Genomic DNA, 72,089 nt, shown 5'->3' on the forward strand with positions numbered 1-72,089 from the left:
GCTGTTACCAGGTTACATCCCACCAGAAGCTAGCAGCTACGCAGTTCTCTAAAATTCCTTCAGCATTTATTCTTTGTCCAGTTTTTTGGTGATGATCATTCTGACGGCTGTGAGGTGAACCTTTTTGTAGACTGGGTTTTCATGGTTTATTAATTCCTGATGTTGAGCCTTTTTCCATGCCCTTTTTTTTAAACAAAAAAGAAACCAACAAAAAGAAAGCGAAGCCAAAATGTGCGTAAAATATGCCTCTTGAAATTGTCGTTTTGAAATATGCACGACTTTTGAGGTTTTTGCTTGATTTACGACGCAAGGATTTGTTTTGAGGGCACGTGTCATTTACAGGCCTGCAATTATTTTGAATATCAAGTAACCACTAGCCCTGGGTTTAGAGCTGCTGTGGTGTGAAACGGCCACAAGGCGGCAGCAGTTCTCCTTTACAGAATCTGGTTACTAGGGTAACAGAGTCTCAATGGAAGTCGTGTTCTAGGTTGTAAATTAGAATGGAATGAGCCAGGAAAGAGCCCCTTAAGTTTATCTCACTACTTCTTATTCGTTTTTTTAATTTAATGTTTATTTTTTATCACAGCAAGTTTGATTACAATGTTTTGCTTGTTCTAGGTGTGCAAGATGTCGTTCTTTTACACATATACATATATGTATTCTTCTTCGGATCCTTTTCCCATGTAGGTTATGACAGAATGTTGAGTAGTCTTCTCTTGGTATTCTGTAGGTCTTTGGTGATTATATACTTCACCTGTGTTTGTATATCTCTGTTAACCCCAGTAACCAAATGTATCCAATCCTCACCCCTTTCCATTGGTGAAACATAAGTTTGTTTAATGAATCTGTGATTGCCTTTGTCTGTGGAAATATCTTCACTGGTATCAATTTTTAGGTAACGCCTGTAAGCGATATCATAGGATATGTGTCTTTCGCTTTCTGACTTACTACAAGTTGAGTGATCACCTCTAGACTCATCTGCGGTGCTCCAAATGGCATTGTGTCATCTTATTCCTTGGCTAATATTCCATCTGTACCTGTACCAGTTCTTGTTTGTCCACTCATCTGTTGATGGACTTTTTGGTTGCTTCCATGTCTTGGCTCTTGTAATACGGCTGCAATGCAGATTTGCCTGCCTGTGTCTTTCCAATTCTGTCTTCTTAGGTTATAGGCCCAGGAGTGGGCCTGCTGGATCATATGGTAGCAGAATGTTTACCATGCAAAGGCACCTCCATTCTGCTCTCATTAGTGGCTCTTACCAGGTCACGTCCCACTGGAAGTTGAGGCTATGCACTTCTCCACAAACCCTTCAGCATTTATTGCTTGTAGTTTTTTGCTGAAGTTTATTCTGACTGGTGTGAACTGGTACCTGTTTGTGGTTGGATTTGCATGCGTCTCATAATCCCTTGAAATTGAGCTTTCAGGCATGTCCTTTTGTTTCTTAAAACCGTGAATACAGCTTAGCTCTTCAAATTGTTTTCTTGAAGTATGTGCCACATTTTGAAATATCTTGGCCATTACTTCCCCGAAGACATTTTGAGGGCAGGTTTCATTTACAGCCCAACAGTACTTGTGCATATTAAGTGACCCTTAGCACAGGTTTTAAAGCTGCTGTTGTAGGTAACGGGCAGAGGGCGGCAGCATTTCTGCTTTTCCCACTGTGGTAACTAGGGAAACAGACCTTCCTGCCAGTGGTTTTCCTCAGTTTTAAATTAGAGAGGAATGTGCCCGGATAAACCCCCAAAGGCTGATGGCTCCTTACTTATGTTTGTTTTTTAAATTGAATTTGTATTTTTTATTGGAGTCATATTCCATTGTGTACATGGACCACTTCTTCTTTGTGCATGTTCCTCTGTTGATGGACATTTTCGTTGCTTCCAGGTGTTGTCTATGGTAAATATTGCCAGAGTGCAGGATTGCCAGCCTGTGTCTTTTTGATTCTCATCCTCTCAGGCGATAGGCCCGGCAGTGGGTATGCTTGATTGAATGGTAGCTCGATATTTACCTTTTCAAGGAATATCGTTTGTGTTTTCATTACTGGCTCCTACCATGTCCCACTTTGAACCGAGGGTACGCATTTCTGCACAACCCCTTCAGCATTTATTGTTTGCAGACTTTTTGCTGACGGCCATTCTGACTGGTGTGAGCTGATAGGTTTTTGTAATTTGGATTTGCATGTCTTTAATAATTCCGAATGTTCAGCATTTCGCCACACCTTTTTTAATTTCTCTTAAAGAGAAAACAAAAAAAAACAGTGAGTACAATAAACCTCTTGAAATTATCTTCTTGGAAGGTTGCACTCTGTTGAATTTTTTGGTTGTTTTCCGACCCCAGGATGTTTTTTGAGTGCCGGTATCATTTACACGCCTGCAATGAGTGTGAATATTTAGTGACCATTATCACTGGGTTTAAAGCTGCTGTTTGGGAAATGGCCACAAGACGGCAGCATTTCTCCATTCCCAAATCTGATTACTAGGGCAGAAGAGGCTTTTTGGAAGTCCCGTTCCCAGGTTGTAAATTAGAATGGAATGTGCCAGGTAAAAAACCCCATAAGTATATGTCACATTATTTCTTGTTCTTTGTTTTCGTTTTTTTTAATCGGTGTAATGATGAGAATATTGGTTGTCCTGGGTATACACAATTTGAGGAATTTTTACATATATATATAGATATATACATAGATAGATAGATATAGATATAGATAGATATAGATATAAATGTACAGATCCTCTTCCCATGTAAATTATTGTAGACTGTTCCGTAGACTTCCCTTGCTATATGGTCAGTCTTTTTAATATATGTATTTAATAGGTATTTGGACACGAATGTCAACCCAAATCTTAATTTATGCATTCCACTCACCTTTCCTTTTAGATAAGCAGAGTATGTTTTCTAAGTCTGTGAGTGTCTTTCTCTGTGGAAGTATGTTCATTTGTGTCAGTTGTTAGATAACCGCTGTAAGTGATATCATAGTATATGTCTTTTGGTTTCCGAGTTACCTCATGTTCTGTGATTACCTCTAGGCTCACCTATGGTGCCTGAAAGAGCAGTGTTTCACTGTTTTCCATGGCTAATGTTCCATTGTGTACATGGACCACTTCTTCTTTATCCATTCATCTGTTGATGGACATTTTGCTTGCTTCCGTGTCTTGGCTACTGGGAAACGTCCTGCAGTTCAGCTGTTGCAGCCTGTGCCTCCTTGACTCTGGTCTTCTGAGGTGAGAGGCTCAGCGGTGGGTCTGCTGGATGGAATGGTGGCTCAATTTTTACTTTAAAACGCAGCAACTTTCTGTTCTCATTATTGGCTGTTACCACTTTACATCTCACCAGCAGGTAGAGGGTGCACAGTTCTCTAAAACCCCTTCAGCATTTATTGTTTGTAGACCTTTTGCTGATGGGAGTTGACTAGCGTGAGTTGAAACCTTTGTGTAGGTTCGATTTGCACGAGTCTCATAATTCCTGATGTTGAGCTTTTATCCATTTTCCTTGTTTTGCAAAAGGGTGAGTAAAACTTACCTCTTCATACTATCTCCTTGGAAATTTTGGCAGGTTTGAATTTTTTTGTCCATTCCCTACCTCAGCACAATTTTTGAGGGCAGGTGTCCTTTACAGCCCTGTGTCCTTGTGAATGTTAAGTGACCGTTAGCTGTGTGTTTAAGGCCGCTCTTGCGGAAAACGTCCACAAGGCGGCAGCACTTCTACATTTCCACCTCGAGGTTTTGGGGCAACAGAGCCTTCCTGGAAATCCTGTTAGTAGGCTGCAAGTTAGAGTGGAATGTGCCAGGGCAAACCCCCAAGAGCTTATATCTCCTTCTTGTTTGTTATTTCAATTTAATTTTTATCAATTATCAGAGCAAATTTGATAAAAATGTTGTTTCTAGTAGGTGTATAAAATTTGATTCATTATATCTGTGTATCTAACTATTGATCTTGGGATCCTTTCCCGTGTAGATTAGAGAGTGTTGAGTACACCTCTCTTGGTATTCCATAGTTACTTCGTGACATAGATCTCATATGTGTTAGTACATGTCTGTTAACCCCCATATCCTAATTCATCCATTCCTTACACTTTTCCATTTGGTTAAACATAATTTTGTTTTCTGAATCCATGTGTGTCCTCCTCTTGGAAATAATTTCATGGGTATCAATTTTTAGGTAACACCTATAATTGATACCATAGATTATCTGTTTTTCTGTTTCTTCCTTACTTCAAGGTGGGTGATTTATCTGTAGGTCCTTATATGGTGGCGCGACCAGCACTGTTTCATTGTTTTCCATGCCTACTATTGCATTGTGTACATGGACACTTCTTCTTTGTGCATTTTTCTGTTGCTGGACATTTTGGTTTCTTCCACGTCTTGGTTATGTTAAATGGTGCTGCAGTGCAGGATTGCCAGCCTGTGTCTTTTTGATTCTGGTCTACTCAGGTGACAGGTGTATGAAAGGGCCTACCAGATAACATGGTAGCTCAGCTTTTACCTTAACCGCACCTCCATTCTCTTCTCACTACTCGCTGTTACCAGGTTACATCCCACCAGAAGCTAGCAGCTACGCAGTTCTCTAAAATTCCTTCAGCATTTATTCTTTGTCCAGTTTTTTGGTGATGATCATTCTGACGGCTGTGAGGTGAACCTTTTTGTAGACTGGGTTTTCATGGTTTATTAATTCCTGATGTTGAGCCTTTTTCCATGCCCTTTTTTTTAAACAAAAAAGAAACCAACAAAAAGAAAGCGAAGCCAAAATGTGCGTAAAATATGCCTCTTGAAATTGTCGTTTTGAAATATGCACGACTTTTGAGGTTTTTGCTTGATTTACGACGCAAGGATTTGTTTTGAGGGCACGTGTCATTTACAGGCCTGCAATTATTTTGAATATCAAGTAACCACTAGCCCTGGGTTTAGAGCTGCTGTGGTGTGAAACGGCCACAAGGCGGCAGCAGTTCTCCTTTACAGAATCTGGTTACTAGGGTAACAGAGTCTCAATGGAAGTCGTGTTCTAGGTTGTAAATTAGAATGGAATGAGCCAGGAAAGAGCCCCTTAAGTTTATCTCACTACTTCTTATTCGTTTTTTTAATTTAATGTTTATTTTTTATCACAGCAAGTTTGATTACAATGTTTTGCTTGTTCTAGGTGTGCAAGATGTCGTTCTTTTACACATATACATATATGTATTCTTCTTCGGATCCTTTTCCCATGTAGGTTATGACAGAATGTTGAGTAGTCTTCTCTTGGTATTCTGTAGGTCTTTGGTGATTATATACTTCACCTGTGTTTGTATATCTCTGTTAACCCCAGTAACCAAATGTATCCAATCCTCACCCCTTTCCATTGGTGAAACATAAGTTTGTTTAATGAATCTGTGATTGCCTTTGTCTGTGGAAATATCTTCACTGGTATCAATTTTTAGGTAACGCCTGTAAGCGATATCATAGGATATGTGTCTTTCGCTTTCTGACTTACTACAAGTTGAGTGATCACCTCTAGACTCATCTGCGGTGCTCCAAATGGCATTGTGTCATCTTATTCCTTGGCTAATATTCCATCTGTACCTGTACCAGTTCTTGTTTGTCCACTCATCTGTTGATGGACTTTTTGGTTGCTTCCATGTCTTGGCTCTTGTAATACGGCTGCAATGCAGATTTGCCTGCCTGTGTCTTTCCAATTCTGTCTTCTTAGGTTGTAGGCCCAGGAGTGGGCCTGCTGGATCATATGGTAGCAGAATGTTTACCATGCAAAGGCACCTCCATTCTGCTCTCATTAGTGGCTCTTACCAGGTCACGTCCCACTGGAAGTTGAGGCTATGCACTTCTCCACAAACCCTTCAGCATTTATTGCTTGTAGATTTTTGCTGAAGTTTATTCTGACTGGTGTGAACTGGTACCTGTTTGTGGTTGGATTTGCATGCGTCTCATAATCCCTTGAAATTGAGCTTTCAGGCATGTCCTTTTGTTTCTTAAAACCGTGAATACAGCTTAGCTCTTCAAATTGTTTTCTTGAAGTATGTGCCACATTTTGAAATATCTTGGCCATTACTTCCCCGAAGACATTTTGAGGGCAGGTTTCATTTACAGCCCAACAGTACTTGTGCATATTAAGTGACCCTTAGCACAGGTTTTAAAGCTGCTGTTGTAGGTAACGGGCAGAGGGCGGCAGCATTTCTGCTTTTCCCACTGTGGTAACTAGGGAAACAGACCTTCCTGCCAGTGGTTTTCCTCAGTTTTAAATTAGAGAGGAATGTGCCCGGATAAACCCCCAAAGGCTGATGGCTCCTTACTTATGTTTGTTTTTTAAATTGAATTTGTATTTTTCATTGGAGTCATATTCCATTGTGTACATGGACCACTTCTTCTTTGTGCATGTTCCTCTGTTGATGGACATTTTCGTTGCTTCCAGGTGTTGTCTATGGTAAATATTGCCAGAGTGCAGGATTGCCAGCCTGTGTCTTTTTGATTCTCATCCTCTCAGGCGATAGGCCCGGCAGTGGGTATGCTTGATTGAATGGTAGCTCGATATTTACCTTTTCAAGGAATATCGTTTGTGTTTTCATTACTGGCTCCTACCATGTCCCACTTTGAACCGAGGGTACGCATTTCTGCACAACCCCTTCAGCATTTATTGTTTGCAGACTTTTTGCTGACGGCCATTCTGACTGGTGTGAGCTGATAGGTTTTTGTAATTTGGATTTGCATGTCTTTAATAATTCCGAATGTTCAGCATTTCGCCACACCTTTTTTAATTTCTCTTAAAGAGAAAACAAAAAAAAACAGTGAGTACAATAAACCTCTTGAAATTATCTTCTTGGAAGGTTGCACTCTGTTGAATTTTTTGGTTGTTTTCCGACCCCAGGATGTTTTTTGAGTGCCGGTATCATTTACACGCCTGCAATGAGTGTGAATATTTAGTGACCATTATCACTGGGTTTAAAGCTGCTGTTTGGGAAATGGCCACAAGACGGCAGCATTTCTCCATTCCCAAATCTGATTACTAGGGCAGAAGAGGCTTTTTGGAAGTCCTGTTCCCAGGTTGTAAATTAGAATGGAATGTGCCAGGTAAAAAACCCCATAAGTATATGTCACATTATTTCTTGTTCTTTGTTTTCGTTTTTTTAATCGGTGTAATGATGAGAATATTGGTTGTCCTGGGTATACACAATTTGAGGAATTTTTACATATATATATAGATAGATATAGATATAGATATATATAGATATAAATGTACAGATCCTCTTCCCATGTAAATTATTGTAGACTGTTCCGTAGACTTCCCTTGCTATATGGTCAGTCTTTTTAATATATGTATTTAATAGGTATTTGGACACGAATGTCAACCCAAATCTTAATTTATGCATTCCACTCACCTTTCCTTTTAGATAAGCAGAGTATGTTTTCTAAGTCTGTGAGTGTCTTTCTCTGTGGAAGTATGTTCATTTGTGTCAGTTGTTAGATAACCGCTGTAAGTGATATCATAGTATATGTCTTTTGGTTTCCGAGTTACCTCATGTTCTGTGATTACCTCTAGGCTCACCTATGGTGCCTGAAAGAGCAGTGTTTCACTGTTTTCCATGGCTAATGTTCCATTGTGTACATGGACCACTTCTTCTTTATCCATTCATCTGTTGATGGACATTTTGCTTGCTTCCGTGTCTTGGCTACTGGGAAACGTCCTGCAGTTCAGCTGTTGCAGCCTGTGCCTCCTTGACTCTGGTCTTCTGAGGTGAGAAGCTCAGCGGTGGGTCTGCTGGATGGAATGGTGGCTCAATTTTTACTTTAAAACGCAGCAACTTTCTGTTCTCATTATTGGCTGTTACCACTTTACATCTCACCAGCAGGTAGAGGGTACACAGTTCTCTAAAACCCCTTCAGCATTTATTGTTTGTAGACCTTTTGCTGATGGGAGTTGACTAGCGTGAGTTGAAACCTTTGTGTAGGTTCGATTTGCACGAGTCTCATAATTCCTGATGTTGAGCTTTTATCCATTTTCCTTGTTTTGCAAAAGGGTGAGTAAAACTTACCTCTTCATACTATCTCCTTGGAAATTTTGGCAGGTTTGAATTTTTTTGTCCATTCCCTACCTCAGCACAATTTTTGAGGGCAGGTGTCCTTTACAGCCCTGTGTCCTTGTGAATGTTAAGTGACCGTTAGCTGTGTGTTTAAGGCCGCTCTTGCGGAAAACGTCCACAAGGCGGCAGCACTTCTACATTTCCACCTCGAGGTTTTGGGGCAACAGAGCCTTCCTGGAAATCCTGTTAGTAGGCTGCAAGTTAGAGTGGAATGTGCCAGGGCAAACCCCCAAGAGCTTATATCTCCTTCTTGTTTGTTATTTCAATTTAATTTTTATCAATTATCAGAGCAAATTTGATAAAAATGTTGTTTCTAGTAGGTGTATAAAATTTGATTCATTATATCTGTGTATCTAACTATTGATCTTGGGATCCTTTCCCGTGTAGATTAGAGAGTGTTGAGTACACCTCTCTTGGTATTCCATAGTTACTTCGTGACATAGATCTCATATGTGTTAGTACATGTCTGTTAACCCCCATATCCTAATTCATCCATTCCTTACACTTTTCCATTTGGTTAAACATAATTTTGTTTTCTGAATCCATGTGTGTCCTCCTCTTGGAAATAATTTCATGGGTATCAATTTTTAGGTAACACCTATAATTGATACCATAGATTATCTGTTTTTCTGTTTCTTCCTTACTTCAAGGTGGGTGATTTATCTGTAGGTCCTTATATGGTGGCGCGACCAGCACTGTTTCATTGTTTTCCATGCCTACTATTGCATTGTGTACATGGACACTTCTTCTTTGTGCATTTTTCTGTTGCTGGACATTTTGGTTTCTTCCACGTCTTGGTTATGTTAAATGGTGCTGCAGTGCAGGATTGCCAGCCTGTGTCTTTTTGATTCTGGTCTACTCAGGTGACAGGTGTATGAAAGGGCCTACCAGATAACATGGTAGCTCAGCTTTTACCTTAACCGCACCTCCATTCTCTTCTCACTACTCGCTGTTACCAGGTTACATCCCACCAGAAGCTAGCAGCTACGCAGTTCTCTAAAATTCCTTCAGCATTTATTCTTTGTCCAGTTTTTTGGTGATGATCATTCTGACGGCTGTGAGGTGAACCTTTTTGTAGACTGGGTTTTCATGGTTTATTAATTCCTGATGTTGAGCCTTTTTCCATGCCCTTTTTTTTAAACAAAAAAGAAACCAACAAAAAGAAAGCGAAGCCAAAATGTGCGTAAAATATGCCTCTTGAAATTGTCGTTTTGAAATATGCACGACTTTTGAGGTTTTTGCTTGATTTACGACGCAAGGATTTGTTTTGAGGGCACGTGTCATTTACAGGCCTGCAATTATTTTGAATATCAAGTAACCACTAGCCCTGGGTTTAGAGCTGCTGTGGTGTGAAACGGCCACAAGGCGGCAGCAGTTCTCCTTTACAGAATCTGGTTACTAGGGTAACAGAGTCTCAATGGAAGTCGTGTTCTAGGTTGTAAATTAGAATGGAATGAGCCAGGAAAGAGCCCCTTAAGTTTATCTCACTACTTCTTATTCGTTTTTTTAATTTAATGTTTATTTTTTATCACAGCAAGTTTGATTACAATGTTTTGCTTGTTCTAGGTGTGCAAGATGTCGTTCTTTTACACATATACATATATGTATTCTTCTTCGGATCCTTTTCCCATGTAGGTTATGACAGAATGTTGAGTAGTCTTCTCTTGGTATTCTGTAGGTCTTTGGTGATTATATACTTCACCTGTGTTTGTATATCTCTGTTAACCCCAGTAACCAAATGTATCCAATCCTCACCCCTTTCCATTGGTGAAACATAAGTTTGTTTAATGAATCTGTGATTGCCTTTGTCTGTGGAAATATCTTCACTGGTATCAATTTTTAGGTAACGCCTGTAAGCGATATCATAGGATATGTGTCTTTCGCTTTCTGACTTACTACAAGTTGAGTGATCACCTCTAGACTCATCTGCGGTGCTCCAAATGGCATTGTGTCATCTTATTCCTTGGCTAATATTCCATCTGTACCTGTACCAGTTCTTGTTTGTCCACTCATCTGTTGATGGACTTTTTGGTTGCTTCCATGTCTTGGCTCTTGTAATACGGCTGCAATGCAGATTTGCCTGCCTGTGTCTTTCCAATTCTGTCTTCTTAGGTTGTAGGCCCAGGAGTGGGCCTGCTGGATCATATGGTAGCAGAATGTTTACCATGCAAAGGCACCTCCATTCTGCTCTCATTAGTGGCTCTTACCAGGTCACGTCCCACTGGAAGTTGAGGCTATGCACTTCTCCACAAACCCTTCAGCATTTATTGCTTGTAGTTTTTTGCTGAAGTTTATTCTGACTGGTGTGAACTGGTACCTGTTTGTGGTTGGATTTGCATGCGTCTCATAATCCCTTGAAATTGAGCTTTCAGGCATGTCCTTTTGTTTCTTAAAACCGTGAATACAGCTTAGCTCTTCAAATTGTTTTCTTGAAGTATGTGCCACATTTTGAAATATCTTGGCCATTACTTCCCCGAAGACATTTTGAGGGCAGGTTTCATTTACAGCCCAACAGTACTTGTGCATATTAAGTGACCCTTAGCACAGGTTTTAAAGCTGCTGTTGTAGGTAACGGGCAGAGGGCGGCAGCATTTCTGCTTTTCCCACTGTGGTAACTAGGGAAACAGACCTTCCTGCCAGTGGTTTTCCTCAGTTTTAAATTAGAGAGGAATGTGCCCGGATAAACCCCCAAAGGCTGATGGCTCCTTACTTATGTTTGTTTTTTAAATTGAATTTGTATTTTTCATTGGAGTCATATTCCATTGTGTACATGGACCACTTCTTCTTTGTGCATGTTCCTCTGTTGATGGACATTTTCGTTGCTTCCAGGTGTTGTCTATGGTAAATATTGCCAGAGTGCAGGATTGCCAGCCTGTGTCTTTTTGATTCTCATCCTCTCGGGCGATAGGCCCGGCAGTGGGTATGCTTGATTGAATGGTAGCTCGATATTTACCTTTTCAAGGAATATCGTTTGTGTTTTCATTACTGGCTCCTACCATGTCCCACTTTGAACCGAGGGTACGCATTTCTGCACAACCCCTTCAGCATTTATTGTTTGCAGACTTTTTGCTGACGGCCATTCTGACTGGTGTGAGCTGATAGGTTTTTGTAATTTGGATTTGCATGTCTTTAATAATACCGAATGTTCAGCATTTCGCCACACCTTTTTAAATTTCTCTTAAAGAGAAAACAAAATAAAAAACAGTGAGTACAATAAACCTCTTGAAATTATCTTCTTGGAAGGTTGCACTCTGTTGAATTTTTTGGTTGTTTTCCGACCCCAGGATGTTTTTTGAGTGCCGGTATCATTTACACGCCTGCAATGAGTGTGAATATTTAGTGACCATTATCACTGGGTTTAAAGCTGCTGTTTGGGAAATGGCCACAAGACGGCAGCATTTCTCCATTCCCAAATCTGATTACTAGGGCAGAAGAGGCTTTTTGGAAGTCCCGTTCCCAGGTTGTAAATTAGAATGGAATGTGCCAGGTAAAAAAACCCATAAGTGTATGTCACATTATTTCTTGTTCTTTGTTTTCGTTTTTTTTAATCGGTGTAATTATGAGAATATTGGTTGTCCTGGGTATACACAATTTGAGGAATTTTTACATATATATATAGATATATACATAGATAGATAGATATAGATATAGATATATATATATAGATATATATAGATATAAATGTACAGATCCTCTTCCCATGTAAATTATTGTAGACTGTTCCGTAGACTTCCCTTGCTATATGGTCAGTCTTTTTAATATATGTATTTAATAGGTATTTGGACACGAATGTCAACCCAAATCTTAATTTATGCATTCCACTCACCTTTCCTTTTAGATAAGCAGAGTATGTTTTCTAAGTCTGTGAGTGTCTTTCTCTGTGGAAGTATGTTCATTTGTGTCAGTTGTTAGATAACCGCTGTAAGTGATATCATAGTATATGTCTTTTGGTTTCCGAGTTACCTCATGTTCTGTGATTACCTCTAGGCTCACCTATGGTGCCTGAAAGAGCAGTGTTTCACTGTTTTCCATGGCTAATGTTCCATTGTGTACATGGACCACTTCTTCTTTATCCATTCATCTGTTGATGGACATTTTGCTTGCTTCCGTGTCTTGGCTACTGGGAAACGTCCTGCAGTTCAGCTGTTGCAGCCTGTGCCTCCTTGACTCTGGTCTTCTGAGGTGAGAGGCTCAGCGGTGGGTCTGCTGGATGGAATGGTGGCTCAATTTTTACTTTAAAACGCAGCAACTTTCTGTTCTCATTATTGGCTGTTACCACTTTACATCTCACCAGCAGGTAGAGGGTACACAGTTCTCTAAAACCCCTTCAGCATTTATTGTTTGTAGACCTTTTGCTGATGGGAGTTGACTAGCGTGAGTTGAAACCTTTGTGTAGGTTCGATTTGCACGAGTCTCATAATTCCTGATGTTGAGCTTTTATCCATTTTCCTTGTTTTGCAAAAGGGTGAGTAAAACTTACCTCTTCATACTATCTCCTTGGAAATTTTGGCAGGTTTGAATTTTTTTGTCCATTCCCTACCTCAGCACAATTTTTGAGGGCAGGTGTCCTTTACAGCCCTGTGTCCTTGTGAATGTTAAGTGACCGTTAGCTGTGTGTTTAAGGCCGCTCTTGCGGAAAACGTCCACAAGGCGGCAGCACTTCTACATTTCCACCTCGAGGTTTTGGGGCAACAGAGCCTTCCTGGAAATCCTGTTAGTAGGCTGCAAGTTAGAGTGGAATGTGCCAGGGCAAACCCCCAAGAGCTTATATCTCCTTCTTGTTTGTTATTTCAATTTAATTTTTATCAATTATCAGAGCAAATTTGATAAAAATGTTGTTTCTAGTAGGTGTATAAAATTTGATTCATTATATCTGTGTATCTAACTATTGATCTTGGGATCCTTTCCCGTGTAGATTAGAGAGTGTTGAGTACACCTCTCTTGGTATTCCATAGTTACTTCGTGACATAGATCTCATATGTGTTAGTACATGTCTGTTAACCCCCATATCCTAATTCATCCATTCCTTACACTTTTCCATTTGGTTAAACATAATTTTGTTTTCTGAATCCATGTGTGTCCTCCTCTTGGAAATAATTTCATGGGTATCAATTTTTAGGTAACACCTATAATTGATACCATAGATTATCTGTTTTTCTGTTTCTTCCTTACTTCAAGGTGGGTGATTTATCTGTAGGTCCTTATATGGTGGCGCGACCAGCACTGTTTCATTGTTTTCCATGCCTACTATTGCATTGTGTACATGGACACTTCTTCTTTGTGCATTTTTCTGTTGCTGGACATTTTGGTTTCTTCCACGTCTTGGTTATGTTAAATGGTGCTGCAGTGCAGGATTGCCAGCCTGTGTCTTTTTGATTCTGGTCTACTCAGGTGACAGGTGTATGAAAGGGCCTACCAGATAACATGGTAGCTCAGCTTTTACCTTAACCGCACCTCCATTCTCTTCTCACTACTCGCTGTTACCAGGTTACATCCCACCAGAAGCTAGCAGCTACGCAGTTCTCTAAAATTCCTTCAGCATTTATTCTTTGTCCAGTTTTTTGGTGATGATCATTCTGACGGCTGTGAGGTGAACCTTTTTGTAGACTGGGTTTTCATGGTTTATTAATTCCTGATGTTGAGCCTTTTTCCATGCCCTTTTTTTTAAACAAAAAAGAAACCAACAAAAAGAAAGCGAAGCCAAAATGTGCGTAAAATATGCCTCTTGAAATTGTCGTTTTGAAATATGCACGACTTTTGAGGTTTTTGCTTGATTTACGACGCAAGGATTTGTTTTGAGGGCACGTGTCATTTACAGGCCTGCAATTATTTTGAATATCAAGTAACCACTAGCCCTGGGTTTAGAGCTGCTGTGGTGTGAAACGGCCACAAGGCGGCAGCAGTTCTCCTTTACAGAATCTGGTTACTAGGGTAACAGAGTCTCAATGGAAGTCGTGTTCTAGGTTGTAAATTAGAATGGAATGAGCCAGGAAAGAGCCCCTTAAGTTTATCTCACTACTTCTTATTCGTTTTTTTAATTTAATGTTTATTTTTTATCACAGCAAGTTTGATTACAATGTTTTGCTTGTTCTAGGTGTGCAAGATGTCGTTCTTTTACACATATACATATATGTATTCTTCTTCGGATCCTTTTCCCATGTAGGTTATGACAGAATGTTGAGTAGTCTTCTCTTGGTATTCTGTAGGTCTTTGGTGATTATATACTTCACCTGTGTTTGTATATCTCTGTTAACCCCAGTAACCAAATGTATCCAATCCTCACCCCTTTCCATTGGTGAAACATAAGTTTGTTTAATGAATCTGTGATTGCCTTTGTCTGTGGAAATATCTTCACTGGTATCAATTTTTAGGTAACGCCTGTAAGCGATATCATAGGATATGTGTCTTTCGCTTTCTGACTTACTACAAGTTGAGTGATCACCTCTAGACTCATCTGCGGTGCTCCAAATGGCATTGTGTCATCTTATTCCTTGGCTAATATTCCATCTGTACCTGTACCAGTTCTTGTTTGTCCACTCATCTGTTGATGGACTTTTTGGTTGCTTCCATTTCTTGGCTCTTGTAATACGGCTGCAATGCAGATTTGCCTGCCTGTGTCTTTCCAATCCTGTCTTCTTAGGTTATAGGCCCAGGAGTGGGCCTGCTGGATCATATGGTAGCAGAATGTTTACCATGCAAAGGCACCTCCATTCTGCTCTCATTAGTGGCTCTTACCAGGTCACGTCCCACTGGAAGTTGAGGCTATGCACTTCTCCACAAACCCTTCAGCATTTATTGCTTGTAGTTTTTTGCTGAAGTTTATTCTGACTGGTGTGAACTGGTACCTGTTTGTGGTTGGATTTGCATGCGTCTCATAATCCCTTGAAATTGAGCTTTCAGGCATGTCCTTTTGTTTCTTAAAACCGTGAATACAGCTTAGCTCTTCAAATTGTTTTCTTGAAGTATGTGCCACATTTTGAAATATCTTGGCCATTACTTCCCCGAAGACATTTTGAGGGCAGGTTTCATTTACAGCCCAACAGTACTTGTGCATATTAAGTGACCCTTAGCACAGGTTTTAAAGCTGCTGTTGTAGGTAACGGGCAGAGGGCGGCAGCATTTCTGCTTTTCCCACTGTGGTAACTAGGGAAACAGACCTTCCTGCCAGTGGTTTTCCTCAGTTTTAAATTAGAGAGGAATGTGCCCGGATAAACCCCCAAAGGCTGATGGCTCCTTACTTATGTTTGTTTTTTAAATTGAATTTGTATTTTTTATTGGAGTCATATTCCATTGTGTACATGGACCACTTCTTCTTTGTGCATGTTCCTCTGTTGATGGACATTTTCGTTGCTTCCAGGTGTTGTCTATGGTAAATATTGCCAGAGTGCAGGATTGCCAGCCTGTGTCTTTTTGATTCTCATCCTCTCGGGCGATAGGCCCGGCAGTGGGTATGCTTGATTGAATGGTAGCTCGATATTTACCTTTTCAAGGAATATCGTTTGTGTTTTCATTACTGGCTCCTACCATGTCCCACTTTGAACCGAGGGTACGCATTTCTGCACAGCCCCTTCAGCATTTATTGTTTGCAGACTTTTTGCTGACGGCCATTCTGACTGGTGTGAGCTGATAGGTTTTTGTAATTTGGATTTGCATGTCTTTAATAATTCCGAATGTTCAGCATTTCGCCACACCTTTTTAAATTTCTCTTAAAGAGAAAACAAAAAAAAAACAGTGAGTACAATAAACCTCTTGAAATTATCTTCTTGGAAGGTTGCACTCTGTTGAATTTTTTGGTTGTTTTCCGACCCCAGGATGTTTTTTGAGTGCCGGTATCATTTACACGCCTGCAATGAGTGTGAATATTTAGTGACCATTATCACTGGGTTTAAAGCTGCTGTTTGGGAAATGGCCACAAGACGGCAGCATTTCTCCATTCCCAAATCTGATTACTAGGGCAGAAGAGGCTTTTTGGAAGTCCCGTTCCCAGGTTGTAAATTAGAATGGAATGTGCCAGGTAAAAAACCCCATAAGTATATGTCACATTATTTCTTGTTCTTTGTTTTCGTTTTTTTTAATCGGTGTAATGATGAGAATATTGGTTGTCCTGGGTATACACAATTTGAGGAATTTTTACATATATATATAGATATATACATAGATAGATAGATATAGATATAGATATATATAGATATAAATGTACAGATCCTCTTCCCATGTAAATTATTGTAGACTGTTCCGTAGACTTCCCTTGCTATATGGTCAGTCTTTTTAATATATGTATTTAATAGGTATTTGGACACGAATGTCAACCCAAATCTTAATTTATGCATTCCACTCACCTTTCCTTTTAGATAAGCAGAGTATGTTTTCTAAGTCTGTGAGTGTCTTTCTCTGTGGAAGTATGTTCATTTGTGTCAGTTGTTAGATAACCGCTGTAAGTGATATCATAGTATATGTCTTTTGGTTTCCGAGTTACCTCATGTTCTGTGATTACCTCTAGGCTCACCTATGGTGCCTGAAAGAGCAGTGTTTCACTGTTTTCCATGGCTAATGTTCCATTGTGTACATGGACCACTTCTTCTTTATCCATTCATCTGTTGATGGACATTTTGCTTGCTTCCGTGTCTTGGCTACTGGGAAACGTCCTGCAGTTCAGCTGTTGCAGCCTGTGCCTCCTTGACTCTGGTCTTCTGAGGTGAGAGGCTCAGCGGTGGGTCTGCTGGATGGAATGGTGGCTCAATTTTTACTTTAAAACGCAGCAACTTTCTGTTCTCATTATTGGCTGTTACCACTTTACATCTCACCAGCAGGTAGAGGGTGCACAGTTCTCTAAAACCCCTTCAGCATTTATTGTTTGTAGACCTTTTGCTGATGGGAGTTGACTAGCGTGAGTTGAAACCTTTGTGTAGGTTCGATTTGCACGAGTCTCATAATTCCTGATGTTGAGCTTTTATCCATTTTCCTTGTTTTGCAAAAGGGTGAGTAAAACTTACCTCTTCATACTATCTCCTTGGAAATTTTGGCAGGTTTGAATTTTTTTGTCCATTCCCTACCTCAGCACAATTTTTGAGGGCAGGTGTCCTTTACAGCCCTGTGTCCTTGTGAATGTTAAGTGACCGTTAGCTGTGTGTTTAAGGCCGCTCTTGCGGAAAACGTCCAGAAGGCGGCAGCACTTCTACATTTCCACCTCGAGGTTTTGGGGCAACAGAGCCTTCCTGGAAATCCTGTTAGTAGGCTGCAAGTTAGAGTGGAATGTGCCAGGGCAAACCCCCAAGAGCTTATATCTCCTTCTTGTTTGTTATTTCAATTTAATTTTTATCAATTATCAGAGCAAATTTGATAAAAATGTTGTTTCTAGTAGGTGTATAAAATTTGATTCATTATATCTGTGTATCTAACTATTGATCTTGGGATCCTTTCCCATGTAGATTAGAGAGTGTTGAGTACACCTCTCTTGGTATTCCATAGTTACTTCGTGACATAGATCTCATATGTGTTAGTACATGTCTGTTAACCCCCATATCCTAATTCATCCATTCCTTACACTTTTCCATTTGGTTAAACATAATTTTGTTTTCTGAATCCATGTGTGTCCTCCTCTTGGAAATAATTTCATGGGTATCAATTTTTAGGTAACACCTATAATTGATACCATAGATTATCTGTTTTTCTGTTTCTTCCTTACTTCAAGGTGGGTGATTTATCTGTAGGTCCTTATATGGTGGCGCGACCAGCACTGTTTCATTGTTTTCCATGCCTACTATTGCATTGTGTACATGGACACTTCTTCTTTGTGCATTTTTCTGTTGCTGGACATTTTGGTTTCTTCCACGTCTTGGTTATGTTAAATGGTGCTGCAGTGCAGGATTGCCAGCCTGTGTCTTTTTGATTCTGGTCTACTCAGGTGACAGGTGTATGAAAGGGCCTACCAGATAACATGGTAGCTCAGCTTTTACCTTAACCGCACCTCCATTCTCTTCTCACTACTCGCTGTTACCAGGTTACATCCCACCAGAAGCTAGCAGCTACGCAGTTCTCTAAAATTCCTTCAGCATTTATTCTTTGTCCAGTTTTTTGGTGATGATCATTCTGACGGCTGTGAGGTGAACCTTTTTGTAGACTGGGTTTTCATGGTTTATTAATTCCTGATGTTGAGCCTTTTTCCATGCCCTTTTTTTTAAACAAAAAAGAAACCAACAAAAAGAAAGCGAAGCCAAAATGTGCGTAAAATATGCCTCTTGAAATTGTCGTTTTGAAATATGCACGACTTTTGAGGTTTTTGCTTGATTTACGACGCAAGGATTTGTTTTGAGGGCACGTGTCATTTACAGGCCTGCAATTATTTTGAATATCAAGTAACCACTAGCCCTGGGTTTAGAGCTGCTGTGGTGTGAAACGGCCACAAGGCGGCAGCAGTTCTCCTTTACAGAATCTGGTTACTAGGGTAACAGAGTCTCAATGGAAGTCGTGTTCTAGGTTGTAAATTAGAATGGAATGAGCCAGGAAAGAGCCCCTTAAGTTTATCTCACTACTTCTTATTCGTTTTTTTAATTTAATGTTTATTTTTTATCACAGCAAGTTTGATTACAATGTTTTGCTTGTTCTAGGTGTGCAAGATGTCGTTCTTTTACACATATACATATATGTATTCTTCTTCGGATCCTTTTCCCATGTAGGTTATGACAGAATGTTGAGTAGTCTTCTCTTGGTATTCTGTAGGTCTTTGGTGATTATATACTTCACCTGTGTTTGTATATCTCTGTTAACCCCAGTAACCAAATGTATCCAATCCTCACCCCTTTCCATTGGTGAAACATAAGTTTGTTTAATGAATCTGTGATTGCCTTTGTCTGTGGAAATATCTTCACTGGTATCAATTTTTAGGTAACGCCTGTAAGCGATATCATAGGATATGTGTCTTTCGCTTTCTGACTTACTACAAGTTGAGTGATCACCTCTAGACTCATCTGCGGTGCTCCAAATGGCATTGTGTCATCTTATTCCTTGGCTAATATTCCATCTGTACCTGTACCAGTTCTTGTTTGTCCACTCATCTGTTGATGGACTTTTTGGTTGCTTCCATGTCTTGGCTCTTGTAATACGGCTGCAATGCAGATTTGCCTGCCTGTGTCTTTCCAATTCTGTCTTCTTAGGTTGTAGGCCCAGGAGTGGGCCTGCTGGATCATATGGTAGCAGAATGTTTACCATGCAAAGGCACCTCCATTCTGCTCTCATTAGTGGCTCTTACCAGGTCACATCCCACTGGAAGTTGAGGCTATGCACTTCTCCACAAACCCTTCAGCATTTATTGCTTGTAGTTTTTTGCTGAAGTTTATTCTGGCTGGTGTGAACTGGTACCTGTTTGTGGTTGGATTTGCATGCGTCTCATAATCCCTTGAAATTGAGCTTTCAGGCATGTCCTTTTGTTTCTTAAAACCGTGAATACAGCTTAGCTCTTCAAATTGTTTTCTTGAAGTATGTGCCACATTTTGAAATATCTTGGCCATTACTTCCCCGAAGACATTTTGAGGGCAGGTTTCATTTACAGCCCAACAGTACTTGTGCATATTAAGTGACCCTTAGCACAGGTTTTAAAGCTGCTGTTGTAGGTAACGGGCAGAGGGCGGCAGCATTTCTGCTTTTCCCACTGTGGTAACTAGGGAAACAGACCTTCCTGCCAGTGGTTTTCCTCAGTTTTAAATTAGAGAGGAATGTGCCCGGATAAACCCCCAAAGGCTGATGGCTCCTTACTTATGTTTGTTTTTTAAATTGAATTTGTATTTTTCATTGGAGTCATATTCCATTGTGTACATGGACCACTTCTTCTTTGTGCATGTTCCTCTGTTGATGGACATTTTCGTTGCTTCCAGGTGTTGTCTATGGTAAATATTGCCAGAGTGCAGGATTGCCAGCCTGTGTCTTTTTGATTCTCATCCTCTCGGGCGATAGGCCCGGCAGTGGGTATGCTTGATTGAATGGTAGCTTGATATTTACCTTTTCAAGGAATATCGTTTGTGTTTTCATTACTGGCTCCTACCATGTCCCACTTTGAACCGAGGGTACGCATTTCTGCACAACCCCTTCAGCATTTATTGTTTGCAGACTTTTTGCTGACGGCCATTCTGACTGGTGTGAGCTGATAGGTTTTTGTAATTTGGATTTGCATGTCTTTAATAATACCGAATGTTCAGCATTTCGCCACACCTTTTTTAATTTCTCTTAAAGAGAAAACAAAATAAAAAACAGTGAGTACAATAAACCTCTTGAAATTATCTTCTTGGAAGGTTGCACTCTGTTGAATTTTTTGGTTGTTTTCCGACCCCAGGATGTTTTTTGAGTGCCGGTATCATTTACACGCCTGCAATGAGTGTGAATATTTAGTGACCATTATCACTGGGTTTAAAGCTGCTGTTTGGGAAATGGCCACAAGACGGCAGCATTTCTCCATTCCCAAATCTGATTACTAGGGCAGAAGAGGCTTTTTGGAAGTCCCGTTCCCAGGTTGTAAATTAGAATGGAATGTGCCAGGTAAAAAAACCCATAAGTGTATGTCACATTATTTCTTGTTCTTTGTTTTCGTTTTTTTTAATCGGTGTAATTATGAGAATATTGGTTGTCCTGGGTATACACAATTTGAGGAATTTTTACATATATATATAGATATATACATAGATAGATAGATATAGATATAGATATATATATATAGATATGTATAGATATAAATGTACAGATCCTCTTCCCATGTAAATTATTGTAGACTGTTCCGTAGACTTCCCTTGCTATATGGTCAGTCTTTTTAATATATGTATTTAATAGGTATTTGGACACGAATGTCAACCCAAATCTTAATTTATGCATTCCACTCACCTTTCCTTTTAGATAAGCAGAGTATGTTTTCTAAGTCTGTGAGTGTCTTTCTCTGTGGAAGTATGTTCATTTGTGTCAGTTGTTAGATAACCGCTGTAAGTGATATCATAGTATATGTCTTTTGGTTTCCGAGTTACCTCATGTTCTGTGATTACCTCTAGGCTCACCTATGGTGCCTGAAAGAGCAGTGTTTCACTGTTTTCCATGGCTAATGTTCCATTGTGTACATGGACCACTTCTTCTTTATCCATTCATCTGTTGATGGACATTTTGCTTGCTTCCGTGTCTTGGCTACTGGGAAACGTCCTGCAGTTCAGCTGTTGCAGCCTGTGCCTCCTTGACTCTGGTCTTCTGAGGTGAGAGGCTCAGCGGTGGGTCTGCTGGATGGAATGGTGGCTCAATTTTTACTTTAAAACGCAGCAACTTTCTGTTCTCATTATTGGCTGTTACCACTTTACATCTCACCAGCAGGTAGAGGGTGCACAGTTCTCTAAAACCCCTTCAGCATTTATTGTTTGTAGACCTTTTGCTGATGGGAGTTGACTAGCGTGAGTTGAAACCTTTGTGTAGGTTCGATTTGCACGAGTCTCATAATTCCTGATGTTGAGCTTTTATCCATTTTCCTTGTTTTGCAAAAGGGTGAGTAAAACTTACCTCTTCATACTATCTCCTTGGAAATTTTGGCAGGTTTGAATTTTTTTGTCCATTCCCTACCTCAGCACAATTTTTGAGGGCAGGTGTCCTTTACAGCCCTGTGTCCTTGTGAATGTTAAGTGACCGTTAGCTGTGTGTTTAAGGCCGCTCTTGCGGAAAACGTCCAGAAGGCGGCAGCACTTCTACATTTCCACCTCGAGGTTTTGGGGCAACAGAGCCTTCCTGGAAATCCTGTTAGTAGGCTGCAAGTTAGAGTGGAATGTGCCAGGGCAAACCCCCAAGAGCTTATATCTCCTTCTTGTTTGTTATTTCAATTTAATTTTTATCAATTATCAGAGCAAATTTGATAAAAATGTTGTTTCTAGTAGGTGTATAAAATTTGATTCATTATATCTGTGTATCTAACTATTGATCTTGGGATCCTTTCCCGTGTAGATTAGAGAGTGTTGAGTACACCTCTCTTGGTATTCCATAGTTACTTCGTGACATAGATCTCATATGTGTTAGTACATGTCTGTTAACCCCCATATCCTAATTCATCCATTCCTTACACTTTTCCATTTGGTTAAACATAATTTTGTTTTCTGAATCCATGTGTGTCCTCCTCTTGGAAATAATTTCATGGGTATCAATTTTTAGGTAACACCTATAATTGATACCATAGATTATCTGTTTTTCTGTTTCTTCCTTACTTCAAGGTGGGTGATTTATCTGTAGGTCCTTATATGGTGGCGCGACCAGCACTGTTTCATTGTTTTCCATGCCTACTATTGCATTGTGTACATGGACACTTCTTCTTTGTGCATTTTTCTGTTGCTGGACATTTTGGTTTCTTCCACGTCTTGGTTATGTTAAATGGTGCTGCAGTGCAGGATTGCCAGCCTGTGTCTTTTTGATTCTGGTCTACTCAGGTGACAGGTGTATGAAAGGGCCTACCAGATAACATGGTAGCTCAGCTTTTACCTTAACCGCACCTCCATTCTCTTCTCACTACTCGCTGTTACCAGGTTACATCCCACCAGAAGCTAGCAGCTACGCAGTTCTCTAAAATTCCTTCAGCATTTATTCTTTGTCCAGTTTTTTGGTGATGATCATTCTGACGGCTGTGAGGTGAACCTTTTTGTAGACTGGGTTTTCATGGTTTATTAATTCCTGATGTTGAGCCTTTTTCCATGCCCTTTTTTTTAAACAAAAAAGAAACCAACAAAAAGAAAGCGAAGCCAAAATGTGCGTAAAATATGCCTCTTGAAATTGTCGTTTTGAAATATGCACGATTTTTGAGGTTTTTGCTTGATTTACGACGCAAGGATTTGTTTTGAGGGCACGTGTCATTTACAGGCCTGCAATTATTTTGAATATCAAGTAACCACTAGCCCTGGGTTTAGAGCTGCTGTGGTGTGAAACGGCCACAAGGCGGCAGCAGTTCTCCTTTACAGAATCTGGTTACTAGGGTAACAGAGTCTCAATGGAAGTCGTGTTCTAGGTTGTAAATTAGAATGGAATGAGCCAGGAAAGAGCCCCTTAAGTTTATCTCACTACTTCTTATTCGTTTTTTTAATTTAATGTTTATTTTTTATCACAGCAAGTTTGATTACAATGTTTTGCTTGTTCTAGGTGTGCAAGATGTCGTTCTTTTACACATATACATATATGTATTCTTCTTCGGATCCTTTTCCCATGTAGGTTATGACAGAATGTTGAGTAGTCTTCTCTTGGTATTCTGTAGGTCTTTGGTGATTATATACTTCACCTGTGTTTGTATATCTCTGTTAACCCCAGTAACCAAATGTATCCAATCCTCACCCCTTTCCATTGGTGAAACATAAGTTTGTTTAATGAATCTGTGATTGCCTTTGTCTGTGGAAATATCTTCACTGGTATCAATTTTTAGGTAACGCCTGTAAGCGATATCATAGGATATGTGTCTTTCGCTTTCTGACTTACTACAAGTTGAGTGATCACCTCTAGACTCATCTGCGGTGCTCCAAATGGCATTGTGTCATCTTATTCCTTGGCTAATATTCCATCTGTACCTGTACCAGTTCTTGTTTGTCCACTCATCTGTTGATGGACTTTTTGGTTGCTTCCATGTCTTGGCTCTTGTAATACGGCTGCAATGCAGATTTGCCTGCCTGTGTCTTTCCAATTCTGTCTTCTTAGGTTGTAGGCCCAGGAGTGGGCCTGCTGGATCATATGGTAGCAGAATGTTTACCATGCAAAGGCACCTCCATTCTGCTCTCATTAGTGGCTCTTACCAGGTCACATCCCACTGGAAGTTGAGGCTATGCACTTCTCCACAAACCCTTCAGCATTTATTGCTTGTAGTTTTTTGCTGAAGTTTATTCTGACTGGTGTGAACTGGTACCTGTTTGTGGTTGGATTTGCATGCGTCTCATAATCCCTTGAAATTGAGCTTTCAGGCATGTCCTTTTGTTTCTTAAAACCGTGAATACAGCTTAGCTCTTCAAATTGTTTTCTTGAAGTATGTGCCACATTTTGAAATATCTTGGCCATTACTTCCCCGAAGACATTTTGAGGGCAGGTTTCATTTACAGCCCAACAGTACTTGTGCATATTAAGTGACCCTTAGCACAGGTTTTAAAGCTGCTGTTGTAGGTAACGGGCAGAGGGCGGCAGCATTTCTGCTTTTCCCACTGTGGTAACTAGGGAAACAGACCTTCCTGCCAGTGGTTTTCCTCAGTTTTAAATTAGAGAGGAATGTGCCCGGATAAACCCCCAAAGGCTGATGGCTCCTTACTTATGTTTGTTTTTTAAATTGAATTTGTATTTTTCATTGGAGTCATATTCCATTGTGTACATGGACCACTTCTTCTTTGTGCATGTTCCTCTGTTGATGGACATTTTCGTTGCTTCCAGGTGTTGTCTATGGTAAATATTGCCAGAGTGCAGGATTGCCAGCCTGTGTCTTTTTGATTCTCATCCTCTCGGGCGATAGGCCCGGCAGTGGGTATGCTTGATTGAATGGTAGCTTGATATTTACCTTTTCAAGGAATATCGTTTGTGTTTTCATTACTGGCTCCTACCATGTCCCACTTTGAACCGAGGGTACGCATTTCTGCACAACCCCTTCAGCATTTATTGTTTGCAGACTTTTTGCTGACGGCCATTCTGACTGGTGTGAGCTGATAGGTTTTTGTAATTTGGATTTGCATGTCTTTAATAATACCGAATGTTCAGCATTTCGCCACACCTTTTTTAATTTCTCTTAAAGAGAAAACAAAATAAAAAACAGTGAGTACAATAAACCTCTTGAAATTATCTTCTTGGAAGGTTGCACTCTGTTGAATTTTTTGGTTGTTTTCCGACCCCAGGATGTTTTTTGAGTGCCGGTATCATTTACACGCCTGCAATGAGTGTGAATATTTAGTGACCATTATCACTGGGTTTAAAGCTGCTGTTTGGGAAATGGCCACAAGACGGCAGCATTTCTCCATTCCCAAATCTGATTACTAGGGCAGAAGAGGCTTTTTGGAAGTCCCGTTCCCAGGTTGTAAATTAGAATGGAATGTGCCAGGTAAAAAAACCCATAAGTGTATGTCACATTATTTCTTGTTCTTTGTTTTCGTTTTTTTTAATCGGTGTAATTATGAGAATATTGGTTGTCCTGGGTATACACAATTTGAGGAATTTTTACATATATATATAGATATATACATAGATAGATAGATATAGATATAGATATATATATATAGATATGTATAGATATAAATGTACAGATCCTCTTCCCATGTAAATTATTGTAGACTGTTCCGTAGACTTCCCTTGCTATATGGTCAGTCTTTTTAATATATGTATTTAATAGGTATTTGGACACGAATGTCAACCCAAATCTTAATTTATGCATTCCACTCACCTTTCCTTTTAGATAAGCAGAGTATGTTTTCTAAGTCTGTGAGTGTCTTTCTCTGTGGAAGTATGTTCATTTGTGTCAGTTGTTAGATAACCGCTGTAAGTGATATCATAGTATATGTCTTTTGGTTTCCGAGTTACCTCATGTTCTGTGATTACCTCTAGGCTCACCTATGGTGCCTGAAAGAGCAGTGTTTCACTGTTTTCCATGGCTAATGTTCCATTGTGTACATGGACCACTTCTTCTTTATCCATTCATCTGTTGATGGACATTTTGCTTGCTTCCGTGTCTTGGCTACTGGGAAACGTCCTGCAGTTCAGCTGTTGCAGCCTGTGCCTCCTTGACTCTGGTCTTCTGAGGTGAGAGGCTCAGCGGTGGGTCTGCTGGATGGAATGGTGGCTCAATTTTTACTTTAAAACGCAGCAACTTTCTGTTCTCATTATTGGCTGTTACCACTTTACATCTCACCAGCAGGTAGAGGGTGCACAGTTCTCTAAAACCCCTTCAGCATTTATTGTTTGTAGACCTTTTGCTGATGGGAGTTGACTAGCGTGAGTTGAAACCTTTGTGTAGGTTCGATTTGCACGAGTCTCATAATTCCTGATGTTGAGCTTTTATCCATTTTCCTTGTTTTGCAAAAGGGTGAGTAAAACTTACCTCTTCATACTATCTCCTTGGAAATTTTGGCAGGTTTGAATTTTTTTGTCCATTCCCTACCTCAGCACAATTTTTGAGGGCAGGTGTCCTTTACAGCCCTGTGTCCTTGTGAATGTTAAGTGACCGTTAGCTGTGTGTTTAAGGCCGCTCTTGCGGAAGACGTCCAGAAGGCGGCAGCACTTCTACATTTCCACCTCGAGGTTTTGGGGCAACAGAGCCTTCCTGGAAATCCTGTTAGTAGGCTGCAAGTTAGAGTGGAATGTGCCAGGGCAAACCCCCAAGAGCTTATATCTCCTTCTTGTTTGTTATTTCAATTTAATTTTTATCAATTATCAGAGCAAATTTGATAAAAATGTTGTTTCTAGTAGGTGTATAAAATTTGATTCATTATATCTGTGTATCTAACTATTGATCTTGGGATCCTTTCCCGTGTAGATTAGAGAGGGTTGAGTACACCTCTCTTGGTATTCCATAGTTACTTCGTGACATAGATCTCATATGTGTTAGTACATGTCTGTTAACCCCCATATCCTAATTCATCCATTCCTTACACTTTTCCATTTGGTTAAACATAATTTTGTTTTCTGAATCCATGTGTGTCCTCCTCTTGGAAATAATTTCATGGGTATCAATTTTTAGGTAACACCTATAATTGATACCATAGATTATCTGTTTTTCTGTTTCTTCCTTACTTCAAGGTGGGTGATTTATCTGTAGGTCCTTATATGGTGGCGCGACCAGCACTGTTTCATTGTTTTCCATGCCTACTATTGCATTGTGTACATGGACACTTCTTCTTTGTGCATTTTTCTGTTGCTGGACATTTTGGTTTCTTCCACGTCTTGGTTATGTTAAATGGTGCTGCAGTGCAGGATTGCCAGCCTGTGTCTTTTTGATTCTGGTCTACTCAGGTGACAGGTGTATGAAAGGGCCTACCAGATAACATGGTAGCTCAGCTTTTACCTTAACCGCACCTCCATTCTCTTCTCACTACTCGCTGTTACCAGGTTACATCCCACCAGAAGCTAGCAGCTACGCAGTTCTCTAAAATTCCTTCAGCATTTATTCTTTGTCCAGTTTTTTGGTGATGATCATTCTGACGGCTGTGAGGTGAACCTTTTTGTAGACTGGGTTTTCATGGTTTATTAATTCCTGATGTTGAGCCTTTTTCCATGCCCTTTTTTTTAAACAAAAAAGAAACCAACAAAAAGAAAGCGAAGCCAAAATGTGCGTAAAATATGCCTCTTGAAATTGTCGTTTTGAAATATGCACGACTTTTGAGGTTTTTGCTTGATTTACGACGCAAGGATTTGTTTTGAGGGCACGTGTCATTTACAGGCCTGCAATTATTTTGAATATCAAGTAACCACTAGCCCTGGGTTTAGAGCTGCTGTGGTGTGAAACGGCCACAAGGCGGCAGCAGTTCTCCTTTACAGAATCTGGTTACTAGGGTAACAGAGTCTCAATGGAAGTCGTGTTCTAGGTTGTAAATTAGAATGGAATGAGCCAGGAAAGAGCCCCTTAAGTTTATCTCACTACTTCTTATTCGTTTTTTTTAATTTAATGTTTATTTTTTATCACAGCAAGTTTGATTACAATGTTTTGCTTGTTCTAGGTGTGCAAGATGTCGTTCTTTTACACATATACATATATGTATTCTTCTTCGGATCCTTTTCCCATGTAGGTTATGATAGAATGTTGAGTAGTCTTCTCTTGGTATTCTGTAGGTCTTTGGTGATTATATACTTCACCTCTGTTTGTGTATCTCTGTTAACCCCAGTAACCAAATGTATCCAATCCTCACCCCTTTCCATTGGTGAAACATAAGTTTGTTTAATGAATCTGTGATTGCCTTTGTCTGTGGAAATATCTTCACTGGTATCAATTTTTAGGTAACGCCTGTAAGCGATATCATAGGATATGTGTCTTTCGCTTTCTGACTTACTACAAGTTGAGTGATCACCTCTAGACTCATCTGCGGTGCTCCAAATGGCATTGTGTCATCTTATTCCTTGGCTAATATTCCATCTGTACCTGTACCAGTTCTTGTTTGTCCACTCATCTGTTGATGGACTTTTTGGTTGCTTCCATGTCTTGGCTCTTGTAATACGGCTGCAATGCAGATTTGCCTGCCTGTGTCTTTCCAATTCTGTCTTCTTAGGTTATAGGCCCAGGAGTGGGCCTGCTGGATCATATGGTAGCAGAATGTTTACCATGCAAAGGCACCTCCATTCTGCTCTCATTAGTGGCTCTTACCAGGTCACGTCCCACTGGAAGTTGAGGCTATGCACTTCTCCACAAACCCTTCAGCATTTATTGCTTGTAGTTTTTTGCTGAAGTTTATTCTGACTGGTGTGAACTGGTACCTGTTTGTGGTTGGATTTGCATGCGTCTCATAATCCCTTGAAATTGAGCTTTCAGGCATGTCCTTTTGTTTCTTAAAACCGTGAATACAGCTTAGCTCTTCAAATTGTTTTCTTGAAGTATGTGCCACATTTTGAAATATCTTGGCCATTACTTCCCCGAAGACATTTTGAGGGCAGGTTTCATTTACAGCCCAACAGTACTTGTGCATATTAAGTGACCCTTAGCACAGGTTTTAAAGCTGCTGTTGTAGGTAACGGGCAGAGGGCGGCAGCATTTCTGCTTTTCCCACTGTGGTAACTAGGGAAACAGACCTTCCTGCCAGTGGTTTTCCTCAGTTTTAAATTAGAGAGGAATGTGCCCGGATAAACCCCCAAAGGCTGATGGCTCCTTACTTATGTTTGTTTTTTAAATTGAATTTGTATTTTTCATTGGAGTCATATTCCATTGTGTACATGGACCACTTCTTCTTTGTGCATGTTCCTCTGTTGATGGACATTTTCGTTGCTTCCAGGTGTTGTCTATGGTAAATATTGCCAGAGTGCAGGATTGCCAGCCTGTGTCTTTTTGATTCTCATCCTCTCGGGCGATAGGCCCGGCAGTGGGTATGCTTGATTGAATGGTAGCTCGATATTTACCTTTTCAAGGAATATCGTTTGTGTTTTCATTACTGGCTCCTACCATGTCCCACTTTGAACCGAGGGTACGCATTTCTGCACAGCCCCTTCAGCATTTATTGTTTGCAGACTTTTTGCTGACGGCCATTCTGACTGGTGTGAGCTGATAGGTTTTTGTAATTTGGATTTGCATGTCTTTAATAATTCCGAATGTTCAGCATTTCGCCACACCTTTTTAAATTTCTCTTAAAGAGAAAACAAAAAAAAAACAGTGAGTACAATAAACCTCTTGAAATTATCTTCTTGGAAGGTTGCACTCTGTTGAATTTTTTGGTTGTTTTCCGACCCCAGGATGTTTTTTGAGTGCCGGTATCATTTACACGCCTGCAATGAGTGTGAATATTTAGTGACCATTATCACTGGGTTTAAAGCTGCTGTTTGGGAAATGGCCACAAGACGGCAGCATTTCTCCATTCCCAAATCTGATTACTAGGGCAGAAGAGGCTTTTTGGAAGTCCCGTTCCCAGGTTGTAAATTAGAATGGAATGTGCCAGGTAAAAAACCCCATAAGTATATGTCACATTATTTCTTGTTCTTTGTTTTCGTTTTTTTTAATCGGTGTAATGATGAGAATATTGGTTGTCCTGGGTATACACAATTTGAGGAATTTTTACATATATATATAGATATATACATAGATAGATAGATATAGATATAGATATATATAGATATAAATGTACAGATCCTCTTCCCATGTAAATTATTGTAGACTGTTCCATAGACTTCCCTTGCTATATGGTCAGTCTTTTTAATATATGTATTTAATAGGTATTTGGACACGAATGTCAACCCAAATCTTAATTTATGCATTCCACTCACCTTTCCTTTTAGATAAGCAGAGTATGTTTTCTAAGTCTGTGAGTGTCTTTCTCTGTGGAAGTATGTTCATTTGTGTCAGTTGTTAGATAACCGCTGTAAGTGATATCATAGTATATGTCTTTTGGTTTCCGAGTTACCTCATGTTCTGTGATTACCTCTAGGCTCACCTATGGTGCCTGAAAGAGCAGTGTTTCACTGTTTTCCATGGCTAATGTTCCATTGTGTACATGGACCACTTCTTCTTTATCCATTCATCTGTTGATGGACATTTTGCTTGCTTCCGTGTCTTGGCTACTGGGAAACGTCCTGCAGTTCAGCTGTTGCAGCCTGTGCCTCCTTGACTCTGGTCTTCTGAGGTGAGAGGCTCAGCGGTGGGTCTGCTGGATGGAATGGTGGCTCAATTTTTACTTTAAAACGCAGCAACTTTCTGTTCTCATTATTGGCTGTTACCACTTTACATCTCACCAGCAGGTAGAGGGTACACAGTTCTCTAAAACCCCTTCAGCATTTATTGTTTGTAGACCTTTTGCTGATGGGAGTTGACTAGCGTGAGTTGAAACCTTTGTGTAGGTTCGATTTGCACGAGTCTCATAATTCCTGATGTTGAGCTTTTATCCATTTTCCTTGTTTTGCAAAAGGGTGAGTAAAACTTACCTCTTCATACTATCTCCTTGGAAATTTTGGCAGGTTTGAATTTTTTTGTCCATTCCCTACCTCAGCACAATTTTTGAGGGCAGGTGTCCTTTACAGCCCTGTGTCCTTGTGAATGTTAAGTGACCGTTAGCTGTGTGTTTAAGGCCGCTCTTGCGGAAGACATCCACAAGGCGGCAGCACTTCTACATTTCCACCTCGAGGTTTTGGGGCAACAGAGCCTTCCTGGAAATCCTGTTAGTAGGCTGCAAGTTAGAGTGGAATGTGCCAGGGCAAACCCCCAAGAGCTTATATCTCCTTCTTGTTTGTTATTTCAATTTAATTTTTATCAATTATCAGAGCAAATTTGATAAAAATGTTGTTTCTAGTAGGTGTATAAAATTTGATTCATTATATCTGTGTATCTAACTATTGATCTTGGGATCCTTTCCCGTGTAGATTAGAGAGTGTTGAGTACACCTCTCTTGGTATTCCATAGTTACTTCGTGACATAGATCTCATATGTGTTAGTACATGTCTGTTAACCCCCATATCCTAATTCATCCATTCCTTACACTTTTCCATTTGGTTAAACATAATTTTGTTTTCTGAATCCATGTGTGTCCTCCTCTTGGAAATAATTTCATGGGTATCAATTTTTAGGTAACACCTATAATTGATACCATAGATTATCTGTTTTTCTGTTTCTTCCTTACTTCAAGGTGGGTGATTTATCTGTAGGTCCTTATATGGTGGCGCGACCAGCACTGTTTCATTGTTTTCCATGCCTACTATTGCATTGTGTACATGGACACTTCTTCTTTGTGCATTTTTCTGTTGCTGGACATTTTGGTTTCTTCCACGTCTTGGTTATGTTAAATGGTGCTGCAGTGCAGGATTGCCAGCCTGTGTCTTTTTGATTCTGGTCTACTCAGGTGACAGGTGTATGAAAGGGCCTACCAGATAACATGGTAGCTCAGCTTTTACCTTAACCGCACCTCCATTCTCTTCTCACTACTCGCTGTTACCAGGTTACATCCCACCAGAAGCTAGCAGCTACGCAGTTCTCTAAAATTCCTTCAGCATTTATTCTTTGTCCAGTTTTTTGGTGATGATCATTCTGACGGCTGTGAGGTGAACCTTTTTGTAGACTGGGTTTTCATGGTTTATTAATTCCTGATGTTGAGCCTTTTTCCATGCCCTTTTTTTTTAAACAAAAAAGAAACCAACAAAAAGAAAGCGAAGCCAAAATGTGCGTAAAATATGCCTCTTGAAATTGTCGTTTTGAAATATGCACGACTTTTGAGGTTTTTGCTTGATTTACGACGCAAGGATTTGTTTTGAGGGCACGTGTCATTTACAGGCCTGCAATTATTTTGAATATCAAGTAACCACTAGCCCTGGGTTTAGAGCTGCTGTGGTGTGAAACGGCCACAAGGCGGCAGCAGTTCTCCTTTACAGAATCTGGTTACTAGGGTAACAGAGTCTCAATGGAAGTCGTGTTCTAGGTTGTAAATTAGAATGGAATGAGCCAGGAAAGAGCCCCTTAAGTTTATCTCACTACTTCTTATTCGTTTTTTTAACTTAATGTTTATTTTTTATCACAGCAAGTTTGATTACAATGTTTTGCTTGTTCTAGGTGTGCAAGATGTCGTTCTTTTACACATATACATATATGTATTCTTCTTCGGATCCTTTTCCCATGTAGGTTATGACAGAATGTTGAGTAGTCTTCTCTTGGTATTCTGTAGGTCTTTGGTGATTATATACTTCACCTGTGTTTGTATATCTCTGTTAACCCCAGTAACCAAATGTATCCAATCCTCACCCCTTTCCATTGGTGAAACATAAGTTTGTTTAATGAATCTGTGATTGCCTTTGTCTGTGGAAATATCTTCACTGGTATCAATTTTTAGGTAACGCCTGTAAGCGATATCATAGGATATGTGTCTTTCGCTTTCTGACTTACTACAAGTTGAGTGATCACCTCTAGACTCATCTGCGGTGCTCCAAATGGCATTGTGTCATCTTATTCCTTGGCTAATATTCCATCTGTACCTATACCAGTTCTTGTTTGTCCACTCATCTGTTGATGGACTTTTTGGTTGCTTCCATGTCTTGGCTCTTGTAATACGGCTGCAATGCAGATTTGCCTGCCTGTGTCTTTCCAATCCTGTCTTCTTAGGTTATAGGCCCAGGAGTGGGCCTGCTGGATCATATGGTAGCAGAATGTTTACCATGCAAAGGCACCTCCATTCTGCTCTCATTAGTGGCTCTTACCAGGTCACGTCCCACTGGAAGTTGAGGCTATGCACTTCTCCACAAACCCTTCAGCATTTATTGCTTGTAGTTTTTTGCTGAAGTTTATTCTGACTGGTGTGAACTGGTACCTGTTTGTGGTTGGATTTGCATGCGTCTCATAATCCCTTGAAATTGAGCTTTCAGGCATGTCCTTTTGTTTCTTAAAACCGTGAATACAGCTTAGCTCTTCAAATTGTTTTCTTGAAGTATGTGCCACATTTTGAAATATCTTGGCCATTACTTCCCCGAAGACATTTTGAGGGCAGGTTTCATTTACAGCCCAACAGTACTTGTGCATATTAAGTGACCCTTAGCACAGGTTTTAAAGCTGCTGTTGTAGGTAACGGGCAGAGGGCGGCAGCATTTCTGCTTTTCCCACTGTGGTAACTAGGGAAACAGACCTTCCTGCCAGTGGTTTTCCTCAGTTTTAAATTAGAGAGGAATGTGCCCGGATAAACCCCCAAAGGCTGATGGCTCCTTACTTATGTTTGTTTTTTAAATTGAATTTGTATTTTTTATTGGAGTCATATTCCATTGTGTACATGGACCACTTCTTCTTTGTGCATGTTCCTCTGTTGATGGACATTTTCGTTGCTTCCAGGTGTTGTCTATGGTAAATATTGCCAGAGTGCAGGATTGCCAGCCTGTGTCTTTTTGATTCTCATCCTCTCAGGCGATAGGCCCGGCAGTGGGTATGCTTGATTGAATGGTAGCTCGATATTTACCTTTTCAAGGAATATCGTTTGTGTTTTCATTACTGGCTCCTACCATGTCCCACTTTGAACCGAGGGTACGCATTTCTGCACAACCCCTTCAGCATTTATTGTTTGCAGACTTTTTGCTGACGGCCATTCTGACTGGTGTGAGCTGATAGGTTTTTGTAATTTGGATTTGCATGTCTTTAATAATTCCGAATGTTCAGCATTTCGCCACACCTTTTTAAATTTCTCTTAAAGAGAAAACAAAAAAAAACAGTGAGTACAATAAACCTCTTGAAATTATCTTCTTGGAAGGTTGCACTCTGTTGAATTTTTTGGTTGTTTTCCGACCCCAGGATGTTTTTTGAGTGCCGGTATCATTTACACGCCTGCAATGAGTGTGAATATTTAGTGACCATTATCACTGGGTTTAAAGCTGCTGTTTGGGAAATGGCCACAAGACGGCAGCATTTCTCCATTCCCAAATCTGATTACTAGGGCAGAAGAGGCTTTTTGGAAGTCCCGTTCCCAGGTTGTAAATTAGAATGGAATGTGCCAGGTAAAAAACCCCATAAGTATATGTCACATTATTTCTTGTTCTTTGTTTTCGTTTTTTTTAATCGGTGTAATGATGAGAATATTGGTTGTCCTGGGTATACACAATTTGAGGAATTTTTACATATATATATAGATATATACATAGATAGATAGATATAGATATAGATATATATAGATATAAATGTACAGATCCTCTTCCCATGTAAATTATTGTAGACTGTTCCGTAGACTTCCCTTGCTATATGGTCAGTCTTTTTAATATATGTATTTAATAGGTATTTGGACACGAATGTCAACCCAAATCTTAATTTATGCATTCCACTCACCTTTCCTTTTAGATAAGCAGAGTATGTTTTCTAAGTCTGTGAGTGTCTTTCTCTGTGGAAGTATGTTCATTTGTGTCAGTTGTTAGATAACCGCTGTAAGTGATATCATAGTATATGTCTTTTGGTTTCCGAGTTACCTCATGTTCTGTGATTACCTCTAGGCTCACCTATGGTGCCTGAAAGAGCAGTGTTTCACTGTTTTCCATGGCTAATGTTCCATTGTGTACATGGACCACTTCTTCTTTATCCATTCATCTGTTGATGGACATTTTGCTTGCTTCCGTGTCTTGGCTACTGGGAAACGTCCTGCAGTTCAGCTGTTGCAGCCTGTGCCTCCTTGACTCTGGTCTTCTGAGGTGAGAGGCTCAGCGGTGGGTCTGCTGGATGGAATGGTGGCTCAATTTTTACTTTAAAACGCAGCAACTTTCTGTTCTCATTATTGGCTGTTACCACTTTACATCTCACCAGCAGGTAGAGGGTGCACAGTTCTCTAAAACCCCTTCAGCATTTATTGTTTGTAGACCTTTTGCTGATGGGAGTTGACTAGCGTGAGTTGAAACCTTTGTGTAGGTTCGATTTGCACGAGTCTCATAATTCCTGATGTTGAGCTTTTATCCATTTTCCTTGTTTTGCAAAAGGGTGAGTAAAACTTACCTCTTCATACTATCTCCTTGGAAATTTTGGCAGGTTTGAATTTTTTTGTCCATTCCCTACCTCAGCACAATTTTTGAGGGCAGGTGTCCTTTACAGCCCTGTGTCCTTGTGAATGTTAAGTGACCGTTAGCTGTGTGTTTAAGGCCGCTCTTGCGGAAAACGTCCACAAGGCGGCAGCACTTCTACATTTCCACCTCGAGGTTTTGGGGCAACAGAGCCTTCCTGGAAATCCTGTTAGTAGGCTGCAAGTTAGAGTGGAATGTGCCAGGGCAAACCCCCAAGAGCTTATATCTCCTTCTTGTTTGTTATTTCAATTTAATTTTTATCAATTATCAGAGCAAATTTGATAAAAATGTTGTTTCTAGTAGGTGTATAAAATTTGATTCATTATATCTGTGTATCTAACTATTGATCTTGGGATCCTTTCCCGTGTAGATTAGAGAGTGTTGAGTACACCTCTCTTGGTATTCCATAGTTACTTCGTGACATAGATCTCATATGTGTTAGTACATGTCTGTTAACCCCCATATCCTAATTCATCCATTCCTTACACTTTTCCATTTGGTTAAACATAATTTTGTTTTCTGAATCCATGTGTGTCCTCCTCTTGGAAATAATTTCATGGGTATCAATTTTTAGGTAACACCTATAATTGATACCATAGATTATCTGTTTTTCTGTTTCTTCCTTACTTCAAGGTGGGTGATTTATCTGTAGGTCCTTATATGGTGGCGCGACCAGCACTGTTTCATTGTTTTCCATGCCTACTATTGCATTGTGTACATGGACACTTCTTCTTTGTGCATTTTTCTGTTGCTGGACATTTTGGTTTCTTCCACGTCTTGGTTATGTTAAATGGTGCTGCAGTGCAGGATTGCCAGCCTGTGTCTTTTTGATTCTGGTCTACTCAGGTGACAGGTGTATGAAAGGGCCTACCAGATAACATGGTAGCTCAGCTTTTACCTTAACCGCACCTCCATTCTCTTCTCACTACTCGCTGTTACCAGGTTACATCCCACCAGAAGCTAGCAGCTACGCAGTTCTCTAAAATTCCTTCAGCATTTATTCTTTGTCCAGTTTTTTGGTGATGATCATTCTGACGGCTGTGAGGTGAACCTTTTGGTAGACTGGGTTTTCATGGTTTATTAATTCCTGATGTTGAGCCTTTTTCCATGCCCTTTTTTTTAAACAAAAAAGAAACCAACAAAAAGAAAGCGAAGCCAAAATGTGCGTAAAATATGCCTCTTGAAATTGTCGTTTTGAAATATGCACGACTTTTGAGGTTTTTGCTTGATTTACGACGCAAGGATTTGTTTTGAGGGCACGTGTCATTTACAGGCCTGCAATTATTTTGAATATCAAGTAACCACTAGCCCTGGGTTTAGAGCTGCTGTGGTGTGAAACGGCCACAAGGCGGCAGCAGTTCTCCTTTACAGAATCTGGTTACTAGGGTAACAGAGTCTCAATGGAAGTCGTGTTCTAGGTTGTAAATTAGAATGGAATGAGCCAGGAAAGAGCCCCTTAAGTTTATCTCACTACTTCTTATTCGTTTTTTTAATTTAATGTTTATTTTTTATCACAGCAAGTTTGATTACAATGTTTTGCTTGTTCTAGGTGTGCAAGATGTCGTTCTTTTACACATATACATATATGTATTCTTCTTCGGATCCTTTTCCCATGTAGGTTATGACAGAATGTTGAGTAGTCTTCTCTTGGTATTCTGTAGGTCTTTGGTGATTATATACTTCACCTGTGTTTGTATATCTCTGTTAACCCCAGTAACCAAATGTATCCAATCCTCACCCCTTTCCATTGGTGAAACATAAGTTTGTTTAATGAATCTGTGATTGCCTTTGTCTGTGGAAATATCTTCACTGGTATCAATTTTTAGGTAACGCCTGTAAGCGATATCATAGGATATGTGTCTTTCGCTTTCTGACTTACTACAAGTTGAGTGATCACCTCTAGACTCATCTGCGGTGCTCCAAATGGCATTGTGTCATCTTATTCCTTGGCTAATATTCCATCTGTACCTGTACCAGTTCTTGTTTGTCCACTCATCTGTTGATGGACTTTTTGGTTGCTTCCATGTCTTGGCTCTTGTAATACGGCTGCAATGCAGATTTGCCTGCCTGTGTCTTTCCAATTCTGTCTTCTTAGGTTGTAGGCCCAGGAGTGGGCCTGCTGGATCATATGGTAGCAGAATGTTTACCATGCAAAGGCACCTCCATTCTGCTCTCATTAGTGGCTCTTACCAGGTCACGTCCCACTGGAAGTTGAGGCTATGCACTTCTCCACAAACCCTTCAGCATTTATTGCTTGTAGTTTTTTGCTGAAGTTTATTCTGACTGGTGTGAACTGGTACCTGTTTGTGGTTGGATTTGCATGCGTCTCATAATCCCTTGAAATTGAGCTTTCAGGCATGTCCTTTTGTTTCTTAAAACCGTGAATACAGCTTAGCTCTTCAAATTGTTTTCTTGAAGTATGTGCCACATTTTGAAATATCTTGGCCATTACTTCCCCGAAGACATTTTGAGGGCAGGTTTCATTTACAGCCCAACAGTACTTGTGCATATTAAGTGACCCTTAGCACAGGTTTTAAAGCTGCTGTTGTAGGTAACGGGCAGAGGGCGGCAGCATTTCTGCTTTTCCCACTGTGGTAACTAGGGAAACAGACCTTCCTGCCAGTGGTTTTCCTCAGTTTTAAATTAGAGAGGAATGTGCCCGGATAAACCCCCAAAGGCTGATGGCTCCTTACTTATGTTTGTTTTTTAAATTGAATTTGTATTTTTCATTGGAGTCATATTCCATTGTGTACATGGACCACTTCTTCTTTGTGCATGTTCCTCTGTTGATGGACATTTTCGTTGCTTCCAGGTGTTGTCTATGGTAAATATTGCCAGAGTGCAGGATTGCCAGCCTGTGTCTTTTTGATTCTCATCCTCTCGGGCGATAGGCCCGGCAGTGGGTATGCTTGATTGAATGGTAGCTCGATATTTACCTTTTCAAGGAATATCGTTTGTGTTTTCATTACTGGCTCCTACCATGTCCCACTTTGAACCGAGGGTACGCATTTCTGCACAACCCCTTCAGCATTTATTGTTTGCAGACTTTTTGCTGACGGCCATTCTGACTGGTGTGAGCTGATAGGTTTTTGTAATTTGGATTTGCATGTCTTTAATAATACCGAATGTTCAGCATTTCGCCACACCTTTTTAAATTTCTCTTAAAGAGAAAACAAAATAAAAAACAGTGAGTACAATAAACCTCTTGAAATTATCTTCTTGGAAGGTTGCACTCTGTTGAATTTTTTGGTTGTTTTCCGACCCCAGGATGTTTTTTGAGTGCCGGTATCATTTACACGCCTGCAATGAGTGTGAATATTTAGTGACCATTATCACTGGGTTTAAAGCTGCTGTTTGGGAAATGGCCACAAGACGGCAGCATTTCTCCATTCCCAAATCTGATTACTAGGGCAGAAGAGGCTTTTTGGAAGTCCCGTTCCCAGGTTGTAAATTAGAATGGAATGTGCCAGGTAAAAAAACCCATAAGTGTATGTCACATTATTTCTTGTTCTTTGTTTTCGTTTTTTTTAATCGGTGTAATTATGAGAATATTGGTTGTCCTGGGTATACACAATTTGAGGAATTTTTACATATATATATAGATATATACATAGATAGATAGATATAGATATAGATATATATATATAGATATATATAGATATAAATGTACAGATCCTCTTCCCATGTAAATTATTGTAGACTGTTCCGTAGACTTCCCTTGCTATATGGTCAGTCTTTTTAATATATGTATTTAATAGGTATTTGGACACGAATGTCAACCCAAATCTTAATTTATGCATTCCACTCACCTTTCCTTTTAGATAAGCAGAGTATGTTTTCTAAGTCTGTGAGTGTCTTTCTCTGTGGAAGTATGTTCATTTGTGTCAGTTGTTAGATAACCGCTGTAAGTGATATCATAGTATATGTCTTTTGGTTTCCGAGTTACCTCATGTTCTGTGATTACCTCTAGGCTCACCTATGGTGCCTGAAAGAGCAGTGTTTCACTGTTTTCCATGGCTAATGTTCCATTGTGTACATGGACCACTTCTTCTTTATCCATTCATCTGTTGATGGACATTTTGCTTGCTTCCGTGTCTTGGCTACTGGGAAACGTCCTGCAGTTCAGCTGTTGCAGCCTGTGCCTCCTTGACTCTGGTCTTCTGAGGTGAGAGGCTCAGCGGTGGGTCTGCTGGATGGAATGGTGGCTCAATTTTTACTTTAAAACGCAGCAACTTTCTGTTCTCATTATTGGCTGTTACCACTTTACATCTCACCAGCAGGTAGAGGGTACACAGTTCTCTAAAACCCCTTCAGCATTTATTGTTTGTAGACCTTTTGCTGATGGGAGTTGACTAGCGTGAGTTGAAACCTTTGTGTAGGTTCGATTTGCACGAGTCTCATAATTCCTGATGTTGAGCTTTTATCCATTTTCCTTGTTTTGCAAAAGGGTGAGTAAAACTTACCTCTTCATACTATCTCCTTGGAAATTTTGGCAGGTTTGAATTTTTTTGTCCATTCCCTACCTCAGCACAATTTTTGAGGGCAGGTGTCCTTTACAGCCCTGTGTCCTTGTGAATGTTAAGTGACCGTTAGCTGTGTGTTTAAGGCCGCTCTTGCGGAAAACGTCCACAAGGCGGCAGCACTTCTACATTTCCACCTCGAGGTTTTGGGGCAACAGAGCCTTCCTGGAAATCCTGTTAGTAGGCTGCAAGTTAGAGTGGAATGTGCCAGGGCAAACCCCCAAGAGCTTATATCTCCTTCTTGTTTGTTATTTCAATTTAATTTTTATCAATTATCAGAGCAAATTTGATAAAAATGTTGTTTCTAGTAGGTGTATAAAATTTGATTCATTATATCTGTGTATCTAACTATTGATCTTGGGATCCTTTCCCGTGTAGATTAGAGAGTGTTGAGTACACCTCTCTTGGTATTCCATAGTTACTTCGTGACATAGATCTCATATGTGTTAGTACATGTCTGTTAACCCCCATATCCTAATTCATCCATTCCTTACACTTTTCCATTTGGTTAAACATAATTTTGTTTTCTGAATCCATGTGTGTCCTCCTCTTGGAAATAATTTCATGGGTATCAATTTTTAGGTAACACCTATAATTGATACCATAGATTATCTGTTTTTCTGTTTCTTCCTTACTTCAAGGTGGGTGATTTATCTGTAGGTCCTTATATGGTGGCGCGACCAGCACTGTTTCATTGTTTTCCATGCCTACTATTGCATTGTGTACATGGACACTTCTTCTTTGTGCATTTTTCTGTTGCTGGACATTTTGGTTTCTTCCACGTCTTGGTTATGTTAAATGGTGCTGCAGTGCAGGATTGCCAGCCTGTGTCTTTTTGATTCTGGTCTACTCAGGTGACAGGTGTATGAAAGGGCCTACCAGATAACATGGTAGCTCAGCTTTTACCTTAACCGCACCTCCATTCTCTTCTCACTACTCGCTGTTACCAGGTTACATCCCACCAGAAGCTAGCAGCTACGCAGTTCTCTAAAATTCCTTCAGCATTTATTCTTTGTCCAGTTTTTTGGTGATGATCATTCTGACGGCTGTGAGGTGAACCTTTTTGTAGACTGGGTTTTCATGGTTTATTAATTCCTGATGTTGAGCCTTTTTCCATGCCCTTTTTTTTAAACAAAAAAGAAACCAACAAAAAGAAAGCGAAGCCAAAATGTGCGTAAAATATGCCTCTTGAAATTGTCGTTTTGAAATATGCACGACTTTTGAGGTTTTTGCTTGATTTACGACGCAAGGATTTGTTTTGAGGGCACGTGTCATTTACAGGCCTGCAATTATTTTGAATATCAAGTAACCACTAGCCCTGGGTTTAGAGCTGCTGTGGTGTGAAACGGCCACAAGGCGGCAGCAGTTCTCCTTTACAGAATCTGGTTACTAGGGTAACAGAGTCTCAATGGAAGTCGTGTTCTAGGTTGTAAATTAGAATGGAATGAGCCAGGAAAGAGCCCCTTAAGTTTATCTCACTACTTCTTATTCGTTTTTTTAATTTAATGTTTATTTTTTATCACAGCAAGTTTGATTACAATGTTTTGCTTGTTCTAGGTGTGCAAGATGTCGTTCTTTTACACATATACATATATGTATTCTTCTTCGGATCCTTTTCCCATGTAGGTTATGACAGAATGTTGAGTAGTCTTCTCTTGGTATTCTGTAGGTCTTTGGTGATTATATACTTCACCTGTGTTTGTATATCTCTGTTAACCCCAGTAACCAAATGTATCCAATCCTCACCCCTTTCCATTGGTGAAACATAAGTTTGTTTAATGAATCTGTGATTGCCTTTGTCTGTGGAAATATCTTCACTGGTATCAATTTTTAGGTAACGCCTGTAAGCGATATCATAGGATATGTGTCTTTCGCTTTCTGACTTACTACAAGTTGAGTGATCACCTCTAGACTCATCTGCGGTGCTCCAAATGGCATTGTGTCATCTTATTCCTTGGCTAATATTCCATCTGTACCTGTACCAGTTCTTGTTTGTCCACTCATCTGTTGATGGACTTTTTGGTTGCTTCCATTTCTTGGCTCTTGTAATACGGCTGCAATGCAGATTTGCCTGCCTGTGTCTTTCCAATCCTGTCTTCTTAGGTTATAGGCCCAGGAGTGGGCCTGCTGGATCATATGGTAGCAGAATGTTTACCATGCAAAGGCACCTCCATTCTGCTCTCATTAGTGGCTCTTACCAGGTCACGTCCCACTGGAAGTTGAGGCTATGCACTTCTCCACAAACCCTTCAGCATTTATTGCTTGTAGTTTTTTGCTGAAGTTTATTCTGACTGGTGTGAACTGGTACCTGTTTGTGGTTGGATTTGCATGCGTCTCATAATCCCTTGAAATTGAGCTTTCAGGCATGTCCTTTTGTTTCTTAAAACCGTGAATACAGCTTAGCTCTTCAAATTGTTTTCTTGAAGTATGTGCCACATTTTGAAATATCTTGGCCATTACTTCCCCGAAGACATTTTGAGGGCAGGTTTCATTTACAGCCCAACAGTACTTGTGCATATTAAGTGACCCTTAGCACAGGTTTTAAAGCTGCTGTTGTAGGTAACGGGCAGAGGGCGGCAGCATTTCTGCTTTTCCCACTGTGGTAACTAGGGAAACAGACCTTCCTGCCAGTGGTTTTCCTCAGTTTTAAATTAGAGAGGAATGTGCCCGGATAAACCCCCAAAGGCTGATGGCTCCTTACTTATGTTTGTTTTTTAAATTGAATTTGTATTTTTTATTGGAGTCATATTCCATTGTGTACATGGACCACTTCTTCTTTGTGCATGTTCCTCTGTTGATGGACATTTTCGTTGCTTCCAGGTGTTGTCTATGGTAAATATTGCCAGAGTGCAGGATTGCCAGCCTGTGTCTTTTTGATTCTCATCCTCTCGGGCGATAGGCCCGGCAGTGGGTATGCTTGATTGAATGGTAGCTCGATATTTACCTTTTCAAGGAATATCGTTTGTGTTTTCATTACTGGCTCCTACCATGTCCCACTTTGAACCGAGGGTACGCATTTCTGCACAGCCCCTTCAGCATTTATTGTTTGCAGACTTTTTGCTGACGGCCATTCTGACTGGTGTGAGCTGATAGGTTTTTGTAATTTGGATTTGCATGTCTTTAATAATTCCGAATGTTCAGCATTTCGCCACACCTTTTTAAATTTCTCTTAAAGAGAAAACAAAAAAAAAACAGTGAGTACAATAAACCTCTTGAAATTATCTTCTTGGAAGGTTGCACTCTGTTGAATTTTTTGGTTGTTTTCCGACCCCAGGATGTTTTTTGAGTGCCGGTATCATTTACACGCCTGCAATGAGTGTGAATATTTAGTGACCATTATCACTGGGTTTAAAGCTGCTGTTTGGGAAATGGCCACAAGACGGCAGCATTTCTCCATTCCCAAATCTGATTACTAGGGCAGAAGAGGCTTTTTGGAAGTCCCGTTCCCAGGTTGTAAATTAGAATGGAATGTGCCAGGTAAAAAACCCCATAAGTATATGTCACATTATTTCTTGTTCTTTGTTTTCGTTTTTTTTAATCGGTGTAATGATGAGAATATTGGTTGTCCTGGGTATACACAATTTGAGGAATTTTTACATATATATATAGATATATACATAGATAGATAGATATAGATATAGATATATATAGATATAAATGTACAGATCCTCTTCCCATGTAAATTATTGTAGACTGTTCCGTAGACTTCCCTTGCTATATGGTCAGTCTTTTTAATATATGTATTTAATAGGTATTTGGACACGAATGTCAACCCAAATCTTAATTTATGCATTCCACTCACCTTTCCTTTTAGATAAGCAGAGTATGTTTTCTAAGTCTGTGAGTGTCTTTCTCTGTGGAAGTATGTTCATTTGTGTCAGTTGTTAGATAACCGCTGTAAGTGATATCATAGTATATGTCTTTTGGTTTCCGAGTTACCTCATGTTCTGTGATTACCTCTAGGCTCACCTATGGTGCCTGAAAGAGCAGTGTTTCACTGTTTTCCATGGCTAATGTTCCATTGTGTACATGGACCACTTCTTCTTTATCCATTCATCTGTTGATGGACATTTTGCTTGCTTCCGTGTCTTGGCTACTGGGAAACGTCCTGCAGTTCAGCTGTTGCAGCCTGTGCCTCCTTGACTCTGGTCTTCTGAGGTGAGAGGCTCAGCGGTGGGTCTGCTGGATGGAATGGTGGCTCAATTTTTACTTTAAAACGCAGCAACTTTCTGTTCTCATTATTGGCTGTTACCACTTTACATCTCACCAGCAGGTAGAGGGTGCACAGTTCTCTAAAACCCCTTCAGCATTTATTGTTTGTAGACCTTTTGCTGATGGGAGTTGACTAGCGTGAGTTGAAACCTTTGTGTAGGTTCGATTTGCACGAGTCTCATAATTCCTGATGTTGAGCTTTTATCCATTTTCCTTGTTTTGCAAAAGGGTGAGTAAAACTTACCTCTTCATACTATCTCCTTGGAAATTTTGGCAGGTTTGAATTTTTTTGTCCATTCCCTACCTCAGCACAATTTTTGAGGGCAGGTGTCCTTTACAGCCCTGTGTCCTTGTGAATGTTAAGTGACCGTTAGCTGTGTGTTTAAGGCCGCTCTTGCGGAAGACATCCACAAGGCGGCAGCACTTCTACATTTCCACCTCGAGGTTTTGGGGCAACAGAGCCTTCCTGGAAATCCTGTTAGTAGGCTGCAAGTTAGAGTGGAATGTGCCAGGGCAAACCCCCAAGAGCTTATATCTCCTTCTTGTTTGTTATTTCAATTTAATTTTTATCAATTATCAGAGCAAATTTGATAAAAATGTTGTTTCTAGTAGGTGTATAAAATTTGATTCATTATATCTGTGTATCTAACTATTGATCTTGGGATCCTTTCCCGTGTAGATTAGAGAGTGTTGAGTACACCTCTCTTGGTATTCCATAGTTACTTCGTGACATAGATCTCATATGTGTTAGTACATGTCTGTTAACCCCCATATCCTAATTCATCCATTCCTTACACTTTTCCATTTGGTTAAACATAATTTTGTTTTCTGAATCCATGTGTGTCCTCCTCTTGGAAATAATTTCATGGGTATCAATTTTTAGGTAACACCTATAATTGATACCATAGATTATCTGTTTTTCTGTTTCTTCCTTACTTCAAGGTGGGTGATTTATCTGTAGGTCCTTATATGGTGGCGCGACCAGCACTGTTTCATTGTTTTCCATGCCTACTATTGCATTGTGTACATGGACACTTCTTCTTTGTGCATTTTTCTGTTGCTGGACATTTTGGTTTCTTCCACGTCTTGGTTATGTTAAATGGTGCTGCAGTGCAGGATTGCCAGCCTGTGTCTTTTTGATTCTGGTCTACTCAGGTGACAGGTGTATGAAAGGGCCTACCAGATAACATGGTAGCTCAGCTTTTACCTTAACCGCACCTCCATTCTCTTCTCACTACTCGCTGTTACCAGGTTACATCCCACCAGAAGCTAGCAGCTACGCAGTTCTCTAAAATTCCTTCAGCATTTATTCTTTGTCCAGTTTTTTGGTGATGATCATTCTGACGGCTGTGAGGTGAACCTTTTTGTAGACTGGGTTTTCATGGTTTATTAATTCCTGATGTTGAGCCTTTTTCCATGCCCTTTTTTTTTAAACAAAAAAGAAACCAACAAAAAGAAAGCGAAGCCAAAATGTGCGTAAAATATGCCTCTTGAAATTGTCGTTTTGAAATATGCACGACTTTTGAGGTTTTTGCTTGATTTACGACGCAAGGATTTGTTTTGAGGGCACGTGTCATTTACAGGCCTGCAATTATTTTGAATATCAAGTAACCACTAGCCCTGGGTTTAGAGCTGCTGTGGTGTGAAACGGCCACAAGGCGGCAGCAGTTCTCCTTTACAGAATCTGGTTACTAGGGTAACAGAGTCTCAATGGAAGTCGTGTTCTAGGTTGTAAATTAGAATGGAATGAGCCAGGAAAGAGCCCCTTAAGTTTATCTCACTACTTCTTATTCGTTTTTTTAACTTAATGTTTATTTTTTATCACAGCAAGTTTGATTACAATGTTTTGCTTGTTCTAGGTGTGCAAGATGTCGTTCTTTTACACATATACATATATGTATTCTTCTTCGGATCCTTTTCCCATGTAGGTTATGACAGAATGTTGAGTAGTCTTCTCTTGGTATTCTGTAGGTCTTTGGTGATTATATACTTCACCTGTGTTTGTATATCTCTGTTAACCCCAGTAACCAAATGTATCCAATCCTCACCCCTTTCCATTGGTGAAACATAAGTTTGTTTAATGAATCTGTGATTGCCTTTGTCTGTGGAAATATCTTCACTGGTATCAATTTTTAGGTAACGCCTGTAAGCGATATCATAGGATATGTGTCTTTCGCTTTCTGACTTACTACAAGTTGAGTGATCACCTCTAGACTCATCTGCGGTGCTCCAAATGGCATTGTGTCATCTTATTCCTTGGCTAATATTCCATCTGTACCTATACCAGTTCTTGTTTGTCCACTCATCTGTTGATGGACTTTTTGGTTGCTTCCATGTCTTGGCTCTTGTAATACGGCTGCAATGCAGATTTGCCTGCCTGTGTCTTTCCAATTCTGTCTTCTTAGGTTATAGGCCCAGGAGTGGGCCTGCTGGATCATATGGTAGCAGAATGTTTACCATGCAAAGGCACCTCCATTCTGCTCTCATTAGTGGCTCTTACCAGGTCACGTCCCACTGGAAGTTGAGGCTATGCACTTCTCCACAAACCCTTCAGCATTTATTGCTTGTAGTTTTTTGCTGAAGTTTATTCTGACTGGTGTGAACTGGTACCTGTTTGTGGTTGGATTTGCATGCGTCTCATAATCCCTTGAAATTGAGCTTTCAGGCATGTCCTTTTGTTTCTTAAAACTGTGAATACAGCTTAGCTCTTCAAATTGTTTTCTTGAAGTATGTGCCACATTTTGAAATATCTTGGCCATTACTTCCCCGAAGACATTTTGAGGGCAGGTTTCATTTACAGCCCAACAGTACTTGTGCATATTAAGTGACCCTTAGCACAGGTTTTAAAGCTGCTGTTGTAGGTAACGGGCAGAGGGCGGCAGCATTTCTGCTTTTCCCACTGTGGTAACTAGGGAAACAGACCTTCCTGCCAGTGGTTTTCCTCAGTTTTAAATTAGAGAGGAATGTGCCCGGATAAACCCCCAAAGGCTGATGGCTCCTTACTTATGTTTGTTTTTTAAATTGAATTTGTATTTTTTATTGGAGTCATATTCCATTGTGTACATGGACCACTTCTTCTTTGTGCATGTTCCTCTGTTGATGGACATTTTCGTTGCTTCCAGGTGTTGTCTATGGTAAATATTGCCAGAGTGCAGGATTGCCAGCCTGTGTCTTTTTGATTCTCATCCTCTCAGGCGATAGGCCCGGCAGTGGGTATGCTTGATTGAATGGTAGCTCGATATTTACCTTTTCAAGGAATATCGTTTGTGTTTTCATTACTGGCTCCTACCATGTCCCACTTTGAACCGAGGGTACGCATTTCTGCACAACCCCTTCAGCATTTATTGTTTGCAGACTTTTTGCTGACGGCCATTCTGACTGGTGTGAGCTGATAGGTTTTTGTAATTTGGATTTGCATGTCTTTAATAATTCCGAATGTTCAGCATTTCGCCACACCTTTTTAAATTTCTCTTAAAGAGAAAACAAAAAAAAACAGTGAGTACAATAAACCTCTTGAAATTATCTTCTTGGAAGGTTGCACTCTGTTGAATTTTTTGGTTGTTTTCCGACCCCAGGATGTTTTTTGAGTGCCGGTATCATTTACACGCCTGCAATGAGTGTGAATATTTAGTGACCATTATCACTGGGTTTAAAGCTGCTGTTTGGGAAATGGCCACAAGACGGCAGCATTTCTCCATTCCCAAATCTGATTACTAGGGCAGAAGAGGCTTTTTGGAAGTCCCGTTCCCAGGTTGTAAATTAGAATGGAATGTGCCAGGTAAAAAACCCCATAAGTATATGTCACATTATTTCTTGTTCTTTGTTTTCGTTTTTTTTAATCGGTGTAATGATGAGAATATTGGTTGTCCTGGGTATACACAATTTGAGGAATTTTTACATATATATATAGATATATACATAGATAGATAGATATAGATATAGATATATATAGATATAAATGTACAGATCCTCTTCCCATGTAAATTATTGTAGACTGTTCCGTAGACTTCCCTTGCTATATGGTCAGTCTTTTTAATATATGTATTTAATAGGTATTTGGACACGAATGTCAACCCAAATCTTAATTTATGCATTCCACTCACCTTTCCTTTTAGATAAGCAGAGTATGTTTTCTAAGTCTGTGAGTGTCTTTCTCTGTGGAAGTATGTTCATTTGTGTCAGTTGTTAGATAACCGCTGTAAGTGATATCATAGTATATGTCTTTTGGTTTCCGAGTTACCTCATGTTCTGTGATTACCTCTAGGCTCACCTATGGTGCCTGAAAGAGCAGTGTTTCACTGTTTTCCATGGCTAATGTTCCATTGTGTACATGGACCACTTCTTCTTTATCCATTCATCTGTTGATGGACATTTTGCTTGCTTCCGTGTCTTGGCTACTGGGAAACGTCCTGCAGTTCAGCTGTTGCAGCCTGTGCCTCCTTGACTCTGGTCTTCTGAGGTGAGAGGCTCAGCGGTGGGTCTGCTGGATGGAATGGTGGCTCAATTTTTACTTTAAAACGCAGCAACTTTCTGTTCTCATTATTGGCTGTTACCACTTTACATCTCACCAGCAGGTAGAGGGTGCACAGTTCTCTAAAACCCCTTCAGCATTTATTGTTTGTAGACCTTTTGCTGATGGGAGTTGACTAGCGTGAGTTGAAACCTTTGTGTAGGTTCGATTTGCACGAGTCTCATAATTCCTGATGTTGAGCTTTTATCCATTTTCCTTGTTTTGCAAAAGGGTGAGTAAAACTTACCTCTTCATACTATCTCCTTGGAAATTTTGGCAGGTTTGAATTTTTTTGTCCATTCCCTACCTCAGCACAATTTTTGAGGGCAGGTGTCCTTTACAGCCCTGTGTCCTTGTGAATGTTAAGTGACCGTTAGCTGTGTGTTTAAGGCCGCTCTTGCGGAAGACATCCACAAGGCGGCAGCACTTCTACATTTCCACCTCGAGGTTTTGGGGCAACAGAGCCTTCCTGGAAATCCTGTTAGTAGGCTGCAAGTTAGAGTGGAATGTGCCAGGGCAAACCCCCAAGAGCTTATATCTCCTTCTTGTTTGTTATTTCAATTTAATTTTTATCAATTATCAGAGCAAATTTGATAAAAATGTTGTTTCTAGTAGGTGTATAAAATTTGATTCATTATATCTGTGTATCTAACTATTGATCTAGGGATCCTTTCCCGTGTAGATTAGAGAGTGTTGAGTACACCTCTCTTGGTATTCCATAGTTACTTCGTGACATAGATCTCATATGTGTTAGTACATGTCTGTTAACCCCCATATCCTAATTCATCCATTCCTTACACTTTTCCATTTGGTTAAACATAATTTTGTTTTCTGAATCCATGTGTGTCCTCCTCTTGGAAATAATTTCATGGGTATCAATTTTTAGGTAACACCTATAATTGATACCATAGATTATCTGTTTTTCTGTTTCTTCCTTACTTCAAGGTGGGTGATTTATCTGTAGGTCCTTATATGGTGGCGCGACCAGCACTGTTTCATTGTTTTCCATGCCTACTATTGCATTGTGTACATGGACACTTCTTCTTTGTGCATTTTTCTGTTGCTGGACATTTTGGTTTCTTCCACGTCTTGGTTATGTTAAATGGTGCTGCAGTGCAGGATTGCCAGCCTGTGTCTTTTTGATTCTGGTCTACTCAGGTGACAGGTGTATGAAAGGGCCTACCAGATAACATGGTAGCTCAGCTTTTACCTTAACCGCACCTCCATTCTCTTCTCACTACTCGCTGTTACCAGGTTACATCCCACCAGAAGCTAGCAGCTACGCAGTTCTCTAAAATTCCTTCAGCATTTATTCTTTGTCCAGTTTTTTGGTGATGATCATTCTGACGGCTGTGAGGTGAACCTTTTTGTAGACTGGGTTTTCATGGTTTATTAATTCCTGATGTTGAGCCTTTTTCCATGCCCTTTTTTTTTAAACAAAAAAGAAACCAACAAAAAGAAAGCGAAGCCAAAATGTGCGTAAAATATGCCTCTTGAAATTGTCGTTTTGAAATATGCACGACTTTTGAGGTTTTTGCTTGATTTACGACGCAAGGATTTGTTTTGAGGGCACGTGTCATTTACAGGCCTGCAATTATTTTGAATATCAAGTAACCACTAGCCCTGGGTTTAGAGCTGCTGTGGTGTGAAACGGCCACAAGGCGGCAGCAGTTCTCCTTTACAGAATCTGGTTACTAGGGTAACAGAGTCTCAATGGAAGTCGTGTTCTAGGTTGTAAATTAGAATGGAATGAGCCAGGAAAGAGCCCCTTAAGTTTATCTCACTACTTCTTATTCGTTTTTTTAACTTAATGTTTATTTTTTATCACAGCAAGTTTGATTACAATGTTTTGCTTGTTCTAGGTGTGCAAGATGTCGTTCTTTTACACATATACATATATGTATTCTTCTTCGGATCCTTTTCCCATGTAGGTTATGACAGAATGTTGAGTAGTCTTCTCTTGGTATTCTGTAGGTCTTTGGTGATTATATACTTCACCTGTGTTTGTATATCTCTGTTAACCCCAGTAACCAAATGTATCCAATCCTCACCCCTTTCCATTGGTGAAACATAAGTTTGTTTAATGAATCTGTGATTGCCTTTGTCTGTGGAAATATCTTCACTGGTATCAATTTTTAGGTAACGCCTGTAAGCGATATCATAGGATATGTGTCTTTCGCTTTCTGACTTACTACAAGTTGAGTGATCACCTCTAGACTCATCTGCGGTGCTCCAAATGGCATTGTGTCATCTTATTCCTTGGCTAATATTCCATCTGTACCTATACCAGTTCTTGTTTGTCCACTCATCTGTTGATGGACTTTTTGGTTGCTTCCATGTCTTGGCTCTTGTAATACGGCTGCAATGCAGATTTGCCTGCCTGTGTCTTTCCAATTCTGTCTTCTTAGGTTATAGGCCCAGGAGTGGGCCTGCTGGATCATATGGTAGCAGAATGTTTACCATGCAAAGGCACCTCCATTCTGCTCTCATTAGTGGCTCTTACCAGGTCACGTCCCACTGGAAGTTGAGGCTATGCACTTCTCCACAAACCCTTCAGCATTTATTGCTTGTAGTTTTTTGCTGAAGTTTATTCTGACTGGTGTGAACTGGTACCTGTTTGTGGTTGGATTTGCATGCGTCTCATAATCCCTTGAAATTGAGCTTTCAGGCATGTCCTTTTGTTTCTTAAAACCGTGAATACAGCTTAGCTCTTCAAATTGTTTTCTTGAAGTATGTGCCACATTTTGAAATATCTTGGCCATTACTTCCCCGAAGACATTTTGAGGGCAGGTTTCATTTACAGCCCAACAGTACTTGTGCATATTAAGTGACCCTTAGCACAGGTTTTAAAGCTGCTGTTGTAGGTAACGGGCAGAGGGCGGCAGCATTTCTGCTTTTCCCACTGTGGTAACTAGGGAAACAGACCTTCCTGCCAGTGGTTTTCCTCAGTTTTAAATTAGAGAGGAATGTGCCCGGATAAACCCCCAAAGGCTGATGGCTCCTTACTTATGTTTGTTTTTTAAATTGAATTTGTATTTTTTATTGGAGTCATATTCCATTGTGTACATGGACCACTTCTTCTTTGTGCATGTTCCTCTGTTGATGGACATTTTCGTTGCTTCCAGGTGTTGTCTATGGTAAATATTGCCAGAGTGCAGGATTGCCAGCCTGTGTCTTTTTGATTCTCATCCTCTCAGGCGATAGGCCCGGCAGTGGGTATGCTTGATTGAATGGTAGCTCGATATTTACCTTTTCAAGGAATATCGTTTGTGTTTTCATTACTGGCTCCTACCATGTCCCACTTTGAACCGAGGGTACGCATTTCTGCACAACCCCTTCAGCATTTATTGTTTGCAGACTTTTTGCTGACGGCCATTCTGACTGGTGTGAGCTGATAGGTTTTTGTAATTTGGATTTGCATGTCTTTAATAATTCCGAATGTTCAGCATTTCGCCACACCTTTTTAAATTTCTCTTAAAGAGAAAACAAAAAAAAACAGTGAGTACAATAAACCTCTTGAAATTATCTTCTTGGAAGGTTGCACTCTGTTGAATTTTTTGGTTGTTTTCCGACCCCAGGATGTTTTTTGAGTGCCGGTATCATTTACACGCCTGCAATGAGTGTGAATATTTAGTGACCATTATCACTGGGTTTAAAGCTGCTGTTTGGGAAATGGCCACAAGACGGCAGCATTTCTCCATTCCCAAATCTGATTACTAGGGCAGAAGAGGCTTTTTGGAAGTCCCGTTCCCAGGTTGTAAATTAGAATGGAATGTGCCAGGTAAAAAACCCCATAAGTATATGTCACATTATTTCTTGTTCTTTGTTTTCGTTTTTTTTAATCGGTGTAATGATGAGAATATTGGTTGTCCTGGGTATACACAATTTGAGGAATTTTTACATATATATATAGATATATACATAGATAGATAGATATAGATATAGATATATATAGATATAAATGTACAGATCCTCTTCCCATGTAAATTATTGTAGACTGTTCCGTAGACTTCCCTTGCTATATGGTCAGTCTTTTTAATATATGTATTTAATAGGTATTTGGACACGAATGTCAACCCAAATCTTAATTTATGCATTCCACTCACCTTTCCTTTTAGATAAGCAGAGTATGTTTTCTAAGTCTGTGAGTGTCTTTCTCTGTGGAAGTATGTTCATTTGTGTCAGTTGTTAGATAACCGCTGTAAGTGATATCATAGTATATGTCTTTTGGTTTCCGAGTTACCTCATGTTCTGTGATTACCTCTAGGCTCACCTATGGTGCCTGAAAGAGCAGTGTTTCACTGTTTTCCATGGCTAATGTTCCATTGTGTACATGGACCACTTCTTCTTTATCCATTCATCTGTTGATGGACATTTTGCTTGCTTCCGTGTCTTGGCTACTGGGAAACGTCCTGCAGTTCAGCTGTTGCAGCCTGTGCCTCCTTGACTCTGGTCTTCTGAGGTGAGAGGCTCAGCGGTGGGTCTGCTGGATGGAATGGTGGCTCAATTTTTACTTTAAAACGCAGCAACTTTCTGTTCTCATTATTGGCTGTTACCACTTTACATCTCACCAGCAGGTAGAGGGTGCACAGTTCTCTAAAACCCCTTCAGCATTTATTGTTTGTAGACCTTTTGCTGATGGGAGTTGACTAGCGTGAGTTGAAACCTTTGTGTAGGTTCGATTTGCACGAGTCTCATAATTCCTGATGTTGAGCTTTTATCCATTTTCCTTGTTTTGCAAAAGGGTGAGTAAAACTTACCTCTTCATACTATCTCCTTGGAAATTTTGGCAGGTTTGAATTTTTTTGTCCATTCCCTACCTCAGCACAATTTTTGAGGGCAGGTGTCCTTTACAGCCCTGTGTCCTTGTGAATGTTAAGTGACCGTTAGCTGTGTGTTTAAGGCCGCTCTTGCGGAAGACATCCACAAGGCGGCAGCACTTCTACATTTCCACCTCGAGGTTTTGGGGCAACAGAGCCTTCCTGGAAATCCTGTTAGTAGGCTGCAAGTTAGAGTGGAATGTGCCAGGGCAAACCCCCAAGAGCTTATATCTCCTTCTTGTTTGTTATTTCAATTTAATTTTTATCAATTATCAGAGCAAATTTGATAAAAATGTTGTTTCTAGTAGGTGTATAAAATTTGATTCATTATATCTGTGTATCTAACTATTGATCTAGGGATCCTTTCCCGTGTAGATTAGAGAGTGTTGAGTACACCTCTCTTGGTATTCCATAGTTACTTCGTGACATAGATCTCATATGTGTTAGTACATGTCTGTTAACCCCCATATCCTAATTCATCCATTCCTTACACTTTTCCATTTGGTTAAACATAATTTTGTTTTCTGAATCCATGTGTGTCCTCCTCTTGGAAATAATTTCATGGGTATCAATTTTTAGGTAACACCTATAATTGATACCATAGATTATCTGTTTTTCTGTTTCTTCCTTACTTCAAGGTGGGTGATTTATCTGTAGGTCCTTATATGGTGGCGCGACCAGCACTGTTTCATTGTTTTCCATGCCTACTATTGCATTGTGTACATGGACACTTCTTCTTTGTGCATTTTTCTGTTGCTGGACATTTTGGTTTCTTCCACGTCTTGGTTATGTTAAATGGTGCTGCAGTGCAGGATTGCCAGCCTGTGTCTTTTTGATTCTGGTCTACTCAGGTGACAGGTGTATGAAAGGGCCTACCAGATAACATGGTAGCTCAGCTTTTACCTTAACCGCACCTCCATTCTCTTCTCACTACTCGCTGTTACCAGGTTACATCCCACCAGAAGCTAGCAGCTACGCAGTTCTCTAAAATTCCTTCAGCATTTATTCTTTGTCCAGTTTTTTGGTGATGATCATTCTGACGGCTGTGAGGTGAACCTTTTTGTAGACTGGGTTTTCATGGTTTATTAATTCCTGATGTTGAGCCTTTTTCCATGCCCTTTTTTTTTAAACAAAAAAGAAACCAACAAAAAGAAAGCGAAGCCAAAATGTGCGTAAAATATGCCTCTTGAAATTGTCGTTTTGAAATATGCACGACTTTTGAGGTTTTTGCTTGATTTACGACGCAAGGATTTGTTTTGAGGGCACGTGTCATTTACAGGCCTGCAATTATTTTGAATATCAAGTAACCACTAGCCCTGGGTTTAGAGCTGCTGTGGTGTGAAACGGCCACAAGGCGGCAGCAGTTCTCCTTTACAGAATCTGGTTACTAGGGTAACAGAGTCTCAATGGAAGTCGTGTTCTAGGTTGTAAATTAGAATGGAATGAGCCAGGAAAGAGCCCCTTAAGTTTATCTCACTACTTCTTATTCGTTTTTTTAACTTAATGTTTATTTTTTATCACAGCAAGTTTGATTACAATGTTTTGCTTGTTCTAGGTGTGCAAGATGTCGTTCTTTTACACATATACATATATGTATTCTTCTTCGGATCCTTTTCCCATGTAGGTTATGACAGAATGTTGAGTAGTCTTCTCTTGGTATTCTGTAGGTCTTTGGTGATTATATACTTCACCTGTGTTTGTATATCTCTGTTAACCCCAGTAACCAAATGTATCCAATCCTCACCCCTTTCCATTGGTGAAACATAAGTTTGTTTAATGAATCTGTGATTGCCTTTGTCTGTGGAAATATCTTCACTGGTATCAATTTTTAGGTAACGCCTGTAAGCGATATCATAGGATATGTGTCTTTCGCTTTCTGACTTACTACAAGTTGAGTGATCACCTCTAGACTCATCTGCGGTGCTCCAAATGGCATTGTGTCATCTTATTCCTTGGCTAATATTCCATCTGTACCTATACCAGTTCTTGTTTGTCCACTCATCTGTTGATGGACTTTTTGGTTGCTTCCATGTCTTGGCTCTTGTAATACGGCTGCAATGCAGATTTGCCTGCCTGTGTCTTTCCAATTCTGTCTTCTTAGGTTATAGGCCCAGGAGTGGGCCTGCTGGATCATATGGTAGCAGAATGTTTACCATGCAAAGGCACCTCCATTCTGCTCTCATTAGTGGCTCTTACCAGGTCACGTCCCACTGGAAGTTGAGGCTATGCACTTCTCCACAAACCCTTCAGCATTTATTGCTTGTAGTTTTTTGCTGAAGTTTATTCTGACTGGTGTGAACTGGTACCTGTTTGTGGTTGGATTTGCATGCGTCTCATAATCCCTTGAAATTGAGCTTTCAGGCATGTCCTTTTGTTTCTTAAAACCGTGAATACAGCTTAGCTCTTCAAATTGTTTTCTTGAAGTATGTGCCACATTTTGAAATATCTTGGCCATTACTTCCCCGAAGACATTTTGAGGGCAGGTTTCATTTACAGCCCAACAGTACTTGTGCATATTAAGTGACCCTTAGCACAGGTTTTAAAGCTGCTGTTGTAGGTAACGGGCAGAGGGCGGCAGCATTTCTGCTTTTCCCACTGTGGTAACTAGGGAAACAGACCTTCCTGCCAGTGGTTTTCCTCAGTTTTAAATTAGAGAGGAATGTGCCCGGATAAACCCCCAAAGGCTGATGGCTCCTTACTTATGTTTGTTTTTTAAATTGAATTTGTATTTTTCATTGGAGTCATATTCCATTGTGTACATGGACCACTTCTTCTTTGTGCATGTTCCTCTGTTGATGGACATTTTCGTTGCTTCCAGGTGTTGTCTATGGTAAATATTGCCAGAGTGCAGGATTGCCAGCCTGTGTCTTTTTGATTCTCATCCTCTCAGGCGATAGGCCCGGCAGTGGGTATGCTTGATTGAATGGTAGCTCGATATTTACCTTTTCAAGGAATATCGTTTGTGTTTTCATTACTGGCTCCTACCATGTCCCACTTTGAACCGAGGGTACGCATTTCTGCACAGCCCCTTCAGCATTTATTGTTTGCAGACTTTTTGCTGACGGCCATTCTGACTGGTGTGAGCTGATAGGTTTTTGTAATTTGGATTTGCATGTCTTTAATAATTCCGAATGTTCAGCATTTCGCCACACCTTTTTAAATTTCTCTTAAAGAGAAAACAAAAAAAAAAACAGTGAGTACAATAAACCTCTTGAAATTATCTTCTTGGAAGGTTGCACTCTGTTGAATTTTTTGGTTGTTTTCCGACCCCAGGATGTTTTTTGAGTGCCGGTATCATTTACACGCCTGCAATGAGTGTGAATATTTAGTGACCATTATCACTGGGTTTAAAGCTGCTGTTTGGGAAATGGCCACAAGACGGCAGCATTTCTCCATTCCCAAATCTGATTACTAGGGCAGAAGAGGCTTTTTGGAAGTCCCGTTCCCAGGTTGTAAATTAGAATGGAATGTGCCAGGTAAAAAACCCCATAAGTATATGTCACATTATTTCTTGTTCTTTGTTTTCGTTTTTTTTAATCGGTGTAATGATGAGAATATTGGTTGTCCTGGGTATACACAATTTGAGGAATTTTTACATATATATATAGATATATACATAGATAGATAGATATAGATATAGATATATATAGATATAAATGTACAGATCCTCTTCCCATGTAAATTATTGTAGACTGTTCCGTAGACTTCCCTTGCTATATGGTCAGTCTTTTTAATATATGTATTTAATAGGTATTTGGACACGAATGTCAACCCAAATCTTAATTTATGCATTCCACTCACCTTTCCTTTTAGATAAGCAGAGTATGTTTTCTAAGTCTGTGAGTGTCTTTCTCTGTGGAAGTATGTTCATTTGTGTCAGTTGTTAGATAACCGCTGTAAGTGATATCATAGTATATGTCTTTTGGTTTCCGAGTTACCTCATGTTCTGTGATTACCTCTAGGCTCACCTATGGTGCCTGAAAGAGCAGTGTTTCACTGTTTTCCATGGCTAATGTTCCATTGTGTACATGGACCACTTCTTCTTTATCCATTCATCTGTTGATGGACATTTTGCTTGCTTCCGTGTCTTGGCTACTGGGAAACGTCCTGCAGTTCAGCTGTTGCAGCCTGTGCCTCCTTGACTCTGGTCTTCTGAGGTGAGAGGCTCAGCGGTGGGTCTGCTGGATGGAATGGTGGCTCAATTTTTACTTTAAAACGCAGCAACTTTCTGTTCTCATTATTGGCTGTTACCACTTTACATCTCACCAGCAGGTAGAGGGTGCACAGTTCTCTAAAACCCCTTCAGCATTTATTGTTTGTAGACCTTTTGCTGATGGGAGTTGACTAGCGTGAGTTGAAACCTTTGTGTAGGTTCGATTTGCACGAGTCTCATAATTCCTGATGTTGAGCTTTTATCCATTTTCCTTGTTTTGCAAAAGGGTGAGTAAAACTTACCTCTTCATACTATCTCCTTGGAAATTTTGGCAGGTTTGAATTTTTTTGTCCATTCCCTACCTCAGCACAATTTTTGAGGGCAGGTGTCCTTTACAGCCCTGTGTCCTTGTGAATGTTAAGTGACCGTTAGCTGTGTGTTTAAGGCCGCTCTTGCGGAAGACATCCACAAGGCGGCAGCACTTCTACATTTCCACCTCGAGGTTTTGGGGCAACAGAGCCTTCCTGGAAATCCTGTTAGTAGGCTGCAAGTTAGAGTGGAATGTGCCAGGGCAAACCCCCAAGAGCTTATATCTCCTTCTTGTTTGTTATTTCAATTTAATTTTTATCAATTATCAGAGCAAATTTGATAAAAATGTTGTTTCTAGTAGGTGTATAAAATTTGATTCATTATATCTGTGTATCTAACTATTGATCTTGGGATCCTTTCCCGTGTAGATTAGAGAGTGTTGAGTACACCTCTCTTGGTATTCCATAGTTACTTCGTGACATAGATCTCATATGTGTTAGTACATGTCTGTTAACCCCCATATCCTAATTCATCCATTCCTTACACTTTTCCATTTGGTTAAACATAATTTTGTTTTCTGAATCCATGTGTGTCCTCCTCTTGGAAATAATTTCATGGGTATCAATTTTTAGGTAACACCTATAATTGATACCATAGATTATCTGTTTTTCTGTTTCTTCCTTACTTCAAGGTGGGTGATTTATCTGTAGGTCCTTATATGGTGGCGCGACCAGCACTGTTTCATTGTTTTCCATGCCTACTATTGCATTGTGTACATGGACACTTCTTCTTTGTGCATTTTTCTGTTGCTGGACATTTTGGTTTCTTCCACGTCTTGGTTATGTTAAATGGTGCTGCAGTGCAGGATTGCCAGCCTGTGTCTTTTTGATTCTGGTCTACTCAGGTGACAGGTGTATGAAAGGGCCTACCAGATAACATGGTAGCTCAGCTTTTACCTTAACCGCACCTCCATTCTCTTCTCACTACTCGCTGTTACCAGGTTACATCCCACCAGAAGCTAGCAGCTACGCAGTTCTCTAAAATTCCTTCAGCATTTATTCTTTGTCCAGTTTTTTGGTGATGATCATTCTGACGGCTGTGAGGTGAACCTTTTTGTAGACTGGGTTTTCATGGTTTATTAATTCCTGATGTTGAGCCTTTTTCCATGCCCTTTTTTTTTAAACAAAAAAGAAACCAACAAAAAGAAAGCGAAGCCAAAATGTGCGTAAAATATGCCTCTTGAAATTGTCGTTTTGAAATATGCACGACTTTTGAGGTTTTTGCTTGATTTACGACGCAAGGATTTGTTTTGAGGGCACGTGTCATTTACAGGCCTGCAATTATTTTGAATATCAAGTAACCACTAGCCCTGGGTTTAGAGCTGCTGTGGTGTGAAACGGCCACAAGGCGGCAGCAGTTCTCCTTTACAGAATCTGGTTACTAGGGTAACAGAGTCTCAATGGAAGTCGTGTTCTAGGTTGTAAATTAGAATGGAATGAGCCAGGAAAGAGCCCCTTAAGTTTATCTCACTACTTCTTATTCGTTTTTTTAATTTAATGTTTATTTTTTATCACAGCAAGTTTGATTACAATGTTTTGCTTGTTCTAGGTGTGCAAGATGTCGTTCTTTTACACATATACATATATGTATTCTTCTTCGGATCCTTTTCCCATGTAGGTTATGACAGAATGTTGAGTAGTCTTCTCTTGGTATTCTGTAGGTCTTTGGTGATTATATACTTCACCTGTGTTTGTATATCTCTGTTAACCCCAGTAACCAAATGTATCCAATCCTCACCCCTTTCCATTGGTGAAACATAAGTTTGTTTAATGAATCTGTGATTGCCTTTGTCTGTGGAAATATCTTCACTGGTATCAATTTTTAGGTAACGCCTGTAAGCGATATCATAGGATATGTGTCTTTCGCTTTCTGACTTACTACAAGTTGAGTGATCACCTCTAGACTCATCTGCGGTGCTCCAAATGGCATTGTGTCATCTTATTCCTTGGCTAATATTCCATCTGTACCTGTACCAGTTCTTGTTTGTCCACTCATCTGTTGATGGACTTTTTGGTTGCTTCCATGTCTTGGCTCTTGTAATACGGCTGCAATGCAGATTTGCCTGCCTGTGTCTTTCCAATCCTGTCTTCTTAGGTTATAGGCCCAGGAGTGGGCCTGCTGGATCATATGGTAGCAGAATGTTTACCATGCAAAGGCACCTCCATTCTGCTCTCATTAGTGGCTCTTACCAGGTCACGTCCCACTGGAAGTTGAGGCTATGCACTTCTCCACAAACCCTTCAGCATTTATTGCTTGTAGTTTTTTGCTGAAGTTTATTCTGACTGGTGTGAACTGGTACCTGTTTGTGGTTGGATTTGCATGCGTCTCATAATCCCTTGAAATTGAGCTTTCAGGCATGTCCTTTTGTTTCTTAAAACCGTGAATACAGCTTAGCTCTTCAAATTGTTTTCTTGAAGTATGTGCCACATTTTGAAATATCTTGGCCATTACTTCCCCGAAGACATTTTGAGGGCAGGTTTCATTTACAGCCCAACAGTACTTGTGCATATTAAGTGACCCTTAGCACAGGTTTTAAAGCTGCTGTTGTAGGTAACGGGCAGAGGGCGGCAGCATTTCTGCTTTTCCCACTGTGGTAACTAGGGAAACAGACCTTCCTGCCAGTGGTTTTCCTCAGTTTTAAATTAGAGAGGAATGTGCCCGGATAAACCCCCAAAGGCTGATGGCTCCTTACTTATGTTTGTTTTTTAAATTGAATTTGTATTTTTCATTGGAGTCATATTCCATTGTGTACATGGACCACTTCTTCTTTGTGCATGTTCCTCTGTTGATGGACATTTTCGTTGCTTCCAGGTGTTGTCTATGGTAAATATTGCCAGAGTGCAGGATTGCCAGCCTGTGTCTTTTTGATTCTCATCCTCTCGGGCGATAGGCCCGGCAGTGGGTATGCTTGATTGAATGGTAGCTCGATATTTACCTTTTCAAGGAATATCGTTTGTGTTTTCATTACTGGCTCCTACCATGTCCCACTTTGAACCGAGGGTACGCATTTCTGCACAGCCCCTTCAGCATTTATTGTTTGCAGACTTTTTGCTGACGGCCATTCTGACTGGTGTGAGCTGATAGGTTTTTGTAATTTGGATTTGCATGTCTTTAATAATTCCGAATGTTCAGCATTTCGCCACACCTTTTTAAATTTCTCTTAAAGAGAAAACAAAAAAAAAACAGTGAGTACAATAAACCTCTTGAAATTATCTTCTTGGAAGGTTGCACTCTGTTGAATTTTTTGGTTGTTTTCCGACCCCAGGATGTTTTTTGAGTGCCGGTATCATTTACACGCCTGCAATGAGTGTGAATATTTAGTGACCATTATCACTGGGTTTAAAGCTGCTGTTTGGGAAATGGCCACAAGACGGCAGCATTTCTCCATTCCCAAATCTGATTACTAGGGCAGAAGAGGCTTTTTGGAAGTCCCGTTCCCAGGTTGTAAATTAGAATGGAATGTGCCAGGTAAAAAACCCCATAAGTATATGTCACATTATTTCTTGTTCTTTGTTTTCGTTTTTTTTAATCGGTGTAATGATGAGAATATTGGTTGTCCTGGGTATACACAATTTGAGGAATTTTTACATATATATATAGATATATACATAGATAGATAGATATAGATATAGATATATATAGATATAAATGTACAGATCCTCTTCCCATGTAAATTATTGTAGACTGTTCCGTAGACTTCCCTTGCTATATGGTCAGTCTTTTTAATATATGTATTTAATAGGTATTTGGACACGAATGTCAACCCAAATCTTAATTTATGCATTCCACTCACCTTTCCTTTTAGATAAGCAGAGTATGTTTTCTAAGTCTGTGAGTGTCTTTCTCTGTGGAAGTATGTTCATTTGTGTCAGTTGTTAGATAACCGCTGTAAGTGATATCATAGTATATGTCTTTTGGTTTCCGAGTTACCTCATGTTCTGTGATTACCTCTAGGCTCACCTATGGTGCCTGAAAGAGCAGTGTTTCACTGTTTTCCATGGCTAATGTTCCATTGTGTACATGGACCACTTCTTCTTTATCCATTCATCTGTTGATGGACATTTTGCTTGCTTCCGTGTCTTGGCTACTGGGAAACGTCCTGCAGTTCAGCTGTTGCAGCCTGTGCCTCCTTGACTCTGGTCTTCTGAGGTGAGAGGCTCAGCGGTGGGTCTGCTGGATGGAATGGTGGCTCAATTTTTACTTTAAAACGCAGCAACTTTCTGTTCTCATTATTGGCTGTTACCACTTTACATCTCACCAGCAGGTAGAGGGTGCACAGTTCTCTAAAACCCCTTCAGCATTTATTGTTTGTAGACCTTTTGCTGATGGGAGTTGACTAGCGTGAGTTGAAACCTTTGTGTAGGTTCGATTTGCACGAGTCTCATAATTCCTGATGTTGAGCTTTTATCCATTTTCCTTGTTTTGCAAAAGGGTGAGTAAAACTTACCTCTTCATACTATCTCCTTGGAAATTTTGGCAGGTTTGAATTTTTTTGTCCATTCCCTACCTCAGCACAATTTTTGAGGGCAGGTGTCCTTTACAGCCCTGTGTCCTTGTGAATGTTAAGTGACCGTTAGCTGTGTGTTTAAGGCCGCTCTTGCGGAAGACATCCACAAGGCGGCAGCACTTCTACATTTCCACCTCGAGGTTTTGGGGCAACAGAGCCTTCCTGGAAATCCTGTTAGTAGGCTGCAAGTTAGAGTGGAATGTGCCAGGGCAAACCCCCAAGAGCTTATATCTCCTTCTTGTTTGTTATTTCAATTTAATTTTTATCAATTATCAGAGCAAATTTGATAAAAATGTTGTTTCTAGTAGGTGTATAAAATTTGATTCATTATATCTGTGTATCTAACTATTGATCTTGGGATCCTTTCCCGTGTAGATTAGAGAGTGTTGAGTACACCTCTCTTGGTATTCCATAGTTACTTCGTGACATAGATCTCATATGTGTTAGTACATGTCTGTTAACCCCCATATCCTAATTCATCCATTCCTTACACTTTTCCATTTGGTTAAACATAATTTTGTTTTCTGAATCCATGTGTGTCCTCCTCTTGGAAATAATTTCATGGGTATCAATTTTTAGGTAACACCTATAATTGATACCATAGATTATCTGTTTTTCTGTTTCTTCCTTACTTCAAGGTGGGTGATTTATCTGTAGGTCCTTATATGGTGGCGCGACCAGCACTGTTTCATTGTTTTCCATGCCTACTATTGCATTGTGTACATGGACACTTCTTCTTTGTGCATTTTTCTGTTGCTGGACATTTTGGTTTCTTCCACGTCTTGGTTATGTTAAATGGTGCTGCAGTGCAGGATTGCCAGCCTGTGTCTTTTTGATTCTGGTCTACTCAGGTGACAGGTGTATGAAAGGGCCTACCAGATAACATGGTAGCTCAGCTTTTACCTTAACCGCACCTCCATTCTCTTCTCACTACTCGCTGTTACCAGGTTACATCCCACCAGAAGCTAGCAGCTACGCAGTTCTCTAAAATTCCTTCAGCATTTATTCTTTGTCCAGTTTTTTGGTGATGATCATTCTGACGGCTGTGAGGTGAACCTTTTTGTAGACTGGGTTTTCATGGTTTATTAATTCCTGATGTTGAGCCTTTTTCCATGCCCTTTTTTTTTAAACAAAAAAGAAACCAACAAAAAGAAAGCGAAGCCAAAATGTGCGTAAAATATGCCTCTTGAAATTGTCGTTTTGAAATATGCACGACTTTTGAGGTTTTTGCTTGATTTACGACGCAAGGATTTGTTTTGAGGGCACGTGTCATTTACAGGCCTGCAATTATTTTGAATATCAAGTAACCACTAGCCCTGGGTTTAGAGCTGCTGTGGTGTGAAACGGCCACAAGGCGGCAGCAGTTCTCCTTTACAGAATCTGGTTACTAGGGTAACAGAGTCTCAATGGAAGTCGTGTTCTAGGTTGTAAATTAGAATGGAATGAGCCAGGAAAGAGCCCCTTAAGTTTATCTCACTACTTCTTATTCGTTTTTTTAACTTAATGTTTATTTTTTATCACAGCAAGTTTGATTACAATGTTTTGCTTGTTCTAGGTGTGCAAGATGTCGTTCTTTTACACATATACATATATGTATTCTTCTTCGGATCCTTTTCCCATGTAGGTTATGACAGAATGTTGAGTAGTCTTCTCTTGGTATTCTGTAGGTCTTTGGTGATTATATACTTCACCTGTGTTTGTATATCTCTGTTAACCCCAGTAACCAAATGTATCCAATCCTCACCCCTTTCCATTGGTGAAACATAAGTTTGTTTAATGAATCTGTGATTGCCTTTGTCTGTGGAAATATCTTCACTGGTATCAATTTTTAGGTAACGCCTGTAAGCGATATCATAGGATATGTGTCTTTCGCTTTCTGACTTACTACAAGTTGAGTGATCACCTCTAGACTCATCTGCGGTGCTCCAAATGGCATTGTGTCATCTTATTCCTTGGCTAATATTCCATCTGTACCTATACCAGTTCTTGTTTGTCCACTCATCTGTTGATGGACTTTTTGGTTGCTTCCATGTCTTGGCTCTTGTAATACGGCTGCAATGCAGATTTGCCTGCCTGTGTCTTTCCAATTCTGTCTTCTTAGGTTATAGGCCCAGGAGTGGGCCTGCTGGATCATATGGTAGCAGAATGTTTACCATGCAAAGGCACCTCCATTCTGCTCTCATTAGTGGCTCTTACCAGGTCACGTCCCACTGGAAGTTGAGGCTATGCACTTCTCCACAAACCCTTCAGCATTTATTGCTTGTAGTTTTTTGCTGAAGTTTATTCTGACTGGTGTGAACTGGTACCTGTTTGTGGTTGGATTTGCATGCGTCTCATAATCCCTTGAAATTGAGCTTTCAGGCATGTCCTTTTGTTTCTTAAAACTGTGAATACAGCTTAGCTCTTCAAATTGTTTTCTTGAAGTATGTGCCACATTTTGAAATATCTTGGCCATTACTTCCCCGAAGACATTTTGAGGGCAGGTTTCATTTACAGCCCAACAGTACTTGTGCATATTAAGTGACCCTTAGCACAGGTTTTAAAGCTGCTGTTGTAGGTAACGGGCAGAGGGCGGCAGCATTTCTGCTTTTCCCACTGTGGTAACTAGGGAAACAGACCTTCCTGCCAGTGGTTTTCCTCAGTTTTAAATTAGAGAGGAATGTGCCCGGATAAACCCCCAAAGGCTGATGGCTCCTTACTTATGTTTGTTTTTTAAATTGAATTTGTATTTTTTATTGGAGTCATATTCCATTGTGTACATGGACCACTTCTTCTTTGTGCATGTTCCTCTGTTGATGGACATTTTCGTTGCTTCCAGGTGTTGTCTATGGTAAATATTGCCAGAGTGCAGGATTGCCAGCCTGTGTCTTTTTGATTCTCATCCTCTCAGGCGATAGGCCCGGCAGTGGGTATGCTTGATTGAATGGTAGCTCGATATTTACCTTTTCAAGGAATATCGTTTGTGTTTTCATTACTGGCTCCTACCATGTCCCACTTTGAACCGAGGGTACGCATTTCTGCACAACCCCTTCAGCATTTATTGTTTGCAGACTTTTTGCTGACGGCCATTCTGACTGGTGTGAGCTGATAGGTTTTTGTAATTTGGATTTGCATGTCTTTAATAATTCCGAATGTTCAGCATTTCGCCACACCTTTTTAAATTTCTCTTAAAGAGAAAACAAAAAAAAACAGTGAGTACAATAAACCTCTTGAAATTATCTTCTTGGAAGGTTGCACTCTGTTGAATTTTTTGGTTGTTTTCCGACCCCAGGATGTTTTTTGAGTGCCGGTATCATTTACACGCCTGCAATGAGTGTGAATATTTAGTGACCATTATCACTGGGTTTAAAGCTGCTGTTTGGGAAATGGCCACAAGACGGCAGCATTTCTCCATTCCCAAATCTGATTACTAGGGCAGAAGAGGCTTTTTGGAAGTCCCGTTCCCAGGTTGTAAATTAGAATGGAATGTGCCAGGTAAAAAACCCCATAAGTATATGTCACATTATTTCTTGTTCTTTGTTTTCGTTTTTTTTAATCGGTGTAATGATGAGAATATTGGTTGTCCTGGGTATACACAATTTGAGGAATTTTTACATATATATATAGATATATACATAGATAGATAGATATAGATATAGATATATATAGATATAAATGTACAGATCCTCTTCCCATGTAAATTATTGTAGACTGTTCCGTAGACTTCCCTTGCTATATGGTCAGTCTTTTTAATATATGTATTTAATAGGTATTTGGACACGAATGTCAACCCAAATCTTAATTTATGCATTCCACTCACCTTTCCTTTTAGATAAGCAGAGTATGTTTTCTAAGTCTGTGAGTGTCTTTCTCTGTGGAAGTATGTTCATTTGTGTCAGTTGTTAGATAACCGCTGTAAGTGATATCATAGTATATGTCTTTTGGTTTCCGAGTTACCTCATGTTCTGTGATTACCTCTAGGCTCACCTATGGTGCCTGAAAGAGCAGTGTTTCACTGTTTTCCATGGCTAATGTTCCATTGTGTACATGGACCACTTCTTCTTTATCCATTCATCTGTTGATGGACATTTTGCTTGCTTCCGTGTCTTGGCTACTGGGAAACGTCCTGCAGTTCAGCTGTTGCAGCCTGTGCCTCCTTGACTCTGGTCTTCTGAGGTGAGAGGCTCAGCGGTGGGTCTGCTGGATGGAATGGTGGCTCAATTTTTACTTTAAAACGCAGCAACTTTCTGTTCTCATTATTGGCTGTTACCACTTTACATCTCACCAGCAGGTAGAGGGTGCACAGTTCTCTAAAACCCCTTCAGCATTTATTGTTTGTAGACCTTTTGCTGATGGGAGTTGACTAGCGTGAGTTGAAACCTTTGTGTAGGTTCGATTTGCACGAGTCTCATAATTCCTGATGTTGAGCTTTTATCCATTTTCCTTGTTTTGCAAAAGGGTGAGTAAAACTTACCTCTTCATACTATCTCCTTGGAAATTTTGGCAGGTTTGAATTTTTTTGTCCATTCCCTACCTCAGCACAATTTTTGAGGGCAGGTGTCCTTTACAGCCCTGTGTCCTTGTGAATGTTAAGTGACCGTTAGCTGTGTGTTTAAGGCCGCTCTTGCGGAAGACATCCACAAGGCGGCAGCACTTCTACATTTCCACCTCGAGGTTTTGGGGCAACAGAGCCTTCCTGGAAATCCTGTTAGTAGGCTGCAAGTTAGAGTGGAATGTGCCAGGGCAAACCCCCAAGAGCTTATATCTCCTTCTTGTTTGTTATTTCAATTTAATTTTTATCAATTATCAGAGCAAATTTGATAAAAATGTTGTTTCTAGTAGGTGTATAAAATTTGATTCATTATATCTGTGTATCTAACTATTGATCTAGGGATCCTTTCCCGTGTAGATTAGAGAGTGTTGAGTACACCTCTCTTGGTATTCCATAGTTACTTCGTGACATAGATCTCATATGTGTTAGTACATGTCTGTTAACCCCCATATCCTAATTCATCCATTCCTTACACTTTTCCATTTGGTTAAACATAATTTTGTTTTCTGAATCCATGTGTGTCCTCCTCTTGGAAATAATTTCATGGGTATCAATTTTTAGGTAACACCTATAATTGATACCATAGATTATCTGTTTTTCTGTTTCTTCCTTACTTCAAGGTGGGTGATTTATCTGTAGGTCCTTATATGGTGGCGCGACCAGCACTGTTTCATTGTTTTCCATGCCTACTATTGCATTGTGTACATGGACACTTCTTCTTTGTGCATTTTTCTGTTGCTGGACATTTTGGTTTCTTCCACGTCTTGGTTATGTTAAATGGTGCTGCAGTGCAGGATTGCCAGCCTGTGTCTTTTTGATTCTGGTCTACTCAGGTGACAGGTGTATGAAAGGGCCTACCAGATAACATGGTAGCTCAGCTTTTACCTTAACCGCACCTCCATTCTCTTCTCACTACTCGCTGTTACCAGGTTACATCCCACCAGAAGCTAGCAGCTACGCAGTTCTCTAAAATTCCTTCAGCATTTATTCTTTGTCCAGTTTTTTGGTGATGATCATTCTGACGGCTGTGAGGTGAACCTTTTTGTAGACTGGGTTTTCATGGTTTATTAATTCCTGATGTTGAGCCTTTTTCCATGCCCTTTTTTTTTAAACAAAAAAGAAACCAACAAAAAGAAAGCGAAGCCAAAATGTGCGTAAAATATGCCTCTTGAAATTGTCGTTTTGAAATATGCACGACTTTTGAGGTTTTTGCTTGATTTACGACGCAAGGATTTGTTTTGAGGGCACGTGTCATTTACAGGCCTGCAATTATTTTGAATATCAAGTAACCACTAGCCCTGGGTTTAGAGCTGCTGTGGTGTGAAACGGCCACAAGGCGGCAGCAGTTCTCCTTTACAGAATCTGGTTACTAGGGTAACAGAGTCTCAATGGAAGTCGTGTTCTAGGTTGTAAATTAGAATGGAATGAGCCAGGAAAGAGCCCCTTAAGTTTATCTCACTACTTCTTATTCGTTTTTTTAACTTAATGTTTATTTTTTATCACAGCAAGTTTGATTACAATGTTTTGCTTGTTCTAGGTGTGCAAGATGTCGTTCTTTTACACATATACATATATGTATTCTTCTTCAGATCCTTTTCCCATGTAGGTTATGACAGAATGTTGAGTAGTCTTCTCTTGGTATTCTGTAGGTCTTTGGTGATTATATACTTCACCTGTGTTTGTATATCTCTGTTAACCCCAGTAACCAAATGTATCCAATCCTCACCCCTTTCCATTGGTGAAACATAAGTTTGTTTAATGAATCTGTGATTGCCTTTGTCTGTGGAAATATCTTCACTGGTATCAATTTTTAGGTAACGCCTGTAAGCGATATCATAGGATATGTGTCTTTCGCTTTCTGACTTACTACAAGTTGAGTGATCACCTCTAGACTCATCTGCGGTGCTCCAAATGGCATTGTGTCATCTTATTCCTTGGCTAATATTCCATCTGTACCTATACCAGTTCTTGTTTGTCCACTCATCTGTTGATGGACTTTTTGGTTGCTTCCATGTCTTGGCTCTTGTAATACGGCTGCAATGCAGATTTGCCTGCCTGTGTCTTTCCAATTCTGTCTTCTTAGGTTATAGGCCCAGGAGTGGGCCTGCTGGATCATATGGTAGCAGAATGTTTACCATGCAAAGGCACCTCCATTCTGCTCTCATTAGTGGCTCTTACCAGGTCACGTCCCACTGGAAGTTGAGGCTATGCACTTCTCCACAAACCCTTCAGCATTTATTGCTTGTAGTTTTTTGCTGAAGTTTATTCTGACTGGTGTGAACTGGTACCTGTTTGTGGTTGGATTTGCATGCGTCTCATAATCCCTTGAAATTGAGCTTTCAGGCATGTCCTTTTGTTTCTTAAAACTGTGAATACAGCTTAGCTCTTCAAATTGTTTTCTTGAAGTATGTGCCACATTTTGAAATATCTTGGCCATTACTTCCCCGAAGACATTTTGAGGGCAGGTTTCATTTACAGCCCAACAGTACTTGTGCATATTAAGTGACCCTTAGCACAGGTTTTAAAGCTGCTGTTGTAGGTAACGGGCAGAGGGCGGCAGCATTTCTGCTTTTCCCACTGTGGTAACTAGGGAAACAGACCTTCCTGCCAGTGGTTTTCCTCAGTTTTAAATTAGAGAGGAATGTGCCCGGATAAACCCCCAAAGGCTGATGGCTCCTTACTTATGTTTGTTTTTTAAATTGAATTTGTATTTTTTATTGGAGTCATATTCCATTGTGTACATGGACCACTTCTTCTTTGTGCATGTTCCTCTGTTGATGGACATTTTCGTTGCTTCCAGGTGTTGTCTATGGTAAATATTGCCAGAGTGCAGGATTGCCAGCCTGTGTCTTTTTGATTCTCATCCTCTCAGGCGATAGGCCCGGCAGTGGGTATGCTTGATTGAATGGTAGCTCGATATTTACCTTTTCAAGGAATATCGTTTGTGTTTTCATTACTGGCTCCTACCATGTCCCACTTTGAACCGAGGGTACGCATTTCTGCACAACCCCTTCAGCATTTATTGTTTGCAGACTTTTTGCTGACGGCCATTCTGACTGGTGTGAGCTGATAGGTTTTTGTAATTTGGATTTGCATGTCTTTAATAATTCCGAATGTTCAGCATTTCGCCACACCTTTTTAAATTTCTCTTAAAGAGAAAACAAAAAAAACAGTGAGTACAATGAACCTCTTGAAATTATCTTCTTGGAAGGTTGCACTCTGTTGAATTTTTTGGTTGTTTTCCGACCCCAGGATGTTTTTTGAGTGCCGGTATCATTTACACGCCTGCAATGAGTGTGAATATTTAGTGACCATTATCACTGGGTTTAAAGCTGCTGTTTGGGAAATGGCCACAAGACGGCAGCATTTCTCCATTCCCAAATCTGATTACTAGGGCAGAAGAGGCTTTTTGGAAGTCCCGTTCCCAGGTTGTAAATTAGAATGGAATGTGCCAGGTAAAAAACCCCATAAGTATATGTCACATTATTTCTTGTTCTTTGTTTTCGTTTTTTTTAATCGGTGTAATGATGAGAATATTGGTTGTCCTGGGTATACACAATTTGAGGAATTTTTACATATATATATAGATATATACATAGATAGATAGATATAGATATAGATATATATAGATATAAATGTACAGATCCTCTTCCCATGTAAATTATTGTAGACTGTTCCGTAGACTTCCCTTGCTATATGGTCAGTCTTTTTAATATATGTATTTAATAGGTATTTGGACACGAATGTCAACCCAAATCTTAATTTATGCATTCCACTCACCTTTCCTTTTAGATAAGCAGAGTATGTTTTCTAAGTCTGTGAGTGTCTTTCTCTGTGGAAGTATGTTCATTTGTGTCAGTTGTTAGATAACCGCTGTAAGTGATATCATAGTATATGTCTTTTGGTTTCCGAGTTACCTCATGTTCTGTGATTACCTCTAGGCTCACCTATGGTGCCTGAAAGAGCAGTGTTTCACTGTTTTCCATGGCTAATGTTCCATTGTGTACATGGACCACTTCTTCTTTATCCATTCATCTGTTGATGGACATTTTGCTTGCTTCCGTGTCTTGGCTACTGGGAAACGTCCTGCAGTTCAGCTGTTGCAGCCTGTGCCTCCTTGACTCTGGTCTTCTGAGGTGAGAGGCTCAGCGGTGGGTCTGCTGGATGGAATGGTGGCTCAATTTTTACTTTAAAACGCAGCAACTTTCTGTTCTCATTATTGGCTGTTACCACTTTACATCTCACCAGCAGGTAGAGGGTGCACAGTTCTCTAAAACCCCTTCAGCATTTATTGTTTGTAGACCTTTTGCTGATGGGAGTTGACTAGCGTGAGTTGAAACCTTTGTGTAGGTTCGATTTGCACGAGTCTCATAATTCCTGATGTTGAGCTTTTATCCATTTTCCTTGTTTTGCAAAAGGGTGAGTAAAACTTACCTCTTCATACTATCTCCTTGGAAATTTTGGCAGGTTTGAATTTTTTTGTCCATTCCCTACCTCAGCACAATTTTTGAGGGCAGGTGTCCTTTACAGCCCTGTGTCCTTGTGAATGTTAAGTGACCGTTAGCTGTGTGTTTAAGGCCGCTCTTGCGGAAGACATCCACAAGGCGGCAGCACTTCTACATTTCCACCTCGAGGTTTTGGGGCAACAGAGCCTTCCTGGAAATCCTGTTAGTAGGCTGCAAGTTAGAGTGGAATGTGCCAGGGCAAACCCCCAAGAGCTTATATCTCCTTCTTGTTTGTTATTTCAATTTAATTTTTATCAATTATCAGAGCAAATTTGATAAAAATGTTGTTTCTAGTAGGTGTATAAAATTTGATTCATTATATCTGTGTATCTAACTATTGATCTTGGGATCCTTTCCCGTGTAGATTAGAGAGTGTTGAGTACACCTCTCTTGGTATTCCATAGTTACTTCGTGACATAGATCTCATATGTGTTAGTACATGTCTGTTAACCCCCATATCCTAATTCATCCATTCCTTACACTTTTCCATTTGGTTAAACATAATTTTGTTTTCTGAATCCATGTGTGTCCTCCTCTTGGAAATAATTTCATGGGTATCAATTTTTAGGTAACACCTATAATTGATACCATAGATTATCTGTTTTTCTGTTTCTTCCTTACTTCAAGGTGGGTGATTTATCTGTAGGTCCTTATATGGTGGCGCGACCAGCACTGTTTCATTGTTTTCCATGCCTACTATTGCATTGTGTACATGGACACTTCTTCTTTGTGCATTTTTCTGTTGCTGGACATTTTGGTTTC

This window comes from Mesoplodon densirostris, chromosome 11, assembly GCF_025265405.1.
Source record: "Mesoplodon densirostris isolate mMesDen1 chromosome 11, mMesDen1 primary haplotype, whole genome shotgun sequence".
Classification (NCBI taxonomy): domain Eukaryota; kingdom Metazoa; phylum Chordata; class Mammalia; order Artiodactyla; family Ziphiidae; genus Mesoplodon; species Mesoplodon densirostris.